This window comes from Chiloscyllium punctatum, chromosome 4 (genome assembly GCF_047496795.1).
Source record: "Chiloscyllium punctatum isolate Juve2018m chromosome 4, sChiPun1.3, whole genome shotgun sequence".
In the NCBI taxonomy this organism is placed as follows: domain Eukaryota; kingdom Metazoa; phylum Chordata; class Chondrichthyes; order Orectolobiformes; family Hemiscylliidae; genus Chiloscyllium; species Chiloscyllium punctatum.
Genome location: NC_092742.1, coordinates 32154452 through 32215222, shown reverse-complemented (window position 1 = coordinate 32215222; position 60771 = coordinate 32154452). Strand labels below are relative to the sequence as shown.

The window sequence follows — 60771 nt, the reverse complement described above, 5'->3', positions numbered from 1 at the left end:
TAATGCTGTGTTATCACCCTTCCCCTTCCCACTCCCACTCCATTAGATTATACCCTCCATGTCCTAGAAACCCAGTTCTTTGAGGGGGGAGGGAAGAATTTCTCCCCCATTCTTAATCATCATCTAAATCCAGGTTTTCCAGCTACTGTTTTACACACACACACATAGACACACACACAAAAGTTGCAGCTGTCCCATTCTGCTGGGCATCAGAGTTTGTATGATCTATCAGTCAGATCCCAAGGCCATTTTGTATTCAGCATCAATTATCTGCTGACTCATGCTTGCACCTTGGATTTCATTCTGCTTTCATCTTCTGCCCTCTTTTAAATCTCCTGGCCTTTTCAGTCTTAGCAGCAGCAGTCCTGGCTCTTTTGAAATGATTTCTAAAGACCTTCTAAATTTATGTCCTTTATGGTGAGATTTTTAAACTATATCTGTTACCTTAAAATTAATTGATGACAATTTTCTTCTCGCCCATTCATCTACTCCTTAGAGTGCCAGTTGTGCTATGAGCCATCCTAAATAAATTGGATACAAGCGTCCCACTTTGATTTTGTTCATTAACTATAATACTTACCTGTAACTATTTAGAACTCAATGTTTCCCAATTTTTTTTATTGGCAAGGGGATGTTCTTGTGGCATAGTAGTAGTGTCCCAGCCTCTGAACTGGGAGGTCTGGTTCATATCAAACCTGCTTCAGAGGTGTGTAATAATCTCTGAAAAGATTGATTAGAAAAAAAATCCCAGTTGCACAAGAAGTACACGTTGTTCATGATACATCACTGACATCTGGTGGACTCAGAAGAGAATACATCAGTATAATTAAAGGCATCATGGAATCACAGAGCAAAATAGAAACAGATACTCACCGGGCAGTGGGAATCCCCAGTGGAATCCTCCCCCTTTCTCTCGGGAATCTGGGGTGGAGGGTGCTGCACGCAGCAGTCCCCTGCAACCGCAGGTTGCGGTGGTTCACGGACTCCCAGCCCAACTGCTTGTTCTGTGGCGCTGTGGAGTCCGTGGACCATGTATATATTGGGTGTCGGCGTTTGCACTCCCTTTTTGATTTTCTTAAAAACTTTCTCCTCTGCTTTTGGCTGCACTTCAGTCCCACTCACCTGATCTTCGGGCACCCGGTACGGAGGAGGGATGGCAGGTCCGAAGACCTCCTCGTGGGTCTGCTCCTGGGCCTGGCCAAACTGGCCATCAACAGGTCCAGGCAGCGGGCTGTGGAGGGGGTCGTTAGGGCCGACTGGCTGCCCCTCTTCCGGGGTTACGTTAGAGCCCGGGTGTCCTTGGAGAAGGAGCACGCAGTGTCCACCAACACCCGGGAGTCGTTCAGGGAGAGGAGTGCATTATTTCTCCCTCCAACTCTATTTTGATTTAGTCCCTACCCTCCCCTTCACCTTTTTGATCACACAGCATTGCCCTTTGATGTGAAGGGCAGTGCTTGTCACTGGCCACTCGGGTGTTTTCCCCCCTTTTTGGAGAATTGGATCAGTGTGTGACTGTGACTCGGTGTGTGAACATGTGCAAGGACTCTCCCTGTTGCTGCATGGGGCCTGCCTCACTGCTGCTGCCTGGGACTGGCCTTGGGGCCCCTCCCCAGGACTCCACCACTGCTGCTGTTGCCTGAGGCCCACCTCCACTGCTGCTGCCTGGGACTCGCCTTGGGGACCCTCCCCAACAGGCCTGCCCCCACCACTGCTGCAACCAAGGAACTGCCCAGGACATGCCAGAGGCCTGCCTCCACTGCTGCTGCTGCCTGAGGCCTGCCTGGGACTCGCCTTGAGCCCCTCCCTACAACCTCCACCACTACTGCTGCCTGGGGTTTGCCTTGGGGACCCTCCCCAACAGGCCTGCCCCCGCCACTGCTGTGACTGAGGAACTGCCCAGGACTTGCCAGAGGCCTGCTTTCCACCACCGCTGCCTGGGACTTGCCTTGGGGACCCTCCCCAACAGGTCAGCCCCCCACTATTGCGGCCTAGGACTTGCCAGAGGCCTGCCTCCACTGCTACTGTTGCCTGAGGCCTGCCTCCACCACCGCTGCCTGGGACTTGCCTTGTCCCCTCCCTGGGACCTCCACCACAGCTGCCTGGGACTCGCCTTGGGGGCCTTCCCCAACAGGTCTGCCCCCCACCACTGCGACCGAGGGCCCACCTGGACTTGCCTGAGGCCCGCCTCCACCGCTGTTGTTACCTGAGGCCGGTCTCCACCATCACTGCCTGGGACTCTCCCCACAACCTCCACCACTGCTGCTGCCAGAGGCTAGACTCCACATCCAGCAGCAGAGTATGGCGAGCCCGAAGGTCGCGGGGCCCAGCTACACCTACGCCAGGGTAGCCGCTGCCTTAGGCTCAGCTGTCCCAACCCCAGCTGCGACATCAACACCCTTCCGGCACCTAACTAAACGCCTGGGGGTAAAGGCCTATCCCCACCCCAATATGACCATCGAGGCCTGCAGCAAGGCCATGGCTAGTGTGGTCAGCCCACTGGCCATCGTCGCTGTAGCCCGAATGTATGGGAAGGCCATCTTTTTCCTTAAGACCAAGCAGGCGGTCCACCTGGCCATGGAGAGAGGGCTCACTGTGGGCGGGACACATTTGCCCGTCAACCCTTTGGAGGTTACGGCCCAGAGGATCGTGATCTCCATTGTCCCGCCTTTCATTTCAAATGAACTCCTTCTTCCCCACCTCACCACCTTGGGGGAGATCCGGTCAGGGATCCAACCGCTCCTACTCGGTCTTAAGGACCCCGCCATCCGACACATCTACTCCTTCCAACGCCAGGTGCTTATTTGCCTGGCCCGGGAGGTGGCCACCGAGGGCTCATTCACCCTCCTCCATGAGGGCGCGGCCTACCGCGCCTTCTGGACGGCGTGCGGTGCCACCTGTGCCGCGAGGTGGGGCACATAAGAAAAAACTGCCCCACCAGAAGGCTGCCCAGCCCATGCCGACGGCTGATGGTGGTGCCGCCGCACACACTCCCCCTCCCCCTAAGTCAACACCTCAAGCCCCGGCAGCGGAGGCTAAGCCGGAGGCTTCCAATGCTCCAGTCTCCGGCAGGGAGGGGGGAGAGCGTCCAGCCGGCCGGAAGGTGCTGAAGAAGACGTGGCGCGTCAGGCCCGCCCACGGGGAGACCACCCTATCCCCTTCCCCAACACCCAGCCCACAACCTGCCCTGCCCCAGCACAACAATGCCCCTGCGGCCGTGCCAGCGTCGCCCAGGCGCGGGAACCCTAACCCCCAAGCCCATACCTGATCCTAGCCCCACATCTACCCCCGACCCCGATAGAGAAACCCCTGGGGCTTCGACGCCCGCCCCTGGTGCTGCAACACCTGGCCCGGGGGCCCTCATGCCTGAGCCCCGCCCCGCCCAGCCCAGCCCAGCCACACCCTGGCACTAACCTGGGAGGATTCACCGCTGCCCAACCTCATGCAGCGACCATGTCTCCGGGCCCGCCATCACCTGATAAACCAGGGGCGGGGCAGGAAGTGACACACTGACCCTCCCCACCCTGGCCACGCCCCCTGCCTTCCCCCAGCCAATCGTATTCCGGGAAAGGCTGGGGGGAGGGGCCTCAGGCCCCATGACCACCAAGGCGGGCGGGGAGGGAAAGGCCCATAAATTCCCCTCTGTTTCTCTGGGGAAGAGGTGCTGGCCCTTGGAGAGGAGGGGGTACTCCTGCAGCGTGCTGGCAGCACTGTCCCTTTCCAGGGGATGAGCCAACTGTGCCCCCCCCCTCCCCCCAACTGTCCTGCATCATGACCCGACCTACCAGAACCCCCAGGGGCTACGGCAGGGCTTCCTGCTACCTCGACTCCTCTGGCCCCTGGGGAGGACTTCACCAACGATGAGGGTGCGGTGCGGGCAACAACAGAGGACCCTTTACCGGGTCGCCGAGGGGAGGAAGATGTTATCCTCGCTCCTCCCTCCCAGACTGTTTTTCCGGGGGCCTTGGCCCTGGGGGATGACCTTTTCCCCGAGGAGCCAGGCGTCCCAGTGTCGGGAGATGAGCGGGGCCCCGAGCCTCTGCCGCCCGATGACCTGACCTCGGGGTGTTCCGGGATGGGGTGTGCCAAGGAAGGTATTGCTGGTGACCCTGGGGGTGGGGTCGCCGGGGGTTTGAGGCCGGTTGGTGGCGCCGGACCAGCCCCCATCCTCTCGGTGGGGGAGGGGTTGGTGACCGAGTGTGACCTCTGGGAGGAGGGATCTGGATCGGTGGCGGACACTGGGGACGACACGGACTCTGTCTGCAGTGATGTTTTTGAGTCCCAGGTGCCCCCCGCCGATCTTCCCCCTCATCCCCCTCGAGGAACTCCGGGAATTTGTCGAGGAAACTCTGGGTCACCGGGATAGAGCCCAACTGGCGCTCAACCGCTGGAGCTCTTTTGAGAGAGTTTATTGGTCGGCCCACGCTGCTCGCCAGGCGCCTGGCCTCGACATCAACGAGCGAAAGCAAGCCAGGAACTTCCTGGGGGCACTCCTGGTGAGGGCGAGGGACTTGTGTGCCCCTCTCTTGTCCTCCCTGTAAACGTATATAACTGTACTAGTGGTGGTTGCACAACGCTTCCGACATGTAGACAACTATAGCCAGCCTCAACATCAATGGCAGCAGGGAGTCATAGCGCAGATTCCAGGCCCTCTCGGCCCTTCGGGACGGGAGGTATGCGGTGTACTTCCTGCAAGAAACCCACACTACTCCGGGAGACGAAGCCACCTGGCTCCTGGAGTGGCGAGGGGGGGGATCTACATGAGTCACCTCACCCGCAGATCTAGCGGGTTGGCTATCCTGTTGGCCCCGCATTTTCAGCCAGAGATCTTGGGGGTCAGGGAGCCAGTGCCAGGCCGTTTGCTTCACCTGACTATTCGGCTGGGGGGCGCAGTGCTTCACTTGGTGAACGTCTATGCTCCCCTGGCCAGGCTGAGGCAAGCGAGCTTCTTTGAAGAAGTGTCCGCTCATCTCGCTTCCATCGACGAGAAATGGTGCATCGTCCTCGGGGGAGATTTTAACTGCGTCCTCGAGGGCAGGGACCACGGCGGTGCCCGCACTGGATGGGCGTCGGGGAAGAGGTTGGAGTGTGTCAAGCTCCCAGGAGTGGTCATCCACAACAAGCTTTCTTGGACTCATGTGGGCTGGTTACTGACAATATCTCTTCTTCCTCAGGCATCTGAGGAAATTTGGCATGACGGTGAATACCCTTGCCAACTTTTATAGGTGCGCCATCGAGAACATTCTGTCTGGATATATCATGACTTGGTATGGCAACTGTACCATTCAAGATTGGAGACAGTTACAGAGAGTGGTGAACTCGCCCCGGACAATCACAAAGGCCAACCTCCCATCTATGGAATCCATCTGCCAGGCCTGGTGTCAACGACAGGCCCCCAGCATTCTCAAAGATCCATCCCACCCTGGCAATGTTTTTCTACAACCTCTACCATCGGGGAGAAGGTACAGAAGCCTGAACAGACACACCAGCCGGTTTTACAACAGTTTCCTCCCTATTGTTGTTAGAATACTGAATGGACTCTCAGAATCTTAACACTTGCCTATACCTGTGTTTTTTTTTTGTCTTTGCTACTGTTTACCTATTATTTACTGTCTATGCTACTTAACTTTGATCTGCCTGTACTGCTCACAAGGCAAAGCTTTTCACTGTGCCTTGGTACACGTGACAATAAATTCAATTCAACTCAAAAACCCTTTTCTTCACCTGTGATATACAAATTTTCAAGAAAGTAAATCAATATTTTTAAACATGCTGAAATAACTCCACAGAAGCCAGTATCCCATCACCAAGTCACCCTTTATTTATACGTAGATAGTCCTTGACACTGGTCGAGCTCCCACAGAGCCAGTCTCGGAGTGTCTGAACATCTAACACTCCTCTATTTATCTTTCAGCCAGGAGACACTGATTGGACCAGATGAAGAACCCGATCAGGGAACTCATATTCTATGAAGTCCACCTGGCTGACATTGTCACAATTGCTACACATCCTATGATTTTTCTCCAGGTTTGCATATATCAGTGCTCAGGAGAATAATCTTCAGTTTCCGGAGGCTGCACTCCACGGATGTAAATGCATAAACATTTCCAAACAGTAGGCAAATATTATCTGATTGACAGTCATATACAACATGTTTAATGTCTAGAATTATCTGACAAGCAAATGGAAAAGCTGGTGAAGTGTTCCATTCTGAAGTATCGATTGTACGGTGAGTACTTAATTCCTTAAGGTTTCTTACAAAATATATGCAAATTACAATAATTTTATCTGGTTTGTAGTTCCAAGTCATAGAGTCATGGAGATGTACAGCATGGAAACAGACCCTTTGGTCCAACCCGTCCATGCTGACCAGATATCCCAACCCAATCTAGTCTCACCTGCCAGCACCTGGCCCATATCCCTCCAAACCCTTCCTATTCATATACCCATCCAAACGCCTTTTAAATGTTGCAATTGTACCAGCCTCCACCACTTCCTCTGGCAGCTCATTCCATACATGTACCACCCTCTACATGAAAAAGTTGCCCCTTAGGTCTCTTTTATATCTTTCCCCTCTCACTCTAAACCTCTAGTTCTGGACTCCCCCACCCCAGGGAAAAGACTTTGTCTATTTACCCTATCCATGCCCCTCATGATTTTATAAGGTCACCCCTCAGCCTCCAGGGAAAACAGCCCCAGCCTGTTCAGCCTGTCCCCATAGCTCAAATCCTCCAACCCTGGTAACATCCTTGTAAATCTTTCCTGGACCCTTTTAAGTTTCACAACATCTTTCCGATAGGAAGGAAACCAGAATTGCACGCAATCTTCCAACAGTGGCCTAACCAATGTCCTGTACAACTGCAACATGACCTCCCAACTTCTGTACTCAATACTCTGACCAATAAAGGAAAGCATACCAAACACCTTCTTCACTATCCTATCTACCTGTGACTCCACTTTCAAGCAGCTATGAACCTGCACTCCAAGGTCTCTTTGTTCAGCAACACTCCCTGGGACTTTACCATTAAGTGTCTAAGTCCTGCTCAGATCTGCTTTCCCAAAATGCAGCACCTCACATTTATCTGAATTAAACTCCATCAGCCACTTCTCAGCCCATTTGCCCATCTGGTCAAGATCCTGTAGTAATCTGAGGTAACTTTCTTCGTTGTCCACTACACCTCCAATCCCTGTTCAACATCTGTAAAAATTGGCACAATGTTTGGGCTTCACATTGCCTTATCCCGCCTGTTTAAATTTTGGCCAATTTTCACCCACCTTGAATGGGTGGGTTCCTCTGTGTTCTCCAGTTTCCTCCCGCACTCAAAAGATGTGCAGACCAGGTGAATTGGCCATGGGAAATGTAGTATTACTGGAACAAAGTAAAGGGGCAGGTCTGGATGGGATGCTCTTTGGAGGGTTGGTGTGGACTCCATAAGCTGAATGGCCTGTTCTACACTTATGGATTCTATGATTCCTGAATGCTTTGGGATATAGACATGCAATTCTGCCCCAAAATTTTGTGATCTAACTTAACATTGAATATTAGAGTTATTGACATTAGAATAGCTAGATTGTTCTTCCATCTTTCAAATCATGGCAATGCATAGCCCTTAATTTAAATTTAGAAAGATTTCCATATGTATTGAGTTGACATTTAGAGATGAACATATTAACTCCATCTCAACTTTGTCAAATGTCCCTAATAAGTTGTTCTACAGTTTGAAAAAAAACTCAACACGCTTTTACACAAACACACAGACAAAACAGAAATTGTTGGAAAAACTCAGCAGGTTTTGCAATATCTGTCGAGATATTCTTCAAAACAACCATCACACTCGACACCCATGTTCTGATAAAACTCAGCACTTCCTCCGCATCGGCCATGAATCATGATCCACTGCATGAGCCCACAGCTCTGATGTTACCTTGGAGAGAGAATGGGGACAAAATACTATTGAGCTCAGCAGTAACCAATGCCCTGCTAGCCATGAGGATGGGGCCGAAGGCCAAAACTCCACAGCCAGACAAAAGGAGCAGCTCAACAAGCTCCAAATCTATTTGGCTTTTCTAACATTCTACGTGAAAACAGCATTATCTGTCAAGCAGTTGTGGAAGTCCTGAGATCATAAAAGACATAGAGTCTTTTAATATGTTTGCAATTTGATATTTATGATGCAGCACAGAGACCTTGGAGCCTCCTTCCATCTGGTTGAAGTTCCCTTCTCCAACAATTCACAAGGCAGTTTTCAACTTGTGTCTTTAAAAAGAGATTAAGCCAGAAGGAAAAAAAGCAGCTATTTCAGAAAATACTATAAAAATATTGGAAAGTGGGAAGCTACAACCCTGCAGCACCCTATCAATCTTTCTACGTCACCACCACTCCCCCCACCTCCTCCCCCCCCAACTCCCCTACACAAACAAGGAATTGATACCTATGTCAACACGCTGTTAAACATTACACAACACAGGTTATGGATCAATGTGTCTATTTGGAAGCACTATCTTTCGGAGCACTAGTCCTTCATCAGGTAGTTGTAAAGCAGGAACACAAGCCACAGAATTTATAGCAAAAGATTGCAGTTTCATGCAACTGAAATGATATACAAATGATATTCAAAGTTTGAGGGAAGATTTGTAGCTCAGGTGCTTGTCGTTGTGGTTCTGTTCGCCGAGCTGGGAATTTGTGTTGCAGACGTTTCGTCCCCTGTCTAGGTGACATCCTCAGTGCTTGGGAGCCTCCTGTGAAGTGCTTCTATGATGTTTCCTCTGGCATTTATAGTGGTTTGTCTCTGCCGCTTCCAGTTGTCAGTTCCAGCTGTCCGCTGCAGTGGCTGGCATATTGGGTCCAGGTCGATGTGTTTGTTGATAGAATCTGTGGATGAGTGCCATGCCTCTAGGAATTCCCTGGCTGTTCTCTGTTTGGCTTGTCCTATAATAGTAGTGTTGTCCCAGTCGAACTCATATTGCTTGTCATCTGCGTGTGTGGCTACTGAGGATAGCTGTTCGTGTCATTTCGTGGCTAGTTGGTGTTCATGGATAAGGATCGTTAGCTGTCTTCCTGTTTTGTGCAGTCCTTGCATGGGATTTTGTACACTACATTAGTTTTTGCTCATGCTGGGTGTCGGGTCCTTTGTCCTGGTGAGTTGTTGTCTGAGAGTGGCTGTTGGTTTGTGAGCTGTTATGAGTCCTAGTGGTCGTAGTAGTCTGGCTGTCAGTTCAGAAATGTTCTTGATGTACGGTAACGTGGCTAGTCCATTGGGTTGTGGCATGTCCTCATTCCGTTGTCTTGCCCTTAGGCATCAGTTGATGAAATTGCGGGGGTATCCATTTTTGGCGAATACCTTATAGAGGTGTTCTTCTTCCTTTTTTTGCTGTTCTGGTGTGCTGCAGCTTCAGAACACACTTCACTTTCAAAAGCCAAATATATGAGCAAATCAATGGCACACCTATGGGCTCACCCATCTCTGGACTCATAGCAGAAGCGGAAATGCAAAGACTAGAACAAACAGTCTTACCGCAAATTCAACCCAAACTCTGGGTCAGATATGTAGATGACGCCTTTGTAATCATTAAAAACACAGAAATAGAAAACATACACCGGATCATCAACACCACACTCGCAGGAATCCGATTCACTAGAGAGGAAGAAAAGGACAACCAACTGCCATTCCTAGACGTGATGGTACAGAGAACACCGAACGGAGAATTCACCACAAAGGTTTACAGGAAAGCCATACACACATACCAAGTCCTGAACTACGAAAGCAACCACCCCAACACACACAAAAGAAGTTGCATCAAGACACTGTTCAAAAGGGCCACAACACACTACAGCACACCAGAACTGCAAAAAGAGGAAGAAGAACACCTTTACAATGTATTTGCCAAAAAACGGATACCCCCGCAATTTCATCAACAGATGCCTAAGGGCAAGACAACGGAATGAGGGCATGCCACAACCCAGTGGACTAGCCACGTTACCATACATCAAGAACATTTCTGAACTGACAGCCAGACTATTATGACCACTAGGACTCTTAACAGCATGTAAACCAACAGCCACTCTCAGACAACAACTCACCAGGACAAAGGACCTGATACCCAGCATGAGCAAAATCAACCTAGTGTACAAAATCCCATGCAAGGACTGCACAAAACACTACATAAGACAAACAGGAAGACCGCTAACGATCCTTATCCACGAACACCAACTAGCCACGAAATGACACGAACAGCTATCCTTAGTAGCCACACACGCAGATGACAAGCAATATGAGTTCGACTGGGACAACACTACTATTATAGGACAAGCCAAACAGAGAACAGCCAGGGAATTCCTAGAGGCATGGTACTCATCCACAGATTCTATCAACAAACACATTGACCTGGACCCAATATACCAGCCACTGCAGTGGACAGCTGGAACTGACAACCGGAAGTGGCAGAGACAAACCAATATAAATGCTGGAGGGAACACCACAGAAGCACTTCACAGGAGACTCCCAAGCACTGAGGATGTCACCTAGAAAGGGGACGAAACGTCTGCAACACAAATTCCCAGCTCGGCGAACAGAACCACAACATACAAATGATGTACAATGCAAAGTGGCCAAGCAGAGGCTGATAGCCAAGCTCGGTACTCATGAGGCTGGCCTCAACCGGCACCTTGGGTTCATGGCACACTACAGGTGACTCTACTATACTACACACTCTCTCACACACACACACACACACACACACACACATTCTTAGATACTCACACACTCATGCAGAGCCCCTCTCTTACACACATACATACAACCCCACATTCACAAACACTCACGCACCCTCTCACAGGCTTATACCCCATCACACTCACACACACATACTTTACCAAGCTTGCGCTCACACTCACACATACTTTCACATTCACTCTCTCCTTCACACGCGCACACAAATTATATTTGCAGATGCATTCTATTTTGTTCAGAAAATGCACAACCTGCAGGCAGTCAATCTATGTAACATTTCCTAAATTCCATTATGGAAATAGAACCAGTCTGACTAAAAATTAGGATACAGACAGAATCTAACATCACACCTTTAATGCATTGTCTGAGCTGAGATGTCACTTTTTAAAAATAAAACCTTAAATTATCTTGAGAATGTGACTTAAAAGAAGTTCTAGGATTTACATATTAATGAACTGAAACCTGCAACCCATTCTAAAAGATGAAAGACTTAACAGCAATCTAGGTTTGTTCAATATATCATTTCAATTGCATGACACTGTAATCTTTTGCTATAAATTCTGTGTCTTATGGTCCTGCTCCACAGCTACCTAATGAAGGAGTAGCACTCCGAAAGCTAGTGCTTCCAAATAAACATAGAGTATTAGAGTCATAGAGATGTACAGCATGGAAACAGACCCTTTGGTCCAACTCATCCATGCCGACCAGATATCCCAACCCAATCTAGTCCCACCTGTCAGCACCCGACCCATATCCCTCCAAACCTTTCCTATTCATATACCCATCCAGATGCCTTTTAAATGTTGCAATTGTACCAGCCTCCACCACTTCCTCTGGCAGCTCATTCCATACACGTACCACCCTCTGCGTGAAAAAGTTGCCCCTTAGGTCTCTTTTTCCCCTCTCACCTGAAACCCAGGTCCTGTAGTTCTGGACTAACCCACCCCAGAGCATGTTGAGCTATAACCTGGTGTTGTGTGACTTTAAAATCTGCGGGGAGAGGGAAGCTAGGACCCTGCGGCGCCCAATGAATCTTGCTCCCCCACCTCCCCCTCCCCCTCCCCCTCCCCCTCCGGAGCCCCAACAGAAGTGGTGTGTTACGTCATCACGCTGCTACGTCTCTTTTTTTTCCCAGCCAGGCGGATGAGACGGACAGCCCTGATCCCGGGGTCCTTCAGCTCCACGTCTCCATTGGGGAGGAGTTGTTGTGGTTGGGGAGGGTGGGAAATCCACAGGCGGACAGTACACCAGGACAGCCCCCCTGAGTCTTTCCCCGACCCCAGGGGGAGGTGGCGGCTCCGCTGTTGGTCAGCGGGTGAGTGTTGAAGTCGGTGGGGGCGGTTGTCATCTCCATCCGGGCTCAGGGGCCTGCTCTTCAGCTCCCGGGCAGTTGTGGGCCTCAGTGAAAGCCCCGGGCTTATCCTCTTCCATGGGCCGCGGGTTCCGGGGGGCGGTGGGGGGGACCGTTTCTACTCGCCTGGAACAAGTGTCTTACTTTTCAACGACACCCTGGTTTTATATACGCTGTGAGATCAGGTCCAATCGACCCTCTGTTTCTCACATTTTGTGTGAATGTGCCCCTTGTTCGTCGTTAAACTCAAAAGTATTCCAGCTAAGGCCACTCTTAACAGCCTGAGAGCGCTGCAACGGCCCAGTTGTTAGATATGCCTTCAGCCTGTTTCGGGGTGGTTTGTCAACAGCACCCTCAATGTAAATAAACCACCTATAATGTTAAACGTGGCAGGATGTACTGACCACTCCTACATGGAAGGAGTGTGGTTTCAAAAACGGAATAAAATTGCACCATTGGGTTCTTTTGAGTCGGAGGCTGTCTAGTGATGAGTACTCTTAACTTGTGTAAAGGTATGGCTTGGAGGCCTTGAGACATCAGTGCCAGAAGTACCTTATGACAGTATCCTGGATCTGTCTAGCATCTGCTGTTTCATCAGTTACTATCCTAAAGCATTACTTGCATTTTGAGGTAGAGTATTTATGGTATACAAGTGCTAGGTCAGTACTATGTCCACCATAGAGACTAACCATTTCCTACTACTGGTCAATGAACCTTCCTGTCACCACATTTGCCACCAGCAGCATTTGAGGTTGCTGTTGAATAAAGACTCAAATGTGTAATGCACAGACAATTTGCAAACTTTAATTCCTATAAAATACGTTATTAAAGTTGTGATATACATATATGTCTTTATGTGAATAAAATATCAATGCTGCCCTACCTGTGTTTGTGGACTTAGTTTATAACTGCATGTTTCTGCTGTTCTGGTAGAATTAACAGCTACTGTGAAATGTCTGTCTTGTGATATAATATAAACAACTGTAGATACTGGAGCTCAATTGCTGGTGAAATTCAGTGGTACTGACAGCATCTGTGAGGGAAAAATCAGAGTGAATGTTTAGAGTCTGACTTATCTGAACAGTTCTGATGAAGAGTCACCAGACTTAAACCATTACTCTGATTTATCCCTACATACATTGCCAGACCTGAGTTTTGTAATTTCCGTTTTGAAGACTACTGATTCAAGCAGAGCTCATATTTGTTCTTGCTATTTGTTATTCTTCAAGTCATATTAAACTAAGATTCATGAGACCATATGGATGAATGGTAAAGATTCCATGATGTTGCATTGGCCTGGTTAGAACCTGTTCCTCAAATATTAACACGAAAAGGAACAAATTAACAAATCATTACTTTCATTGTCTATTTATGAGGTAATGTAAGGTGTCATTCAGAAAATAATAACTGGTGCGAACCACTTTGCACTGCTAAGTTACTTTGTGACTTTGAAAAATACAAACACTGCTAAGAATCACAGTCTTGGCATTTGTGTATATCTATATTTCATTTTGGACATTGGCCAGTAGAATTCAATGCTACATTTCTGACAAATTTCACCATTGAGGTGAATGGATCAAATTAATATACCCCTTTTCCTATGAAACCAATCACATTTCTATGTTGGTCATTGTTTAGTTAGACCTTTACAACTTATGTTTTGTACTGTAAGTGTCAGCTCACAGTTCAGTTTGGATGGTTTGAGTAAATCGGTATTTAATGTTCTGCACTTTGTAGACTGACTACTGATCTATGTATTGTTTGTTTTGATTTGTTTCTGTTAATCATTTACTGCATAAATCCTCCAGGTATTTAAATGTGCTTTTCTTTCGCTCTTTTTCTGAATAGGTCATGTCGTGATACTTCCTTCAGCTACAACACCAGTAGTGCAGGATGTCATGGTTGGTTGAGCTTGCAGGGAAGGCAGAAGACTTCTTAAATAAAGTGGACCAGGGTGCAGCAGCAGCACTGTTAACTACTCCTATTGAAAATGTAACAACAACACAAACATTGAGCAGTGAAGCTGGATCTTCCAGTCAGTACTCTCTTCTGAATGAGCCGAGTAGTAAATCTGATCACCAAGCCCACATGAGTATTAGTTATGTTTCTTCTGCTGCTGGTAACATTAGGAGACAAAAGGCCACCCTCCTTTCTGGAGCTTCTAGTGTGTCCTCTTCTTCACACACCTTTGAAACTACAGCCAGTGCAACTGCAAGCTCATCTCATAGCAGACCCTCAACACAGTTTGTCAGACCAAAAAAGACTGAGCCAAACGATGACCAACTCTTTGATTTCTTAAACAGTTCAGAAAAGTCATTAAATGGCAGAGCAGACAACAAACGGGAGATAACAAAGCCTTCCACACCAAAAGGTCATTCCCGAACTTCCAGTCTCAGTTCAACATCCACTTGCACCATTAACATGAAGCCGATAGAGGAGAGCACTGTCAAGGATGATTCTACTGACGGACTTGGTATGAAACAGTTTCAATAAAAATAAATTTTGTTTCTCTTTACCAGTGACTTGTATTTTTCCTCACATAGGTATGGTTCTGAACATGCAAAATGTTTGACTTTCTTGTCATTGCTACTGTAATTTAGATGGTATTTTGCAAAATTTCAAAATTAGAAAATCACATTCAATGTGGGTGAGCAACTTGGATGGTGCATACAGTTTGCATGTTGCATTTTTCTGCATTCAAATTCAGTATAAAGTGTGAAAGCCTGTGTTTAGTTGAATAGTTACTTACATAAATTAGTTCAAACAGTCTCACCCTGTTGCTACTTTGAATCACATAAAAATGCACAAATTTTCTGACTCTGAAGCCATCAAAGATGGTTGATATGAGAAAGGAAGGAAGGTATGATGAAAAGAGTGGTTAAAACATAAAGAAGCAAAGTGTTTCTGCCTGTCTGCCTAAGCTGTGTGGGTATTTGTAGGTAATGCAAGTGGAAGGCTTTCCATTTGCCTAAATGTGTAATAGCTCTTGTGATGCAGTGGTAGTTTCTGTATATCTGAGGCTGCAGCTCGAATTCCACCTGCTGAAGAGGTATCTCATAACATTTCTGGACAAGTTGACTTTAAAAGATAGCTGGCCTCAATGTGTAGAAATAATGAAGTAAATTGAAACGGTACTTTTTTTGAAAAGAGCCCTTAGCTTTGCACTTTGGTTGATACATGAGCATCAGGGACCAGACTTTAGTTGATATCTATTTTAATTCTCTTTGTCCTTCCTTTGGAAAGAGGCAGGAATTATAAATGTTACTTTCAGTCAAGTCGGAGTGCTGTAGAGTGGATTGCTTTGTCCCATTGTCACCTCTTTCCATCATGTGTTTTGCTCTCTTAATCATATAAAGTACTGTGGATCAACAAACTCCGACTTATAATTTAGGTCATTTGAAGTTCAGAAAAAAACAAGATTATATTACTGAGCAAAAATCCTTTACATATCTATTTTTGTCCATGGTCTAAGTGTCTTAGTATGTAATTTCTACTAAAAGAGTTCTTGCTGTTTACTGTTAGAACCAATGGTCTCTGCATTTAACAGTAATCAGGAGAACGATGCAGTTAATCTATTTATTTACTGTTTATATTGGCAGAGTAATAATTATTGCTGTTTCAAGTTTCCTGATTAAAGTCAGCAACATGTACAAAGGTTTGCTAAGCAGAATAGTTCAGACTGTTAAAACAAGGAAGTCGATGTCCAACTTAGAGAGTCTCCAGACAGACATTTATACAAACCCACTGACTCCGATAACTGGACCACACTTCCTCTCACCCAGGATCCTGCAAGAACTCTAACCCATTCTCCCAATTCCTCCACTACATCTGCTCAGACAAGGAGGCATTCCACTTGTGAGCATCCCAGATGTCCACCTATTTCAAATAGCGTGCTTTTCCTCCCTCTGTCATCGAGACAGCCCTTGACTGCACCACCTCCATTCCCAATTTCCCTGCTCTAAACACCTCACCCAACACAATAAAGACAGAGGCCCCTTGTCCTCACCTATCACCCCATCAGACCCCACACCCAACACATCATCCTTAAACACTTGCGCCAACTCCAACTAGACACCACCACCAAGAATATTTTCCCCTCCGCATCCCTCTCTGCCTTTCACAAGGACTGTTCCCTTCAACCGTCCTTGGTTTGCACCACTCTCCTCACCAAACCCCCAGGTACCTTCCCCTTCAACTGGAAAAGATGCAAAACCTGCTGGTACACCATCCTCCTCACCTCCATCCAAGGTCCCAAACAGTACTTCCAGGTGATAGAGGTTTACCTGCCTCTCTTCCAAAATAGTTTACTGCATCAGGTGCTCCCGATGTGGTCTTCTGTACGTCGGGGAGACCAAGCGTAAACTTAGGGAACAGTTTGCCAAGCATCACAGCCGGGCCCACAGGAGCCGACCGGACCTCCTAGTCACCGTCCGTTTCAGTTTCCCCAACCACTCCTTTCCAACATGGCCATCCTTGGCCTCCTGCATTGCCACAATGAACCAAACTGCAAATTTGAGGAACAACACCTCATCTTCCGCCTGGGCTGCCTATAGCCCGGAGGACTCAACATTGAGTTCTCCAATTTTAATTAGTTCTCCCTTCCCATCCCCTGAATGCCTTCCTAGCCCCTCCCCACCATTCCACTCCTCCCTGCCACCAATTTGATTCGTTCCTCCCATTGACCAACCAGGTCGTATCTTCTGTCTGTCTTCACCTATCCCCACCTCGCCACCCAACCCCGCCACCCCCTTTATCTGCAGCTACCCCCCCACACCCACCCCAGTCCTGAAGAAGGTTTATGCATGAAGTATTGACTTCTCCAACACTTGATGCTGCCTGGCTCGCTGTGATCTTCAAGCCTCCTGCCGACCTATTATGTAAATGTTTGAAGCAGACAGTGGGACAGAACAGGTTAATTTTGGTTTGTACAAGCAATCGGGGATTACCTTAGAAAGGGGGATATTTACAGCAGGAGCTTGATATCGTAAGAAGGCCATTGTAGTCCTCTGATCAAGGAGTCCAGATGTCTCCAATATCAGGAAAGTTAAGTGCAGTTCACTTGGATATAGGATTGGGAATAGAGTCTTGAATTCATTTCAGTGTTTGTAATATTAATAATTCATCAGAAATTTCCCTGTGCATGAAACAGATGTTGTTTTCAGTTAATCAACAGTAGGACTCTATAAACATATGATATAAATGGGGTTATCAAAATAAATTTCCATTGACTGCCAGGGAATCCTAGGTATTGTGCTTCAGAGAGTCAGAATGTTTGCTTTTATGTAGCTTGTCCCAGCCATCTTGGAAATAACCCAGTACCTGGAGTGACTGTTGATTTTTCTCAGTTGTGTAAACCTCACCTTTTTTTTTATAATTGCATATTTAACTTAGCAATGAGGGTCACCATCGCTGCAGTGATTTGGGGTGATGATGGCAGAGGAAAAGAGTGCTAGCAGCACAAAGGGACCAGGTCAATTGATGTTCTGCCAGAAAGAGAGTGCAGTAAACAAGTTATTCCTACCTATGGGTTCAGCTGGACTGGGAAAATCAGGTTGGTAGCAGATCTCAAGAAAAGGAATTCATGGGATGTCTTTTTTTGGAGCAGCTTATGTTAGAGCACACTAGAGAACAGGCGATTCCAGATTTAGTTGTGTGTAATGAGGCAGACTTGATTAGGGAGCTGAAGGTGAAGGAATTCCTAGAGGGACAGTGACTACAATATGATAGAATTCACCCTGCAGTTTGCGAAGATTGACTCAGATGTAACAGTATTCCCACTGAGTAAAGGTAATGAGATAGGAGCTGGCCAGAGTTGATTGGGAGTGGATCCTAGCAGCGAAGACAGTGGAGCAGTAATGGCAAGGGTTTCTGGGGGTAACTTGGGAGGCACAGCAGAAATTCATCCCTTGGGGGGGAAAAAACATACAAGGCAGAGGATGAGGCAACCATGCCTGACAAGGGAACTCAGCCACAGCATAAAAGCAAAAGTTTGCAAAGTGGTAAAGATTAGTGGAAAGTCTTTTAAAGCTAGCAGAGGATAACCAAAAAAGTAATATGTGGGAAAATATAAAATATGAGGAAGCTAGCGAGCTAGTCATACAAAAGGTTGTAGGAGTTTTCTTTAGATATCTAAAAGGTAAATGATTGGACATTGGACTGCTGGAAAATGAGACTGGAGAAGTAGAAATGGTGAAAAAGAAATGGCATAGGAACTGAATAGATGTTTGCGTTAATTTTCACAGTGGAAGATACCAGCAGCCTATCAGAATTTCAAGAAAATCAAAGGGCAGAGATGAGTTTAGTAACTATCACTACAGAGAAGATGCTGGGGATGCTTAAAGGTCTGAAGGTGGATAAATCAGATGGACTATATGCCAGAGTTCTGAACGAGTAGGCTATGGAGATTATAGAGACATTGATGATCTTTCAAGAATCACTGCAGTTAGGGAGAGTCCCAGAGGACTGGAAAATGGTTAAGAAGGGAGGAAGGCAGAAGCAAGGAAAATTATAAGCCAGTTAGCCTGACCTTGGTCATTGGTAAGATCTGAGTCCTCTATTAAGGATGTGATTGCAGAGTACTTGGAAATGCTTAGTAAAATATGGTGGAGCTGCTTTGTCAAGGAAAGGTCATGTCTGACAAATCTGTTAGAATTCTTTGAGGAGGTAACAAGCAAATTACACAAAGGAGAGCTATTGGACATGATCCAGTTGATGTTTCAGAAGGTCTTTGATAAGCTGCCACACAAGAGGCTGCTAAATAAGATCGGAGCCCATGGTGTTAGGGGAAAAGTTACTGACTTGTATAGGATTGGCTGACTGACAGCAGGGATGTAGTGGAGTTTTGCAGGGGTCAGTGTTGAGATCACAACTATTTGCGTTTACATTTAAGTCGACTATTTTCTAAACTGGGAAAGGCTTCAAAAATCTGAAACACAAAAGGACTTACAAGTCTTAGTTCATGATCCTCTTAAGGTTAACATGGTAGTTAGGAAGTCAAATGCAATGTCAGCATTCATTTCAAGAGGGCTAGAATACAAGAGCAGAAATGTACTGCTGAGGCTGTATGAGGCTCTGATCAGACTGCTTTTGACTATTGTGAACAGCTTTGGGTCCCATGTCAAAGGAAGGGTGTGCTGGTGATCGAGGGGATCCACAGGAGCTTATGAAGTGCTTGTCTATGAGGCGTACAGTAGGTCTGTACTCATTGGAGCTTAGAAGGATGGGGGGAGGAGGATCTCTTTGAAACTTGCAGGATACTAAGAGGCCATGATAGAGTGGACATGGAAAAGGAGTTTCCACTTGTAGGAGAGTCTTGCACCCAAGGGCACAGCTTCAAAGTGAAGAGATGACCCTTTTAGAATTGAGATGAAGAGGAATTTCTTCAGCCAGCAGAAAGGATCTGAGGAAAAGCCAGTACCTACAGACTGATGGGCCTAATGTCAGTGATGGGAAAGTTTTTGGAGGGGATTTTAAGAAATAGGAATCATAAGTATTTGGAAAGGCAAGGACTGGTTTGGGATAGTCAGCATAGCTTTGTATGTGGGAAATTGTGTGTCTCAAATTTGATGATTGCAGTTTTAGAAGAGATAACCAAGAAGATAGATGAAGGCAGAGGGATAGACATTATTTACATGGACCTTAACAAGGCCATTGACAAGGTTCTGCATGGACGGTTGATTAGTTAGGTTAGATAACATGGGATCCATGGAGAGCTGGTCAATTGTCTTGATGGGAGGAGACAGAGGGTGGTGGTCGGGGGTTGTTTTTCAGACTGGGAGCCTGTGAACAGCAGTGTGCTCAATTATCAGTGCTGGGTTCATTGTTTGTAATTTATATAAACAATTTGGATGAGAATATAAAAGGCATGGTTATTAAGTTTGCAGATGACACCAAAATTGGTGGTATAGTGGATAGTGAAGAAGGTTATCTCCAAGTACAACAGGGCCTTGATTGACTGTGCCATCAGGCCGAGGAATGACAGATAAAGTTTAATTCAGATAAATACAAGGTGTTGCATTTGGTGAGACAAACCAGGACACAACTTGCATAGTTAATGGTAGGGCCCTGGGGAGTGTTGTCAAGCAGAGAGAGAGAGACGAGGGATGCAGGTACATAGTTCCTTGAAGGTGGCATTACAGGTAGACAGTAGTGAAGAAGGCATTTGGCACACTGGTCTTCATCAGTCAGAGCAGTGAGTACAGGAGTCGGAATGTTATGTTACAGCTGTACAAGACAGTTGGAGTACTACATACAATTCTGGTCACCCTGCTTTTGGAAGGATATTGTTAAACTGGAAAGGGTGCAAAAAAGATTTACAAGAATGTTACTGAGACTGGAAGGTTTGAGTTATAAGGAGAAGCAGAATGGCTGGGAGTTTTCTCCCTAAGAGCGATGGAGGCTGAGGGGTGACCTTATTGGGGTTAATAATATCATAAGATAAGGTGAATGGCCAAGATGTTTTCCCCAGGATAACGATGTCCAAAACCATAGGGCATAGGTTTAAGATGAGGGGAAAGACTTTAGAGGGATCTGAGGGGCAACTTTTTATCACAGAGCGTGATGCATTTATGGAACCAGCTATCAGAGGATTTAGTAGAGACGGGAACAGTTACAACATTTTAAAAGTGCATGGATAGGTAAAGTTTAGAGGGATGTGGACCAAATGCTGACAAATGGGACTAGTTCAGCTTAAGAAGCTTGGTTGGCATGGACTCGTTGGGCAAAAGGGCTTGTTTCCATGCTGGATGACTCGGGGATGGGTAATCTGTGGAACTCATGACCACAGAGTGCAGTGGAGGCCAAGCCATTGAATGTATTTAAGACAGAAATAGATTGGTTCTTGATTGGTCAGGGTATTGGTTGGAAAAAGAGATATCAGCCATAATTGAATGGTGGAACAGACTTGGTGGGCCAAATGGCCTAATTCTGCTCCTATATCTTATAGTCGAGAGTGTGGTGCTGCTAAAGCACAGTAGGTCAGACAGCCCTAGACTTATGCCCAAAACATCGATTCTCCTGCTCTTCAGATGTTGCCTAACCTGCTGTGCTTTTGCAGCACCACACTCGACTCTGATCTCCAGCATCTGCAGTCTTCACTTTCTCTTATATTTTGTAGTCTTACAACTTCAGTGAAAGCCAAAATGTCATTGCAGCCAATGTGACAATGGCAAGGGTCTTTGTTTATGATGGCGCAGGGGATGAACGGAATGAAAAGGAGTGGGAATTTGCCACTTACAGATATGGAGCTAGGAAGATCAGCAAAAGTAGAAGGTAGGAAAACGTGCGAAAGACTTTGCACCTTGTATAGAATTGTTGACTGACACCTCAGTTTTCCACCAGGAGAATGCTGAGAGCGCTAGCAAGGGAAGCTGTGGGCCCTCCCAGGGCAATTTCAAGTTTGGCTTGATGGCAAAGGAATTGTGCGACTTTTGGGCTAGCAGTTGGATAGGATAGTGAAATAGAAGCTGTGAGGGTATTGGGAAACGGCTTTAGTGTGGGGGTTCTGGAATAGAGGCCTGAAAATGGTCAAGACAAAATAAAGGAATAAAGAAGTAAGTGATTCAGTGCAGCAAGGTAAAAACAATGACTGCGAAGGGCTTTTGCCCGAAACGTCGATTTTGAAGCTACTTGGATGCTGCCTGAACTGCTGTGCTTTTCCAGCACCACTAATCCAGATTCAGTGCAGCAGCCATATCCCCCATCCGAATACCCACAAGTTATCTGTAGGTTCTGAAATGGCACAGAAATCCTCTACCAATTGATGTGTTGCAAAATTTGATCGTGTATACTTTATAATTAAATACTGGCAGAGGAGTTGCTGTTTATTCTTATGTTCTTAAAAGCTGTATGGTTGGACCACATAAAAACGCATGGATGCTGAGTGGGATGCATTTAGAATGTACATGATACTTTCTTTTCATCTAGTTGAATGTTCAGCAAGACTGAATTTGACAAGACTTAAAATTCCAACATGGTACTGCATTTTACTCCACTGGGAGCATGGATTAGAAAATTGGATATGGTGATCAGCACCTCAGCTAATACACTTTTTTCCAATTCCTAAAATTAATCAGGAAAACTATTGCCTGTCAGGTACGAAGAGCACCACCCACACCTCAGTTACCAATTCACAGCTGCATTGTGTAAAGCTGTTCAGACAGCTGCAAAATGTAATCTTAATGTTTGAATGGTCAAATCTGTTTTGGACCACTATAGGTTACTGTACTGTCAGTGAATTTTGAATTATCTACACCTATTGATAGAGGTTGTGACATAACATAGAAAAAGCAAGCTAGTCTTTGAAAGTGTGAATTAAGTTATCCTTAATTTTTCATTCATTGGTTATTGTTTTAATATTTTCAGGTGCCTCAGATAGCTCTAATATGAGTGACGATGCTCAAATAGAGCCTTCAAAAGAGCAAGCATCAAGTATTACAGCTAGCAGAAGTTTATCAGCTAAAGATGAGAGTCAGTCGCTTGAGCTATCAAACCTACGGCTTGAGAACCAGCTACTGCGGGGAGAAGTTTCCTCCTTGAACCAAGAAATGGCTTCGGTGATTGAGAGATCAAAGCAAACACAAGAAGGTACGACAAGAATTGCATTCATTACGTGCATCGACGACTTGGGTACAAACAGACCGTTTGTGGTAATTATATAATAAGGATTCCAGGCATATGTTTCTAATTGTATGTCACACAAAGCATTTTTTAAAATATGTAATCTATCATTTAGGGTCAGGAAAAAAAAAAGCTTTCATAGTCCTTATCAAGGTTCCTTCAATTTCAGTTTGTGTGCAATCATCTTGTTGCACTGTATGACCCCATTAGAATAAATACCTGGCATCACATGAATGCATCTTAAAGGGGTGTTGCTTATGTTCTGGCCTCTTTATTCCTTGCATGGCACGTTCTCATTGCCGTGCACGCACTGCTTGGCGGGAACGTTAATCATTATTGTTATTTAGGCTAATGCATGGCACAAGTGAACTTGAGCAAAGGCAGGTTTAAAAATATTGAACTGAAATATTTTGCTCCTGAAAGCTCAATTGATTTAATCACTTAGTTTTGTTCCAGGAGAGATTGTTCCAATTCAAGCAAAGAACAACCAAAAGCAGAAAAGAAGGCCAGCTTACTTGACAACTTACATTAAAATGTAATGAAACCTGGATCATATTTGAAGGATAACCATTTTTAAAATTAGTTGGCTGATCAGTATATCACAAGACATTGCACTAAGCCATGCTACAGTAAAGCTCCCAGATTTTATTGGAGTGAGTTAAAATGAATGCAAGTGTTATCAAGTGGGTTCAGAGAAGTAGACAAATAACAATGGAAAGTAATTCAGTTAACCCTCAACTCATTCCCTTCTGGGTGATCAAATTGCTCTTGGTGCGTGGGTGGGTCATTTGAAGTCTTTACATTAGCTGCGTGCTCCATTTTTGTGAATTTCTGTGTTGAATTTTGGTCAAGGTTTCCGTATCTCAAGAGGCAAGACAAACCTTAAATGGTGCTCTTTGAGCTGACTATACTAGGAATGTTTTCTATACTTCTAGACCACACCTCATGATTTCCATCTTGATTTCCACCTCCATCTCCCATCCCTGCTCTCCCTTCCTCCATTCATTTATCTTTGCTGCCCTATCCCAGACTGAACAGTGTTAGTTGTCAGCCTGAAAACCTGCAGAGAAATTTAAATGTTGTCTTCATGTTCATTTCAGCAGAAATTCTTACTTTCAGGCTTCCTGCTCAAATGCCCTTACTGTATTCTCTAAGTGACTCTAAACAGCTATCAGGCGTGTTGTCTATGCTGAGCCAGTGAGCTCAGCTGAGTAATGGTAATGAAGACAGTAATTGGCTACAGCCAATCTTTTTCACTCCTGTATAGAGCATATATATTCAACAAATTAACAACACTAGACAGTGACACCACTGGACAATGACTCTAATGGCCATTATGCCAATAAACTAATACTACGCACCACATCTTGTGCTATATACTATTAAACTAAGATCTTAATTTATTGTGATAATTATTACCACAAATGCTGGCTGTGTGGCCATGTGCATTTCACTTAGTATTATACATGTATGACATTCATATTCCATTAGAGTCTAGTTGCACTGCTAGTTATTTTCACCGTTGTTTGTTTGGATGTGCTCATCTGTACTTTGGCCTAATCGTTTCTTACTAAATGTTTTTGTTTTTAAGAGTTAAATAAAGCCAGGAAACAGATTGAAAAATGGAATACTGAAAACTCCAAATGCGACAGGATAGGTAGGGAACTGCGTTCCCAGATTGATGACCTGAATGAGGTGCTGGGTGCCAAGGATTCTCAGCTGGCTGTGCTCAAAGTGAGACTGGAAGAGGCAGATCAGCTTCTGAAGACACGTAATGAAGCATTGGAGCTACTCCAGAATGAAAGAAACAGGTTTTATTGAATTTATTGGCATGTACATTTTCTACTGGATTCTAATTTCCAATCTAGGACTAAATCCATGAATAATCACTTGATAGTACCAGATCAAACATCACATGAAGACAAAAACTAGATATTTTGGTCAATTGCATCAAAAGCAGTAGATATCTCAAGATGGACAAGGAGGGAAAGATTTTAGTCATGGTTGCAAAAAAAATGTAATTTGACAAGGATTTTAACGGGGCAGGAAACCTGATTGGCAGGCATGTATTTGGGAAGCACCAAAGTGTTCAGTGATATTGCAGAATGGGACTCTGGAGATAGGCTGGTAGTCTTCAAGGAAGAAGGGGGCTAAAAGTGGCTTTTATTTTTTGACAGAAAATGTAATGATGTCAGATTTGAGGAAGATGTTGGAACAGGACCTGAGAAAAGGGATCCATGAAGTGTTTTCCAGCTTGGGTCCAGAAAGGGAAGGTGTGGTTAATGTTTGGGTCAGAATAGGATTTTCAGGAGCAAGGTCAGCTTGGACAGAGCATGGGAAAGAAGAGAGAGAATCTAGAGAAAGAGGGCTGAGGGCAGTGGCAAGCATTTGGGAAACTTGACCCAGTGGTCTATGGGAAGGGAAGAAAGTCAGAGCTCCTAACCTTACTGGAGGAGGGTGATAAGAAATGGAGGATGGTCTGAGCTGGAGAAGAGAAGCCAGGCTCTATCTTGGTTTTATTGGATTATCTTTGGACAGCGAGTGAGAGAGAAATGGGAAGTGGGATCTGTAGATGCTTGACATGGTTCTGCCAGATCTGATGATAGATGACTAAACCAGTTGTGCACCAGAGATACTCAACTGTGCCTCATTTGGACTTGAATGGTGATAAGGTGTATGCCTGGGAAAATACGGTTGTGTATGTGTAAGGGGGTCTTCAAAGGCCTTGAAAACTGTGATTTAGCAAATTGATAGCTTCATAAATGTCATTATAAATTGTGGTTCAAAGGCTTAAAATTTCAAAGCAGGTTAGTAAGTGATTGGATGGAAAATTCTTTGTCCAGAACTCTGCAGAAATAAATGAAATTGAGAAGATGAATATGAGTAGGAATATAACAGTGATTAGATACCTTCTTGTCCAACAGTTCCAATACGTGTAGCGAATGTGATAGCAGGGATCATGGGTGGCTATAAGAAAAATATGTCTGGATGGAAAGATTTTAAAGAAAGGAGAGACATAAACTTCAAAGACAAAGCAAGAGGAGTTGAAAAGGAGGTTGAAATGATTTGAAAGTGAGAAGTTGCTTAGTGCTGAGGGAGGAAAGGAGTGGAAAACTTGATGTATAATTTAAATGTCTGATAGAAAACAAGAGTTTTAAATGAGCAACATGAAGCAATAGTATAAAATCCTCAAAGGAAAGTTACTATAGGTGCACAGAGACTAAACCAAAATGTTTTGGAGATAGCCACTGTTTTGAGTGGGCAAGTGGAAATGCAAGCTGTTTGGGCAATATTCTTTACAGAGGAGAAAAGTCATGTCTCAACAATGTCTCTTTCAAATCTTGTGACCAACTACAACAAGTTAATGGATGCCAAGGGCTATGTTCTGAGGGGGATGTGAAGTGATAGCCAATCCATTGTAATTGGCAACATGAAAGTGATTGAAACTTTGGTTGTAAACTGGGTTCCTGTTGATTTTTGGGTGATTCAAGGTATCCCTTTAATTTTTTTTAAACTGTCAATCTTGTGAATTTCAAATATACTTTTTTTTTGCAAATATATTTATTAGCAAATTTTTTTAACTTTACGAACATACACAATTATTGAAAAATGCAACCAATAACAAATTTCAGTATAATAAAAAGAAAAAAAACCCACAAATTACAACTACTGTCTACTAATTACTAACTGACCCTATATTACAAAACAAACCCTAACACTGTGCAAAGCAACACCAATAAATAAGTAAATAACTAATAGATCAAAAAAAAAGAAAGAAAAGCAAAAAAACCCCACAGAATACAGAACAGCTATGGATGTAGGTTTGCTGGCTGAGCTGGGAGGTTCATTTCCAGACGTTTCGTCACCCTACTAAGTCACATCTTCAGTGGGCCTCAGGCGAGCAAACCTACATCCAGAACCTCAACCTGAGCTACAAATCTTCTCAAAACTCACAGAACAGCTATGCTCGGCGCAAAGCTCCCAAACAAAAGAATGGTAGCATTATCTATATATATGTATACCCGTATTAATGCAGGAGACCCCGCCCAGGGCCCAGGGCTTGACAAACCTAACTATTCTGGTTAAACAAATGCCCTAGTTAAGATAACTGACAAATCTATATTCAAATAACTCAAGTAGGGCTGCCATGTCTTATAAAAATGGTCTGTTGTGTGGTGCACCATGTTTGTAAAAAAGTCCAAGGGAATGTGCTCCATAACTAATTTCTGCCATCCCAGCAAGCCCGGTAGGTTCTCAGACAACCAATTCATCAAAATATTCTTCCATGCACTGTATGCAAGAATATTAAATAGTTTCTTCCCATGCACGTCTAAAGATGGTAAATTCGGTAGACCTAAGAGGAGAGATATCGGGTCTACTTTGACTTCAGTCCTCAATACACTCCCTATCTCTCCCGCCACGGTGCTCCAATAAACATGGAGCCTATGGCATGTCCAGAAGCAATGGGTAAGAGTACCTACACTTATTTTACATTTGGGGTGCACTGAAGATGCCCCTTTTTTAAACTTCGGCAGACGATCTAGTGCCAGATGAGCCCTGTGCAGAATTTTTAACTGCGTAGTGCATGTCCTATTACAGATTGAGATCTTTCAAGCATTCTCCCATATGTTCTCCCATGTTTCGGAAGAGATCTCCACTCCTAGCTCCTGCTCCCAGACCTCTCATAACCGGTTAATATCCTGCCAGGCCCTACCACCCAGCAGGTGATAGAGGGCACTAACCGAAAGGGTGCCTGTGAAGCGTAGCAACAACCTCTCTGTATTGGGCTTATAGGGCTTAGTGAGAAGTGTAGTCGTCTTCTGGTTGAAATCCCAAATCTGAAAAAAAAAGAAAAGACCTCTGCTGGGCAATCTGTATTTGTGGCTCAGTTACTCAAAAGACATCATAACCTCCCCCTCAAACAAGTCTCCCAAACTAGAAACTCCTCTCGCTGCCCATAGTTTGAACCCTGAGTCCATCATCCCTGGTCGGAATCCTGGCATGCCAACTATAGGTGTAAGTGGCGAAGTCTTGGATAAGCAACCCTCACTCTGACGCATCGCCCTCCATGTCTTGACTGTACTAATGGCAATAGGGTTCCAGCAGTGGTCCATAACTGTCCCCATCTGATCCATGAACAACAGATTAAGAGGTCACTTTGCCTGGGAGGCCTCACTATCCAGCCATATTGAGTTTGGATCCTTACCTACTCAATCGCAGACAAAGGACAGCAGGGAACTTAATTGATACCTTCTGACGTCTGGGAAATCAACTCTTCCCCCTTCTTGAGGCAACAGCAATTTAGTAAGTTTGATGAGGGGCAGCCCACGATGCTAGACAAAGGGACCAAAACAGCCCATAAGCTTCCACAGCGCTGACTTGGGAAACGTTATAGGGAGCATGCGCTTGGGATAAAGCAAACGAGGAAGAACATTCATCTTGATGAGAAATATTTGGCCCAGCCATGAAATTGAGAGAGCCTTCCATCTCTGAAATAACAGATCAAACTTGGGGGTAATAAAAATGCCTAGGTATCGGAACCCTGCCCGTGACCACTTAAAAGGGAACTTAGGGCCACCTTCAACTTCTGGCACATCCTTAAGGTTCCCCAAAGGCATAACCTCCGATTTTGCAAAGTTAATCTTATATCCTGAAATAGCTCCAAATTAATTGATACATTGTATCAAATGGAGTACTGAGGTCATCGGGTTCAATAAAAACAGAAGGACATCATCCGCGTACAATGTAATCTTGTGTGCCCTCCATCCCACTTCTGGAGCGGTTATGTGGACGTTCTGATGAATGGCCTCTGCCAGCGGCTCAATCACCAATGTAAACAACAATGGTGAGGGGGGCAGCCTTGCCGGCCAGAGGGAGGCAATATAAAACCTCCACCCACCTAGCAAAGACCCCACCCAACCCAACCCAGTAAAGCCATTCCACCCAGTCAAATGCTTTCTGTGCATCTAAGGAAATCACCAACCCCTGAATCGATTGTTGCTGACAAACCTGGACCATACTCAGCAAACTTCTAAAATTATTAGAGGACCTACGGCCCCGTATAAAGCCTGTCTGGTCCTCTTTAACAATATGGGGCAACACCTTTTCCAATCTCAGCACCAGAATCTTGAAATCTGAATTTAATAGAGGGATTGGCCTGTATGAGGCACAATCCTCAGGAACCTTCCCCTTCTTAAGAATTAAGAAAATATTAGCTTCTCTTAAAGATGGTGGTAGGCATTCATGCATATAGGAGTGATTGTACATCTCCAACATCGGCCCTGACAGAATCCCTATAAACTCCTTATAAAACTGATGGGAGACCATCAGGGCCAGGCGCTTTCCCACTCAAGTTGTTTAGTTTCCTCCTGTATTTCCTGAACTGTCAAGGGGGCATTAAGGAGAGAGGTCTGTTCCAAGGTTACTCCTGGAAGGTCCAAGTTCTTAAAAAAAAGGTCTCCATTTTAGCCCTGTAGTCCTCACAACCTTCAGTCCAATATAATTCAGAGTAAAAGCTCCGAAAAACCTCATTAATCTTTTTAGCATCGTATCTAAGGACCCCAGCGCTGTCGTTGATTGCAGTAATGCGTTGGGGAGCACGCCTTTTCCTAGTCAGGTACGCTAAATACGTCTCTGGCCTATCCCCATATTCAGACAGCCTTTGTCTACCAAAAGCAAGTTCTTTCTTTGCGTTTTGTGTCAGTATTGAATTCAAGACAGTCCGGAGGGCTGTGATTCGCTGTAGCTTAGTCACCAAAGGCCATGCAAAATGTGCCGCCTCGACGGCTTTCAACCGCGTCTCAAGTAGACGCTGCTGTTCCTCCTTCTGTTGTTTCCGGCTAGCTGAATAGGAAATAGCTAATCCCCTCGTAAAGGTCTTAGCAGTCTCCCATAGCCGTGCCTGAGTTGATAGTCAAGAATTCCTGAAACTCCTTCAAAAAGTATTCCACAAATTTGGAATCCTTAAGGAGAAAAGGGTCCAAATGCCAGTGCTGCAAACCCAACCCCTCACTCTTGGCCTTAACCTCCAAATATACTGCTGTGTGATCAGAGATAGCTATATTCCCAGTTTTACAACCCATAATTGAATCCAGAAGGGCCAAGGGAGCCCAGGAAGAGGTCAATCCTTGTGTGACATTTATGTGAGTTTGAAAAAAAGGTGGAATCCCTGCCGGTAGGGTGAAGCCATCTGCAAATGTCCACCAGCCCCAACTCCTTGCCTAAGTCAACCACCTGCTTAGCCTGCGAAGAAATAGTTGGGGGCTCACAAGACATCCTGTCCACTGTCTGATCCAAAAGACAATTAAAATCCCCCCCATAATAATGTGCCGTGTTCCAAAAGCACTCAGCTTAGAGAAAGCACTAATCAAAAATTTGAGAAGATGCGCTGGAGGACAGGAGATATTTAGAATGCCATATTCCTCCCCATGTATCAGGGCTTTAAGTATCATAAACCGTCCCTGCTCACCTTTCACCTCTAATAATATGAACAGAAGATTTTTCTTGATAAGTACCGCCATTCCCCTACTTTTAGTTGTAAAGGATGAAAAAAATACTCGATCATAACACCCCTGTTGTAATTTCAGGTGTATGCCATCATCAAGATGGGTTTCCTGCAATAAAGCGATATCAACCCTTTCTCTCTTAAGGCTAGAAAGCACTTTTTTTCCTTTTAACAGGCGAATAGCTTCCCTTGATGTTCCAGGTGCACTATTTAATAAGGCACTTAGCCATATCCCCTTTCAGAAACCCTTGAACCTCTGGGACGGACAGGGGCTACAAAGTGCCGAGCACTAGTAAATAAAGACTCATAGAGTCGAAGAACTATATCTACAAAAACTACTCAATCATAACTTTAAACATCTACTACTACCAAAAAACTACAAAGAAAACCAATTATAAAACCTTGAATGGAAGACTCTTCCCCATGCCCATAGGAGTCACTCACCCTACTCATCCCCTCCTTCACAGCTCCTTCAAACCCAGACTGTGCCCTAGCCTTAGGCCAGGAAAAAAAAACAAGGAAATGATCCTTAAATCAACAGAAAAAAAGACAAAGTCAGGATAAGCACTCCACCCATCCCTGGCTTCATCTCTCAATCAGACTTTTAACATTTCTGTTGTCTTAAAGACAATTTTGTTAAGTTGTTTTATCAACCAACTTTTAAAAACAAAATATTTCTCATTCCAAATTCTAAGTTCAAATTGGATATCGTCTAAATGCAGCTCATTTATGTTTTGAGAGCAGGTCTTTCACAGTAAGAAATCATCTTTTTGTTTTTACAACGTCTTAAAAAAAACTTAGGTTCATACTATTTGCAGACAAATTTACTTTATAAATGCTAAGAATCAAAGCAGTTTAAGTCTTTTGCTTTCAGATTACCCTTTGTTTTATTATGTTCGTCAATTAAATATAAGTGATGCTATTATTACCTGTCAGAGGAACACTCTGAATAAAATACAATTTTCACAGGGGACTTCTTTAACTTAACTGGGGAAAAAGGACTTGTGCAATGTCTTGATCTCTTCCTTAACCATCCAAGGGTTCTTCACCCACCTTTTGTGCCTCTGTCCTTGCCCTGTCCTGACTGGTATTATATTCTGGATTAGTGGTGCTGGAAGAGCACAGCAGTTCAGGCAGCATCCAACAAGCAGCGAAATCGACGTTTCAGGCAAAAGCCCTTCATCAGGAATAAAGGCAGTGAGCCTGAAGCGTGGAGAGATAAGCTAAAGGAGGGTGGGGGTGGGGAGAGAGTAGCATAGAGTACAATGGGTGAGTGGGGGAGGAGACGAAGGTGATAGGTCAGGGAGGGGAGGGTGGAGTGGATAGGTGGAAAAGGAGCTAGGCAGGTCGGACAAGTCAAGGGGACAGTGCTGAACTGGAAGTTTGAAACTAAGATGAGGTGGGGGAAGGGGAAATGAGGAAGCTGTTGAAGTCCACATTGATGCCCTGGAGTTGAAGTGTTCCGAGGCGGAAGATGAGGCGTTCTTCCTCCAGGCGTCGGGTGGTGAGGGTGCGGCGGTGAAGGAGGCCCAGGACCTCCATGTCCTCGGCAGAGTGGGAGGGGGAGTTGAAATGTTGGGCCACGGGGCGGTTTGGTTGATTGGTGCGGGTGTCCCGGAGATGTTCCCTAAAGCGATCTGCTAGGAGGCGCCCAGTCTCCCCAATGTAGAGGAGACCACCGTGGGCGGCACGGTGGCACAGTGGTTAGCACTGCTGCCTCACAGCGCCAGAGACCCGGGTTCATTTCCCGCCTCAGGCGACTGACTGTGTGGAGTTTGCACGTTCTCCCCGTGTCTGCGTGGGTTTCCTCCGGTTTCCTCCCACAGTCCAAAGATGTGCAGGTCAGGTGAATTGGTCATGCTAAATTGCCCGTACGGTTAGGTAAGGGGTAGATGTAGATGTAGGGGTATGGGTGGGTTACGCTTCGGCGGGGCGCTGTGGACTTGTTGGGCCGAAGGGCCTGTTTCCACACTGTAAGTAATCTAATCTAATCTAATCACATCGGGAGCAACGGATACAATAAATGATATTAGTGGATATGCAGGTAAAACTTTGATGGATGTGGAAGGCTCCTTTAGGGCCTTGGATAGAGGTGAGGGAGGAGGTGTGGGCACAGGTTTTACAGTTCTTGCGGTGGCAGGGGAAAGTGCCAGAATGGGAGGGTGGGTCATAGGGGGGTGTGGTCCTGACCAGGTAGTCACGGAGGGAACGGTCTTTGCGGAAGGCGGAAAGGGGTGGGGAGGGAAATATATCCCTGGTGGTGGGGTCTTTTTGGAGGTGGCGGAAATGTCGGCGGATGATTTGGTTTATGCCAAGGTTTGTAGGGTGGAAGGTGAGCACCAGGGGCGTTCTGTCTTTGTTACGGTTGGAGGGGTGAGGTCTGAGGGCGGAGGTGCGGGATGTGGATGAGATGCGTTGGAGGGCATCTTTAACCACGTGGGAAGGGAAATTGCGGTCTCTAAAGAAGGAGGCCATCTAGTGTGTTCTGTGGTGGAACTGGTCCTCCTGGGAGCAGATAAGGCGGAGGCGGAGAAATTGGGAATACGGGATGGCATTTTTGCAAGAGATAGGGCGGGAAGAGGTGTAATCCAGGTAGCTGTGGGAGTCGGGTTTGTAAAAAAATGTCAGTGTCGAGTCGGTCGTCACTAATGGAGATGGAGAGGTCCAGGAAGGGGAGAGAGGTATCAGAGATGGTCCAGGTAAATTTAAGGTCAGGGTGAAATGTGTTGGTGAAGTTGATGAATTGCTCAACCTCCTCGCGAGAGCACGAGGTGGCGCCAATGCAGTCATCAATGTAGCAGAGGAAGAGGTGGGGAGTGGTGCCGGTGTAATTACGGAAGATCAACTGTTCTACATAGCCAACAAAGAGATAGGCATAGCTGGGGCCCATACGTGTGCCCATGGCTACCCCTTTGGTCTGGAGGAAGTGGGAGGATTCAAAGGAGAAATTGTTAAGGGTGAGGACCAGTTCTGCCAAACGAATGAGAGTGTCAGTGGAAGGGTACTGTTGGGGACGTCTGGAGAGGAATAAACGGAGGTCTTGGAGGTCCTGGTCATGGCAGATGGAGGTGTAGATGGATTGGATATCCATGGTGAAGATGAGGCGTTGGTGGCCGGGGAAACGGAAGTCTTTCAGGAGGTGGAGGGCGTGGGTGGTGTCTCGAACGTATGTGGGGAGTTTCTGGACTAGGGGGGATAGGACAGTGTCGAGGTAGGTAGAGATGAGTTCAGTGGGGCAGGAGCATGCTGAGACAATGGGTCGGCCAGGGTGGTCAGGCTTGTGGATCTTGGGAAAGAGGTAGAACCAGGCAGTGCGGGGTTCCCGGACTATGAGGTTGGAAGCTGTGGGTGGGAGATCTCCTGAGGTGATGAGGTTCTGTATGGTCTGGGAGATGATGGTTTGGTGATGGGGGTGGGGTCATGGTCGAGGGGGCAGTAGGAAGAGGTGTCCTCGAGTTGGCGTTTGGCTTCAGCGGTGTAGAGGTCAGTGCGCCAGACTACCACTGCGCCCCCTTTATCCGCAGGCTTAATGGTGAGGTTGGGATTAGAGCAGAGAGATTGGAGGGCTGCGCGTTGTGAGGGTGAGAGGTTGGAGTGGGGGAGGGGGGTAGACAGGTTGAGGCGATTAATGTCCTGGCGGCAGTTGGAAATGAAGAGGTCGAGGGCAGGTGGATGCAATGTGTTGGAGGTGGGCGAAGGGGTCCTCGGAAGGTGGGCAGGAGTCCTGATTGTGAAAGTAAGCTCGGAGGCGGAGGCGACGGAAGAAGTTTTCGATGTCACGGCGTGAATTAAATTCATTGATGTGTGGACGGAGGGGGATGAAGGTGAGTCCTTTGCTGAGGACTAATCGTTCGTCCTCAGTGAGTGGGAGGTCTGGAGGGATGGTGAAAACTCGGCAAGGCTGGGAGCTGGGATCTGGTGTGGGTGTGGAGCTGGGAGCGGGGTCGGAGTATTATAGTCCAGTTTGGATTCAGATATCAGAGAAGTGGAATTGGGGGAAGCACCCTCAATTGTGTTCCTAAGGTTACTTGCCTGTCTCGCACAATAGTCTCCACTACTGTGCGTTCGCAGATTTCTGCTTGGCATGTTTAGATTTTGATAACCCGAGGATGCAGTCCATTTCATGATCGCCTCAGAATCAATATCCAATTGTCCAGTTGTAACGCTGGGCCTAATCCTTTTTCCCTTGTTATGTATTGTATTGGGGAAGTTGCAATCGTTTTTACACTACAGTTTTTTTTTTGACAAATTCCAGCAGCACCCTTTCGTCCTTATCCAAGTGTAAAGAGCACAAATGGGCATTGTAGGTGAACTTACTCCAGCCCTTTTCTTACTCCATTGTTCCTTTCTAAATCTCTCTCAAAAGCCTCACAAGGACACACTCAATTGCTGTCTCATATTTCTACAATTTCCTTGAGGCATCCTGCTACTAATTATTCTAACTTTTCCATTTAACTGTCTGTTGTATTCTAAAATATCCCAATGCCACAGTGACTTCCTCTTGCTTTAAGAATTACTTAATGCACATTTAATTACAATCTAATTACATTGTAAAGTTGAGAAGCTGGGAAGCAGTAATTTATACCTTGAGTAGCAGGTGAGGGTGGCTTGTGATCGCAGATACTTAACAGGCAGTCAGCGACTTGTTAGAAGCAACAATTTAGATTAAATACATTCTTCAAATAGGCAAAGAACTGTGTAAAACCATGACAATTTATCAATTATTTTATTCTTGTCTCATATAATTGATTTCCCATTGAGTGTTGGGTTGAGCTCAGTTAATCTCACTTATTGTAGTACTGGACATGAGACAATTTAATGACTTTGCACTGGATTCAGCCTTGCGTTCCCAAAAGAAAAAAAACATTCTGCACTACCTAAAACAGACACTTATCAAAGGTCTTGCTGTTTAGATACTTGAATTTTGTTGTAGTAAAATATGGTGCTGTGGCTATAATTTATTAGTTTTAGATGAGGCTGTTACACTGCCAAATTAGAAACTGCAGGTAGAAGATAGGTAATACAAAAGTCCTAATCAATTAGAGATGCTGTGCTTATTACATGTTGCATTGAGAAACCCCATAAAGAGTTTTATAATGTGGTTTTCTTTCAAAAGAATACTGCAGGATCATACTGAAGGGAGCAGCATGCATAACCAAGCCTTGCAGACAATGCAAGAGAGGCTTCTGGAAGCAGAATCATCACTTAAACGACAACAAGACAGTTACAATCAAATGCAGGTTTGTTTTGGGGGCAAGAAATCCAACTCCTTTTACTGGCTTGGCAGCTGAGCATCACAGATAATGCAACTTGGATATCTCGCTTCTACTGTATTTGCCTTATTAACATTAGAGATTTAATTACGAGTCAATAGTTCACAGTAATTTTGCAGATCTACATTCAGGTCAAACTCTTCACACCCACCTCAGGAATATCCTAAGTTATTTTATATGTACATTAAGTGTGAAAGAATAATGGAAAGAGTAGGGTCCATGAAGTACCAAAATGTGGCAGCTCCCACTCGTGAGAGGGATGATGAGGATATAGAAATTCGGGAGAAAGACTATGATATACAGGAAGAAATTGGCATAATCAGAAAGGAGGTTCAGAGTGGTCTGGCAGGTTTAAAAGCAGATCAGTTTCCATGGCCAGATGCAAGGTATCCTAGGTTGTTAAGTGAGGCCAGCGATGAAATAGCATTTCATGTCTGTCTGGCCTGAAGAGATGTGCTGGAGGGCTGGTGGGCAGCCAATGCAGTTCCATTATTCAAGAAGGAAGCAAGAGATAAATCTTGAAATTACAGGTCGGTCAGTCCAACCTCCGTGGTGAGGAAACTATTGGAAACAATTCTGAGGAACAGAATTAATCTACACTTGGCGAGGCAGGGCTTAATCAAGAGTAACCAGCATGGTTTTGTTAAGGGGCAGTCACGTCTGATCGATTTGATTATAATCTTTGAAAAGGTAACCGGGTGTGTCAATAAGGGCATTGTATTTGATGCAGTCTGCTCGGACTTCAACAAGGCTTCTAGCAAAAACTCCACATGAGAGACTGATAGCAAAGGAAAGAGCCCATGGGATCCAAGGAAATTTGACAAATTGAGCCACAATTGGCTAGTGACGGGAAGCAGTGGATGATGGTCAAGGGATGTTATTGTGACTGGAACCATATATCCAGTGGGGTTCTGCCAGGATCAGTGTTGAGGGCCTTTGCTGTTTGTGATATGTATAAAAGTTTTAACTTGAATATAGGAGGGTTCATCAGTAAGTTCATGAACAATATGAAAATTAGTAAGATGAATATCCTTAGATTACAAGAGGATATAGACGGCCTGATCAGTGGCAAATGGAATCCGATCTGAATACATGTGAGGCGATGCACGTGATCGGGACACTGAGATAAGGACATGCATTATGACCTGTAGGACCCTAGAGAGCACGAAGTGTCAAAGGGACCCTGTACATGTTTTCTGGTCCCTTAACGGGACAGCTAGATAAAAGTGGTTAAGATACTTGCCTTTGTTAGCGGAGGCATTGAGTTTAAGAGCAGTGAGGTTATGCTGGAACTGTATAAGACATTGGTTAGGCCATGGCTAGAGTATGGTGTGCTGTTCTGCAAAGCACGCTGTAAGCAGGTTGTAAATGTACTGGAAAGGGTGCAGAGGAGATGCACGGAGGGAAGAGAGGGGGGGAGGTGTGGGCGCAAGTTTTGCATTTCTTGCGGTTGCAGGGCAAGGTGCCAGGAGTGGAGGTTGGGTTGGTGGGGAGTGTGGACCTGACGAGGGAGTCGCGGAGGGAGTGACTCATATCCGTCACAAATTCACCTGCACCTCCACACACATCATTTAATGCATCCGCTGCACCCGATGTGGCCTCCTCTACACTGGGGAGACAGGCCGCCTACATGCGGAACGTTTCAGAGAACACCTCTGGGACACCCACACCAACCAACCCAACCGGCCTGTGGCTGAACACTTTAACTCCCCCACCCACTCCGCCAAGGACATGCGGGTCCTTGGTCTCCTCCATCGCCAGACCATGGCAACACGACGCCTGGATGAAGAGCGCCTCATCTTACGCCTAGGAACCCTCCAACTACACGGGATGAATACAGATTTCTCCAGCTTCCTCATTTCCCCTCCCCCCATCTTATCCCAGTCCCAAACCCCGGATTCAGCACCGCTTTCTTGACTTGCAATCTTATTCCCGACCTCTCCAGCCCCCCACCCCCTCTCTGGCCTATCACCCTCACCTTAACCTCCTTCTACCTATCGCATTCCCAACGCCCCTCCCCCAGGTCCCTCCTCCCTACCTTTTATCTTAGCCTACTTGGCACACCCTCCTCATTCCTGAAGAAGGGCTTATGCCCGAAATGTCGATTCCCCTTCCCCTTGGATGCTACTTGACCTGCTGCGCTTTTCCAGCAACACATTTTTCAGCTCTGCCCTAGCTATTGCCTAACTCTACAAATGATTAATTTATCATCTATGATGGTTGAACTTCTGGAAGCATCGATGCTTGCCGAACTTGCAAAAAAGATCTTGGAATGCCTTAGCTTTACTTAGCCTCTTCCCAGTTCACCTTCACACTCTTTGTCATCTTAATTCACAGAACTCTTGAGTAATAAACATAAAAATGAATATATTTTTCACATATCTATTCAAACTTCTCTTCTCCCTGGTCAATGAGTAAGAAATTGATACAGATTTATTTCCCGCTGAATACCTGAGCATGAATAATTGCTGAGACTTAATATGGAGTATCCCTTTTTCATTAGGTGTGATGCATACAATATAATTTTATTTCCAGATCTCCTTTAGCAATACTTTCTTTACCTATAAACCATAAAAAATATTAAAATTAACCTGTTCTTTTCTCAAGATTGTATAAGATGTTTGAGATGAGCTGAAACACGTCTTTTGTATCTTCTTTTCAGAATGAGTTTGCAGCTAGGCTCAATAAGGTGGAGCTTGAACGCCAAAGTCTTGCAGAAACACTGACTGCGTCTGAGAGAAAGGTGATTGAAGAGAAGAAGAGGGCAGATGATCAGCAGCAACAGCTCAAAACTGTTAAGACCAGTTTGGATTTGGCTAAACAGGAATTAATGGACTACAAACAAAAGGCTACCAGAATTCTTCAGGTGTGAACAAGGTTATATGAAAATTGAAATTTGACGTGGGAGTATGCCTTTCGGCCCCTCAAGCCTGCATTGCTGCCTGATAAGATCATGGCTAGTCTGATTGTAGCCTCAACTGCACTTTCCTGTCTACCCCTATTACTGTTTGAACTCCATTGTTAGTCAGAAAAAAAGCTAACTCTGCCTTAACAATTTTCAATGATCCCACCTCCACTTCTCTTTGTGGAAGACGTTCACACTCTTGCAATCTTGAAAATATTTTTCTTCAACTCTCTCCGAAATGGAATGCCCCTTCTAGTTCTAGTCTTTCTCCCAAGAGAAAAGCATGTTTCTTGTATGTTTCAATAAGATCACCGCTTAGTCTTCTGAACTTCCGTGGATGCAGACACAACCTGTCAAACCTTTCCTCATAAGTTAGCTCTTTCATCTGAGGAAGTAGTCAAATGAACTTTCTCTGAACTGCTAGTGCATTTTATAAATAAGCAGATCAAAACTGTACACTGTACTCTAGATGTCTTATCAAAGTCTGGTACAACTATAGGAAAGCATTCCCAAGGAATGCAGATGTCCTATGTTTGCAGCAAAGTTGGTCACTTAATTTTTTTAAAATTCATTTGTAGGATGTGGTTATTGATGGTTGGGACAGCTTTTCATGCCCTTTCTTAATTGCCTAGAGGGCAGTTCAAAGTCAACCACACTGCTGTGTTATGGACTAGGCCAGACAACTCAAAACATTCCTCAGCAGGCAGCCCAGACTGTTACTTTGCTATTTGTTTTGGTAAATGTACAGTGGAAATTACCCAGAGTAAGTTATCTAGGTTGACTAGGTTTTCAAACAGACAAAAATGTATTCACAAAATTATAGAATGAAACACAAAGAACAGAATATAGAATACCCACAGAATTCAGTTGATCCAAACTAGACTTAATTATGCTGTTCCGAAAGTACGCAACAGTCCCAATAAACAAATCCCTTAAACATTGTTTCAGTTTTACTCTGAGGCTTACAGGTCAAAGTTAGAAGGGCAGAAGGAGAGAAAGTTCAGCAGCTTGTTTCACCCATCCCCTGCTGCAACTGAACTAACAACAAGAATTCAGCTTCCAGGACTGACCCCTCCTGTTTCATTAAACAGGTTACTTCTAAAACATGAAAGCTTTGGCCTCCAGTCTCATCTGTTTGCATATAAACAAAAAGGCCTCTCAGTAAATCCTTTCATCTCTGTACCAAACCAGTCGATTTGGAGCCTGTATTGCTTTATGACCCCTCTGAGAAAAAAAAATCAAGGACACAGTATCCTTGAGAAAAGGAACAACTTCTGGAAAAAGGGCCAGCTTTGTGACAGCTGTGGGTCTGGAGTCACATGTAGGCCTGATGAGGAAAAGGTATCAGTTTCCATCCCAAAGGATATTAGTGAACCAATAGGTTTTTCGAACAATTAACAATGGTTTCACGGTTGTTAGCCTCTATATTCCACGTTTTTATTGATTTTTAAAATTCCACCATCTGCTATGGTAAGATTCAAACCAGAGTCCCCAGAATATTACCTAGATTAGTCTAGGCTATTGCTTTCCATTAAATCTACGGTGTCAAGACACGATTTGACATTTAAGTCCCAGACAACGGACTCCGCAAAAAGAGCTTGTTTCTGTCATATCTTGAAAGCAAAAAGTTCGTGCAAAATGGAACACCGTTTGGAATTATTACTGTAGGAACAGAAAATGTGTTTTCACCAATGCTATTGCAAAATATTAGCGGCTATTGAGGCAGAGATTATCACTTTTAGAGAGCCCTTGGGATAAATATTTAATAAGGAACAACATAGAAGTGAAAAGTGCAAGAGAATGAATATAAATCAGCTGCAGTTGAAAAGCTGGAACAAATTGCCAGGTCGCCTTTAGACCAAGAGACATCACTTCCACAGTTGTAATGCTCTTTATTCATAGACATGATTATAAAATACTATTTAGTTTTCATGTTTATATTTGAGTGTGAGTACTTTTTAAACAAAATTTTTCTGTTGCTTTACAAAATTTAACCTTGGTCAGTAGATGGCAAAAGTGTGCTTTGGGAGCAAAAATAAATTGTGTAGCTCAATCGGTTTCCATGTTTGTATCATCTCCATCATTTTACTTCTGTAGTTTATTACCAGCAATGACTAATTTTAAGTCACATTCTTGAATATAAATTAACGTATTGCCTTTTATTTAATGATCCATTTTAACTATTTTGAATAGAACTGATCAAAGTTTAATCAGAAAGATGCTGTAAAATTTGATTATTGTACTTCCCATTGAAGTTATGAACGTGTTTTGTGGATTTGAGACGTGCTGATGATTATGAAGTAGATTTATACAATGATCTGCAGTAAATGGATTATAATTCTGAAACAACAATAAATAAATTTGTTGTTAAGTATTAATACACATTGTTTCCACAGTCCAAAGAAAAACTGATTAACAGCCTCAAAGAAAGTTCTGGAATCGAAGGTTTAGAAAGCCATGCTGTAAGCACCATGGAACTGGAAGAACTGCGGCATGAGCGTGACATGCAACGTGAAGAAGTCCAAAAATTGCTGGGTCACATTCAGCAGCTGAGGGTGGAACTGCAGGTAATCGATTATCTACTTCCAACAGCTGTAACATTCTTGCAAAAAATTACACTTTGTTGTTAGCTTTAGCAGTCCTTGAACAAAGTGCTCAGACAAGAATTTGACCCCTTACCTGTGGATGGATGTTCTGGCTATGGAAGAAGTGCAACAAAGGTTTGCCAGAGTGGTATCATGGATTACAGGCCTGATATATATGTCAAGAGACTTCATTAATCTGGACTATATTTAATGGATTTCAGAAGAATGAGGGTGTACATCATAGAAACCTATCAAATTCCAAAAGAACTAGGCTACATGCAAGCAGGATATTCCCAATGACGAGATTAGAGTGGTGCTGGAAAAGCACAGCAGATCAGGCAGCATCCGAGGAGTAGGAAAATCAACATTTTGGGCAGGAGCCCTTCATCAGGAATGGCCCCTGATGAAGGGCTCCGGCCCAAAACGTCTGTTTTCATGCTCCTTTGATGCTACCTGACCTGCTGTGCTTTTCCAGCACCACTCCAGTCTTGTCTCTGATCTCCAGCATCTGCAATCCTCACTTTCGCCTATACCCAATGACTGGGAAGTCCAGACCTCTGGTTTACAGCCAAAAGATACAGAGTAGGCCCGAGATGAGAAATTCCCGCACTGAGAGAGTGAGTCTGAGGAATTCTCTGCCTCAATAGTTGGGCCAAAACTTGGAATGCTTTCAAGAAGGAATTAGATATATTTCTTATGACTAAACTGATCAAAGGGTATGAGGAGAAAGCCAGAACAGAGTATTGAGTTGGATGATCCACCATGATCATATCAAATGATGCATCAGCCTCAAAGGACTGACCAGCCTACTCCTGACCCTGTTTTCTCTGTCTCAGTATCTATCTGGGAGGCACTTTGGTGCAGGAGAGTGTGGTCATTGGTGACTTTCAGCCGTTGTCCATGTGCTTCTTGTCTGAAAAGCAGGTGGTACTTTAAACACTCCTATGCCTACTTGATTCAGTTTAGGTAGATATTAACTGCCTTGATAATTTCCCTAGCAAGCCACTCACTTTGTAGTGATTATTGGAGAAGACCCACCACCACTCTACTGTGACAACTAGAGATGATCAGTAGATGCTAGTCTTTCCAGTGATGTCATACGTTGGAGAATTATGTGCAAGAAAATAAGCTAGCCAGTGTTTCACTGTCTAAAACAAATGAGTTTCTACAAAAACAATAATTTGGCGTTCACATTTCATCGGTAGAATTCAGATAAGTTACAAGTCTGAATTTTTCGTGTGGCCTTGTACAGGTGCACAAGCTGTCAAGTTTGGGTCAAGTTAGAAACTACCATTTCCAGTGAGTGAGGAGAGTGTTTTATTTTAATGTGCATATGAGATTGTTTTAATATGAAGTTAAGCTGTTATGGCACAAATTGTTTAAGGGTATGACTATCTGTATTTTTCAAAAATCAATTATTCAGAATCAGGTTCATGTAAGCAGCAAGTTTTCCTGAATAAATCTATCCATGTTGTACTTGGCCATTGCCACCAGGAGGTGCTATGTCAACTGTATGTTTATAAGCTATATTCTAATGTGTTTGTGAATATTACAACCAAGTGCCTTGAAGAACAATAAAATAGTTGTTAAATTGAAGTGTATTTTAATATAGGAATTTGCTACAGAATAACCAACACTGGCTGATTGTTAGAACAGTTATTGTGGTGCAACACTTCCTGGTTGAAAGGTTCATTTTACAAAAAAAGTCTAAAAAACCGTTTACTGATAAGAGAAAAAGGTCAAGAACTGAAAATCCTCAGTCACAAGCCTTTTTGCTGTCAGTGATATCAAAGTCCCAATTTCAGTGCACCATCTTGGGTAACAAATGATGATTAATAAACAGGAATGAGGGAAAATATTTTATTGTATATATTTAGTAACAGAGTTCAAACTAATTCAGTGGTGACTGAACAAGCACCATTGACATTTTCCTGATTTTTTAAAAGTTTTGCTATTAAGTATCACTTTGTAATTTCATCCCCTTCCTATTTGAAGCACTGGCTATATAAAAAATTAGAATTAAAATTGAGTAATTGTACTACTTTGTATCCATTCAAAGAAATATGAAGTTTAGGTTTGGCTGGACATGTATGTAAAACTTAAATTCTGCTTACTGATTAAACTTATTCACCTGACATCAATGACAGGATACAGAGACACAGCAATTGGGTGAGGCAGAAGCATCCAGGGAACAAATACAAGAACTACACGAACAAATCAACATGCTAACAGGAACTAAAAAGGAGCTGGAGGCCGAACTGGCCCGACAGAAACAGGCAAAACATAAATTGTTCCTAGCTGTTCTTAACATTAATGTTACTGTCTATTTATATTATTTTGACTTGTTCTGTGGCACAAATATGCACTGCATTGTGTTTGAGTATTGAAATATTGAAACATAGCACCTCCCTGCAAATCTGTTTAGTTATGCAGTGTAAAATTTCTAGAAAAGCTACAGATTGATATTCAAGACAACTGCATCAATCAGTGAATAAAAATATAGTTTGCCTTTCTAATATAGTTGAATATTTAGATGGTGCTATACATCATTGCTTCAAAAGCAATTTAGTCTTTCACTAGCAAATAGAGTTCTTTATCATTATGAAGTAAAATGAATTTTAATTTTTTTACAAACTTTGAGCTGCCAATGTACAACTTCTAAACATACAGATTATGGGCACACACATTTTCTTATGCTGCTGTTTTCCCACATTTCTGGGAAACTGACAAGAATGCAGCTTTCAAATGGTTATAGGCTGAATCAAAATCCAACTTGTGAAGTGTCACTAGACTGTGGTACTTTAGGGAACTACTTGGGAAGGGAAAGAGCTTGTCTCAATAAAATCTGCTAATTTGTAACATTTCTTAGATGTTAATATGACAATAAATATTAACATCTATCTCGGACTGATAGAACATACACGAGGTGCTTCCACGTGGAAGAAGTTGGCTAATGAAGCTTCTGCATATTTTATTCAATAACTTATGTTTATCACACTGGTTTGAATTTATAGGAGTTTCAATACATCGAAGAGGAACTGCACAAGACAAAGAACACACTGCAGTCTAGAATCAAGGACCGAGAGGAGGAAATTCAGAAGCTTCGGAATCAGGTACTACTTCACTTGTCTGTTTTGTATCACCTTTTTTTGGTGGAAATATGATTGTTTACCTCCACAGCTTCAAAGTATTTTCAGGTTAATTCTGATGTAATGAATATTACTATTAACGTCCTGTCATGTTTATAGTTGGGCGTTCAAAATGAGAATGTTTGAACCTGGGACTTGAGTGTCAAAAAGTGGAAGGAACTATTGATTCAAGAACTGACTTTGTAGGTGGGAAGCTGATGGAAAGTGATCTTGGGATTGAGGAGGATGCAAGTCTTGAGACTAGGATACCATTGCCTTTGCTGGAAAAGTGCAGATCACATTTTCTGCTGTCCTGAAATGAATTTACAGCTTCCATTTGGAAGTCAAGATCACTACTGCGTAAATCACAAGATAATCTCGCAGTGAAGAGTTTTAGTAAACTCAGTCGAATTATGATATTTTCGATTCAGGAGGAAAGGGTTAGATTAGATTACCTACAGTATGGAAACAGGCCCTATAGGATAAAGAGAAAAAGTCTTTTCTCTGGGGCCAGGGAATCCAGAACTTGAGGGCGTAGGTTTAGGGTGAGAGGGGAAAGATATAAAAGAGACCTAGGGGCAATTTTTTCACGCAGAGGGTGGTACGTGTATGGAATGAGCTGCCATGTACAGAATAATGGTAGGCTGCAGAAAAATAGAAGGTGAGATGTGGTACAACTATGAAGATATTATTGCCAATCGCAGACACACATGCTAAGTGTGTATAATTCCCCATAAAGAAATAAGTGCATTTTTACTATTAATGTTGTGCTTTATTACACTGGGAGTGGTTAAAGCATATACCAGAACTTTAATTCAGGGCAAAGCAAATTTATATTGAAGCCAAATAAAGTATGAATATAGGTAAGAAAGCAGTTGGCTGGTGTATAATGCAGGATGGTGCCAACAACTTGGGTTCATTCCCTGAGTGAGCTATGATATTTCTGTCTCCTTGCCTTGCTTTGGTGTGGAGTGTCATTCTCAAGCTATTTAATTAACAGAGCGATGCTGTAGTTTCTCAAGATCTACAGCTAATCACCTTATCTGGAAAGCAGGTGGGTATAATTTTGAATTGGAATAAAATACATAGGAACATAAGAAATAGGAACCGGAATAGGCATGTGGCCTGTTGAGCCTGCTCTGCCATTCAATAAGATCATTTTCGTGGTCTCACTTCCACTTACCTCACCATAACCCTTAATTCCATAACTGTTCAAAAAAACTGCCTTTCTAGGTAGACTTTGATTGTTCCATTTTTTTCTGTATTATAAGCATCTGTGATTACTTCATGCTGTGTTTTGTCATTTTCAAAAAATCCTTCAGCTCACAAACAAAGCCATGAGTAATAGCCACGCTGAACTGGAAAACCGACTTCACCAATTGACTGAGACTTTGATCCAGAAACAGACTATGTTGGAGGCCCTCAGTACAGAGAAGAACTCACTTGTCTTCCAATTGGAACGCCTCGAGCAACAGCTCAAGAGTGTACAGGGAAGCAGTGTTAATGGCCCTGCTGTTAACGTATCATTATTGGAAAATAATGAAGGTAAGCAAGTACAACTTTCAGTGCTGGGAGCTACTGTAGAAAGCTTGTTGTTTAGGATTGAGAGGCTGGAGGATAGCCTGAGATGATAGTCTTTGACACCAAATGCAGTTTTAATCAATGCACCTGTATGGAGCACGTTCTGTCCCAGTGCTTGTGACATCACTGCTAGTGGCTCCACAGTGAGTTCACTGTCAGAGAATACCAACAATAAAATGAATGTTTTCCAAGTATTTTAAATTATTTTAAAATGAGGTTATGCGATTTATTCACTGCCCCATTGCAACTACTTCCAACACCTTGATCCTGCCCCCACACTGCCTCACCATCCTGTTACTTGCTCTTCACTATTGCTGGGAGCAAGGTATCAGGTGGGAGGAAGGCAGTGAGGGACCCGGAGCTTGACAGCAAATGGAATGGATCATTGTATGAAGTAGGAGCGGTCAGAGGAGAGTGGAGAAGCAAATTGATGGCAATGCACTTGCACATATTTGGAGAGTCTGCTTCCAATTCGCGACACACATTGTTGATACTTAAGATACCAAATTTCTGTGCCAGTGTGGTAGCAGAAGGTACACAGTTAACTTAAAATAGTCTGAGATATTTTTGTGGTGCTGTTTAACAAACTTACATTTATTTCCAGTAGAAAATCAGTTTGGCTCTGGACTTCGTTACGTAATAGTCATTGATTTTCAGTTGGGAGTGGGTTCATGATATGAATCTCGTGTCAAAAATAGTATAATTTATCCTTCTTTGTAATTCAGGTCCTTTAGTGGAATAAGAATTATAATTTTGTTCCTGATACATTCTCTGCAATCATGTTTGTTTAAGATTTTGTGCAACTGTTAAAACTTTAATTACTTGTGTGTCAGAATAATGATTAGAGCATGACATTACTGTATAGGGTGTTTGTTTTTTGATTTACTATTTGGATAACAAGTGCCTATCCTGCTGCATTGTGAATCAGGAATCATTTCCTGGCATAGACGTACAGCTTAAAGTGCTAAATTTTGTTGTCGTAATGACAGTAGAACCGTCAGTTTTCACTAAGTGCTCTGAAACAGATAGCAACTTCTGACATCACATGCTCACCATTAAATTGCTGTCACTGATTTTCTATTCTTCCATAAGCTATGCAGTTGTAGCAATCACAGATGGAAATTGTAAAAATCACTTGAATTGCCAGGAAGTTTTACTTGTGCTGCTTTGTCTTGCTGGATTATTCTTCATTGTCTTGCTGGAAAAATGTGCTTGTTTTAAAACTTCTAATTGGGCTTTCTGGCAACTTGATAAATGATGTGGAATAGCCTCTCCGGTTCTGAAAGTTTAATTTTATCGTTTAACATCACATGTCCCCATTATGATTATGTAGATACTTAAAATATCCTAAAGTTTGATATTTTACCTTAGCTAATCCCATGTGCATGCCAAATCTTAATTTTGCAATCCATAAAACTTTTAGAAAAATGAAGAATAATCAGTGCTTTTTATTGTCTGCTTCAGTCCATGCTTCTAAGCCTCCTTGATTCATTATTGCTACATATTGGTGATCCTCTGGTTGAGCCAGAATTAAATGACAGGAACGGTGAAGTCCATGCTACAGTTGCAAGGTTTTTTTCATGAGTTCATTTGTTTGAAATTGGCAGCAAACAGTGTAATATTATTGGTTAGCAACAAAATATTGGGCCAAGATTTCTCATGTCCATTTGCTTGAGAGAAACATATGCATATGTGAATTGATGAAATACTTGATGAGTGAATTGTACTTGACCCAGGTGCTCGTATGAGGAGCGTTCCAGTTCTTTTCAGTGAAACAGACAGTACTACAGCAGGAATGTATGGGAAAGTCCGAAAAGCAGCAAATACAATAGACCGATTCAGGTAAATTTCTGCTGATTGTTGCTTAGACTTTTCATTTACAAAATGTAACTGTGATTAGGATATATAAATTTGTCTTTTTTTTCATATGTTTTTGATTTGTTTCTATCTTCTGGTGATGGCAGTAGAAATAATGCCTCATATCTTTTACAGCATCCGGTTAGGAATTTTCCTGAGGCGATATCCAATTGCAAGGGTATTTGTAATTATTTATATGGTGAGTTCATTCTTTTACCAGTTACAATGTATGTCTGATTTTGGTTGATGCTATGTCTCGACATTTGGATTTTGATTTTAATTTAAGCCCATGGGAACCAGTTCAGATACATAGTGCTAAAGATGATAAGCCATAAAACATAGGAGCAGAAATTGCTGATACGTTTCTCAAATCCATCCATTCGCTTTCTCCTTGTACCCCTCTATCTCCTTGATACTCAAGAACCTAACTGTCTTATTCTTAAATATACTCAATGACCTGGCCTCCACAGCCTTCTGTGGAAATGAATTCCATAGATTCACCAGTCTCTGGCTGAAGAAGTTTCTCCTTATCTCCATTCTAAAAGGTCTTTACTGTAAGGCTATGTCCTCAGGTCCTAGTATCTCCAAGCGTTGGAAACATTTTCCCAACATCTACTCTGTCCAGGCCATTCAGTATTCTGTATGTTTCAATTAGATCCCCCATCATCCTTCTAAATTCAATTGAGGATAGACCCAGCGTTTTCAAACGTTTCTCATACGTTAAGCTATTCATTTCTGGGACTATTCTCGTGAACGTCCTCTGAACGCGCTCTAGGGCCAGTACATCCATCCTGAGATATGGGGCCCATAACAGTGCACAATACTCCATAAGTGGTCTGACCAGAGCAGTATAGAGCCTCAGAAATACATCCCTGCTATTTTTTATTTAAGTCCTCAAAATAAATCCAATTGTTGAATTTGTCTTCCTAACTACTGACTCAATCTGCAAGTTACCTTTACAGCATCTGGATTAGAACTCCCAAGTCTCTTGGCACTTCAGACTTCTGAATTTTCTCCCCATTTAGAAAATAGTTCATGCCTCTATTCTTCCTACCAAAGTGCATGTCTTCACACTTTCCCACGTTGCACTCCATCTGTTACTTCTTTGCCCACTCTCCAAACATGTCCAAATCCCTCTGAAGCCTCCCTGTAGTTCAAATCCTCCAACCCTGGCAACATCCTTGTAAATCTTTTAGGAAGCCTTTCAAGTTTCACAACATCCTTCTGATAGGAAGGAGATCAGAATTGCACGCAATTCCAAAATATTCAAAAGTCTAACCAATGTCCTGTGCAGCTGCAACATGACCTCCCAACTCCTGTACTCAATACTGTGACCAATAAAGGAAAGCATACCAAATGCCGCCTTCACTATCCTATCCACCTGCAACTCTACTTTCAAGGTCTGTTTGTTCAGCAACACTCCCTAGGACCTTACCATTAAGTGGATAAGTCCTGCTAAGACTTGTTTTCCTAACATGCATCACCACACATTTATCTAAATTAAACTCCATCTGCCACTCCTCAGCCCATTGGGCCCATCTGATCAAGATCCCGTTGTAATCTGAGGTAACCTTTTTCACTGTCCACTACACCTCCAATTTTGGTGTCATCTGCAAACTTACTAACTATACCTCCATTGTTCACATGCAAATCATTTATATACATGATGGAAAGTAGTGGACCCAGCACCAATCCTTGTGGCACTGTACTGGTCACAGGCCTCCAGTCTGAAAAAACACCCTCCTCCACCACCACCTATCTATCTTCGAGCCAGTTCTGTATCCTATTGGCTAGGTCTGTCTGTATTCCACGAGATCTAACCTTTCTAACTAGTTTCCCATGGGGACCTTTGTCGAATGCCTTACTGAAGTCCATATAGATCACATCTACCACTCTGCCATCATCAGTCCTCTTTGTTACTTCTTCAAAAAAACTCAATCAAGTTTGTGAGACATGATTTCCCACGCACAAAGCCATGTTGACTATCCCTAATCAGTCCTTGCCTTTCCAAATACATTTGCATCCTGTCCCTCAGGATTCCGTCTAATTGCTCACTGCTGAGGTCAGGCTCACTGGTCTATAGTTCCCTGGCTTATCCTTACTACCTTTCTTAAATAGTGGTACCACATTAGCTAACCTCCAGTCTTCAGATAATATCCAGATGATACGAATAGCTCAGCAAGGCATTCAGCAATCATTTCTCTAGCTTCCTACAGAGATCAGATACACCAAGATGCCACCATGTATTTTCCTGCATTCTATTTCTTCCATTCTCCACAGTAAACACTGATGCAAAATACTCACTTTGTATGTCCTCCATCTCTTGTAGCTCCATACAAAGGTCACCATGCTGATCTTTGAGAACTCTATTCCCTCCCTAGTCACCCTTTCCTCAATGTACTTGTAAAAACCCTTTGTATTCTCCTTAACTCTGCCAAAGCTATCTCATGTCTCCTTTGTGCCCTCCTGATTTTCCTCTTAAGTGTAATCCTAATGCCTTTATACTCATGTAAGGCTTCACTTGATCTATCCTGTATATACTTGACATATGCTTCCTTCTTTTTCTTAACCAAACCCTCAATTTCTGTAGTCATCCAGCTTTCCCTATACCTACCAGCCTTTCCTTTCACCCTAACAGGAACATACTGTCTCTGGACTCTCGTTACCTCATTTCTGAAGGCTTCCCATTTTTCAGCTGTCCCTTTACCTGCGAACATCTGCCCCCATTCATCTTTTGAAAGTTCTTGCCTAATACCATCAAAATTGGCCTTACTCCAATTTAGAACTTCAACTTTTAAATCGGGTCTATCCTTTTCCATCACTATTTTAAAACTAATAGAATTATGGTTGCAGGCCCCAAAGTGTTCCCCCACTGACACCTCAGTCACCTGCCCTGCCTTATTTCCCAAGAGTAGGTACATCCACATACTGAATCAGAAAATGTTCTTGTACGCATTTAACAAATTCATCTCCGTCTAAACCCTTAACACTATGGCAGTTCCAGTCAATGTTTGGAAAGTTAATATTCCCTACCATTACCACCCTATTGTTCTTACAGATAATTGAAATCTCCTTAGAAATTTGTTTCTCAATTTCCTGCTATCTATTAGGGGGGTCTATAATATAATGCTAATAAGGTAATCATCCCTTTCTTATTTCTCAGTTCCACCCAAATAACTTCCCTGGGTGTATTTCTGGAAATATCCTCCCTAAGTGTTACAGTTGTACTTATCAAAAACGCCACATCCCCCTTCTCTCTTGCCTCCCTTTCTATCCTTCCTGTAGCATTTGTATCCTGGAACATTAAGCTGCCAGTCCTGTCCATCCCTGAGCCACGTTTCTGTAATTGTTGTGATATTCCCAGTCCCGTGTTCCTAACCATGCCCTGAGTTCATCCACCTTCCCTGTTAGGCCTCTTGCATTGAAATAAGTGCAGTTAATTTATCAATCCTTGACCTTGAATCAGGGAGGCAATACACCATTCCAATTTTCCACTGCTGAAACGTCTGTCTGTATCTCTGACTAGGGAGTCCCCGACACAATCAATTACTTGGAATCCGACGTCCCCTTCATTACATTGGAGCCTGTCTTGATACTAGAAACTTGGCTGTTCGTGCTACATTCCCCTGAGAATCCATCACCCCTACATTTTCCAAAGCCGCATACTTGTTTGAAATGAGGATAGCCACAGGAGGCTCCTGCACTACCTTCCTACCTCTCCCATCTTTCCTGGAATTAATCCATCTATGTAACTGTATCTGCAGCTTTTCTCCCTTCTTATAGCTGCCATCCATCACATCCCCTTGCTCTTGTAAATTTCTCATTGCCTCTAACTGTCGCTCCAACCAATCCATTCGATCCAAAAAGATTCGCAACCAACAATGCTTATTGCAGATATAATCCTCAGTAAAACTCGAAACTCCCACAATTTCTCAAAGAATTGCAGCAGATTTGTCAGGCATGACCTACCCCTGATGAAACCATGTTGACTTTGCCCTATTTTGCCACACACTTCCAAGTATTCAGAAATCTCATCCTTCACAATGGATTGCAGAATTTTGCCCATGACAGAGGTTAGGTTAATTGATTTGTAATTTTACATCTTTTGCTTTATTCCCTTTTTAAACGGGTGACACGTTGGCAATTTTCCAGTCCTTCACTGTCTCTTCAGCTATCTCCCTAAGAACTCTCGGATGTCGTCCATCTGGTCCAGGTGATTTCTTCACCTTAAGGCCATTCAGTTCTTCTAGTACCTTCTCCTTGGTGATGGCCAACATTCACAGCTCTGTCCCTCACTGTCTTGAATTTTTGGGATGTTACTCGTGTCTTCCACTGTGAAGACTGACACAAAGTAATTATTCAGTTCCCTGTATAAGACTCTGGTGCGGCTGCATCTGGGATATTGTGTGCAGTTTTGGTCGCCATACTATAGGAAGGATGTGGAGGCACTGGAACGGGTGCAGAGGAAGTTTACCAGGATGTTGCCTGGTATGGTAGGAAGATCCTATGAGGAAAGGCTGAGGCACTTGGGGTTGTTTTCATTGGAGAAAAGAAGGTTTAGGGGTGACTTGATAGAGGTGTACAAGATGATTAGGGGGTTAGATAGGGTTGACAGTGAGAACCTTTTTCCACGTATGGAGTCAGCTATTACAAGGGGGCATAGCTTTAAATTAAGGGGGGGTAGATATAGGACTGATGTTAGGGGTAGGTTCTTCACTCAGCGAGTCGTAAGTTCATGGAATGCCCTGCCAGTAGCAGTGGTGGACTCTCCCTCTTTATGGGTATTTAAGCGGGCATTGGATAGGTATATGGAGGATAGTGGGTTAGTGTAGGTTAGGTGGGCTTTGATTGGCGCAACATCGAGGGCCGAAGGGCCTGTACTGCGCTGTATTCTTCTATGTTCTATGTTCTATGTTCTCCACTACTATCTCTCCAGTGGCCCAATGTCCACTTTTTTTTGTCCTTTTTATATATCTAAAGAACTCTTACAGTATACCTTTATATTACTGACTAGCTTACCCTCCCCTCTTCATTTTTTGTTGGACTTTATAAGCTTCCCAATTCTCTGGTTTCCCACTGCCCTTCACCACATTATCTACTTTCTCTTTTGCTTTTCTGCTATCCCTGACTTCCCTAGTCAGCCATGGTTGCCTCATCCTCCTCCTACCATGCTTCTCTTTCCTCAGGATGAATCTTTGCCGTGTCTCCTCAATTACTCCCAGCAACTCCTGCTATTGCTGTTCCACTGTCTTTCCTGCTTGGCTCCTCTCCCAGTCAATTCTATCCAGCTTCTCCCTCATGCCTCTATAGTTGCCTTTATTCAGCTGTAATACCTTTACCTCTAATTCTATCTTCTCCCTCTAAAATTGCAGAGTAAATTCAATCATATTATGATCACTGCCTCCTAAGGGTTCCTTCACCTTAAGCTCTCTTTATCAAGTCTGCTTTAAGTTATCAATGCTAGCAGCATATTAGATCACCTGTGGGTCGACATAATCTTTTCAAGCCTCTGCTATTGCTCTAATTCAGACTTACATCCTGCTACTACCACATGACTTCTGGCTCTGTTACTCCCATAGCTGTTGCTATTAATCCCAATGGCTAGATGGGTGCCATTTACAAAACTCTGATTTTTTTGTACTGCCTATGATTGTGTACTGGCAGTGATTGTACTTACATCCAAAGTATGGATTTCTCTTCTCCTCTCCACAACACCCACACACACCATGATGTCCAGAGAAAGTTGGCCTATGCATTATATGGCCATTCAAATTGTTGTAATATTGAGTAACATTGCTTTCAGCCTGTTTTGAATGTAATATCTGCTAAGAACAGCACAGCCATGAGAAGTGTAGTTGGAAAATGCAGGCTGAAGGACAATAAGGATGCACAAAAGAATAAATTCTGAATCTTTATAATGTGCCTACATAAATTCACTTTCTTTACTCTAGTGTGCAGAATTGAAGGTAGTTTGTCCTTATTTGTTTCCCTGTTCAAATACCCATTCTGTCCTGTTTAAGTCTTTACTGTGCCCAATAAAATTGGCAAGAGGTCTAGCCGTGTTTCAAGTTCCTGTCAGTTCTGGACTGTAATGCGACTGGAAAAGTCTATACTGATTGATTCTAAAATATACCAATTTAAGATGGTTCTGACTAGGAACGAAAGCTGAAAAAGGAGACTGGCTTGCACAGGGTTTTGAATTCATTGCTGCTGGGCACATGTCGGAGACAGTGAGGACTGCAGATGCTGGAGATCAGAGTGGAAAAGTGAGGCATTGGAAAAGCACAGCAGGTCAGGCAGCATCTGAGGAGCAGGAGAGTTGATGGTTTCGGCATGACACAATCATCAGGGTGGCTTATGCCCAAAATGTTGACTCTTTTCGGATGCTGCCTGACCTGCTGTGCTTTTCCAACGCCACACTTTTTGACTCTGCTGGGAGCATGTACATGGTACGTAAAATTATGAATGTTGGTTTGGTATCTTCCTTTCACAGAGCTCAAGCTAAAGTTTTGCTGTTGTTATAAACGTAGTGTTGTCCATTCCATGCTCATATATCTTTTTCTGTCCAATATCCTAATCTGTATTACAAGAGGCTGAATGTGAATTAAGTGTACTGGAAGTAGGGGAGAAAGAGTGTGGAACAGCATTGTTCATTTGAATTTTAGTTATTCATGTTTATCCAATAAATTTATGGCCAAATATGTACCAAACACTATTAGTTCTAATTTGCTGTAGGATTGCAAACATGCAGAATGCAATATTTTCAACCTCTACACAAAAGTGGGAAAATAAAATATACGAAGTAAGCAGCTTATTGTTTTGAGCTTTAAATGGTTTGCCTTGCCCCTAGAGTTTGATACGCAAGTTTAAAAACCACAGATAAATTTCAGAATAAGAAGTAAAATGTAGCAGCAGTTTTTTGCTGGTACTGAGGTTTGTAACTATGGGAACAAGATCTTGCTATAACTTTTGCAGGTTTATCCTTTATGATCAGGTGAGCAGGCATCTAATGTTCCCCTCTTGCTCTCTCGTTTTTCTTTGTTTGAATGCAGCATTAATTTATTTGAAAAATGTATGCCTTCCTGTTTTGTGAGTACTTAGGTCTTTGATCATAATGATCACAAAATAGCAATGAAAAAGTATGTATTTTTTTAAAAATGTTCTTTTTAAAATAAATCTAAGTAAGGAATAAAATATGCATGGTTTGTGCACATAGTAAGGATGGATTCAGTCTGTAGTTAGGTGGCTCAGCAGAATTCAGGCTGAATCAGATGGTATCTCTTCTCAGCAGAAAACTGGAAGATCTCTTTATACTTGTGCAGGCAACTGTGAAATTGAGTTTGTTGTCTAAACTCTGCTGCACATAAATCTAATTATAACTTTATAACATCCAGATTTGGAAGTAGGCATCTTAGAAAGATCACTTTGTTCAAGTAATTAGGTTTCATAGTTTGTCTCCATCCAGGTGTTATTTCTTAATGTTGTGCTGATGGAAAGGAACATTTAATTCATTCAAATTTCTCTGAGGTTGTTACCTTTGGGCTTTGCAGATATACTGCCTGTATCTTGGGAGCTGGAATGTGGAAGGCGCAGTCATGCAAATTAGCTGACCATCTTGGTTACGTGTGCTACACATTTTGTCACTTTTTAAAACATCAGATTTTTTTCAGAAATTCAATTCCGGTTTCTGGCCAATTGAGTTAAAATCAATTGTTTGATATAAATGTATCATCGTAACTCTCCTACATATCACCTGTGTTAGTTCTTAACCAAGGCCCACCCAGGTCTATTGCCATTACCGAATAGGCAAGAAGACACTGAATTGACATTTTGTTTGCTATTATCCTTCTGAGGGATATGCCATTTCTTTGCTTACTAACCTCCTCAACACACTCAGCAGCACTTCAAAAGTTAAAAATGCAATTTGTTCAGCAGTTGTTGTTCTGCTACTATATAAATTCTTTTAATGCTTGGGCTTGTTGTTCTCAAAGTAATAGCTCAAATTTTTAATCAGTGTTTCTGCTTTTCACCCATTCTATTCTATGCCTACACTCTTCAGTTTCTTTCATGAATATGGATTTTGTTTGCAGCTAAAAAGCATGCTGACTGATTATTTACTGACACCTTAAATGTATACATTTAGTTTAACTTGAATAGGATACCTGTATATCTGAATCATTCATAGATAAACTTACACTTGCATAATTCAAAAGTTTGGTTTCAGTTTGATTAAAGCACAAAAAAGTTCATCGATTATGTATTCACTTTCAATGCACTGTGACTATCTTTCATTCAAAGTCCTTTTTTATATAGAGCTTAGCTTGTGCAACATGTTCGCATTATGTGTGAGAGTTGAGATTAAAAGCGGCTCTTTGATTTACAAAACTTGTATATTATGTTCCTGATGCCAAGGTTCCCTTTCATGGATTATGTGCAAAAACCACAAAACACATGTAAAACTCAACACAAAGTGATTGTCAGAAAATCTTATCTTAACCTGTTATGGGGTCAGCTGGTCTTTGTTCATTGCAGAAGTTTAGTTGGCTTGCAGCCACGAACACAAGGCCTATGGTTAGGGGGCCCAGCAAGGCCTCTGTAAAATACAAGCAACTTCAGATTAATATTTTAAAGTTGTTCTTAAATAAACTATTCATACAGGTTCATAGTTGGGGCATACAGGAAAAAGAAATGCACTGAAATTCATCGAAAGAAAATTTCTCTAAAAAGGAATTTATGAAACAAAGTAAGCATTAGCGCAAGGGAATCAAGATTATATCTTTATTGTAAGTGAGATAACTTTTAAGAGAAATTCTTTTTAAAGGTAATTACCACAATGATAGAATCTAATAACATAATACAACAAACTGACTTCTTGCACTCAAATAATTCATGATCAGGTGAGGCAGTTTCAAGGTCATATATCTAAACTCAATATACTGGGCTTTGCAGAAATATTTCTAGAGGGTTCCTCTATTTAGTGCACTTCGTACTAAATTGACCAATCCAGCAAAGAAATGGAATTTTAAATGGAAAATATATTCATTCTAGATTTTTTCTAAATTCATTCATAAGATATGGGTGTCACTTGTGAGCTACCATTTTACCAATCCCTAGTTGCCCTTGAGAAGGTGCTGGTGAGTCACTTCTTTGAAGTATTGCAGTCCATGTGTTGTTGGTAGACTCAAAATGTTGTCAGGGAGGGAGCTCCAGAATTTTGACCCAGTGACACTGTAGCAATGGTAATAAATTAGGATACGTAGTGGCTTGGAGAAGAACTTGCTAATGAAGGTATTCACATATGTTTGGAGCCCTTGTCCTTCTAGGTGTGAATGAGTCCTGGGTTTGCAAGATGCTGTCTTATGAATTTATTTCAGGGTACCCCTGAATATGGCTCTCTCAGATTGCAATGTTCTTAAAAAACGTTTAATTAAAAGATTTTGTTATTTCAGGCACTGCTGCACTTCTGGGTAATGATAGTACTTCTGACATATACACCGGAGATACACCATGGTTCCTCACGACCTGATGGTCAATGAAAAGAAGTAACCATGAGCACATCAATTGTTGGATCCAGAATCTTTTTTGTAAATTTATGTAGCACATGGCTACACCAATAAGCCTGTATATACTGTAGAACTAGCTTATGTTTATGATCATGAGAATAAATACAACTTTAAAAAAAGTTCATTCTTTTCTGCATTTTATCTTGGCACTTTCCCACTCCCCTCTTAGTTTGTACATACAAAAGTTATGTAGTTATATTGATGGACATATGACTTGATTTGTGCAATATCTTTTAATAAACTTATTTCAAAAACATTGACTCAACATGTGGTACTATATTTGTTGCTACAATGATGTAATGGCAAAATTGTAAAACAAAAATGAGAAGATTATGCAGCTCACTGTCTTACACATCTTGCTGCAGGATCTGACCTGAGCATTTCTGAGTTTGTGGAATCAAAGAAACCTACAGCAAAAATTAATGTCACTCAGCCCATTCTGGCCTGTGCCAGCTATTTGAAAGTGGTTGTGCTGAGCCCATCATCCATGATTCTATTTTCTGAACCCCTGTAAATTCCTCATCCTCGAGTACTATCCCAATTCCCTTCGAAAATTTTGTGAAATTGCTTTCCACTCCCTTTTCAGTCTCAGCTTTTCAGTTGCCAACAATAATGGTTTCTGATAAGGTCTAGAAGATTTTTGAACCCATGACTTCTCTGCATTAGCCCATTTTCCAGAGGAAAATTTGTATCTATTCCACCATTTCCCTTTTATTCTGGGATCTTCAACTTTTAGAAACCTTCTGTTTTCCATTTTGATTTTTCAGAAAGGATTTGGCAATTTATACATCCACTGCAGTGTTTAGATTAACCTGTGTTACCTCAACAAAGAAGTCGAGCTACTTTGTTGGACACTTATTATCTTTAATAAATGCAGGTTCTTAATTAATGCTTTTAAAATAGTGTATTTTATCTCTGATGGTTTACAGAAAGTTCTCCATTGCTGTTGTTAGACCTATAGTTTCCTAGTCTATTCCTGTGCCCTTTCTTGAATTGGGATGAAACATTGACATTTCCCCTGTACCGGTGAAGATTAACAGTGTGACCAATTGTCAGGATGCTGCCTGACCTGCTGCGCTTTTCCAGCAACACATTTTTCAGTGTGACCAATTGCCTCAGATATTTGTGGCCTCTGACATACTGCATGTTGTCTTGTTTACCCGACAGCTTACAGTAATGTTGATCCTTTAATATGGCTATTGTTCTGACCATAACTTGCTTTTACTGTAGTCTTTGCAATATTTGTTTCCTTTGGGAAAACAAACTGATCATTGAATAATTTTACACATGCTTCGCCTTTGTGAAAAAATTTCTTGTTGGGTCTTAAAGGCCTAACTTTTCCTGAACAAACTGCTTACATTCTTTACATTTATAAAATGTGTATGTTACCCTAAAAAGGATGTGCAAATGACATTTCCTCTTGTGGGAGAATCCAGAACACAGGATCAGCTTGAAATAAGCAGTCACCTTTTTAAGGCAAATTAGAAGAGTCTTCTCCCCTGAGGATTGAGAGTCAAGTTCTGGATATCTCCTTTACAGTGTAAGGCTCCTTGTGTAGAACTTAACATTTACCTTCCTTTACTGATTTACAGTATACTCTTCAATTAAGTGAAATTCCAGATTCACCCCTTGGGTTTTGGTTTCTCTTGGTCACCATGGCCTCAATATCTTGCACAAAACACAATGGACTCAAATCATTTTGAAAGCTGTAGGCTTCTATTTCTTTGTTTTTGCAGCAAAATGCATCTTCTTGGCCAACCTTCAGTGGTGTATTGTACGTTTCTTTGGCTGTTGAATCATAGAAGTTTTATAGCACAGAAGATTTTTGGCCCATTTTGTTAGCGACTGCTGAAATACGAGCCAATCAGCTTCATTGCATTTTGCAGCATTTAATCTGTAAAACTACTTGAGAGCCACATCCAAGCACCTTATAAGTGAGTTGAGATTTTGTTTCTACTACCTACTCAGTCATAGCTACTGCTTTGCATTCAAGGAGCCTTCACTGTTTATAAATCTCAGATTCTCAGGAAAGTAAAGTGCTGAGTCTCGTCTGTTTGCAGAGCCATTCCAATCAAGAATGTTCCAGATAATAGTATGAGTTTTGGCTACTTATTTCATAGCAGCCATGTCAGAACAATTTAGAAGAGACACAGTTCAAGACATTGTACTAGAATTATCACTTCTGACAAGTCTAACTTGGCAAGAGCATCTGAATCATATTTGTTTTCCATTCAGCCAGGCAATACACAAAGAGATTGTGGGGAATCTTAAATCGAAATGTTCTCGGGCAAAGTTTAAATCAAAATGTTCTAATCATTCTGCATAAATTGTTCAGAAGTCATTAATTTGTCATTTATTGCCTGAGTTGGCAAGTGAGAATAAGTAACCGCATGAGATTTAACATTAGTATGCTAAGGAACAAATTTAAATTTGAAGTATTGAGGTAATAAGTATTTTAAATGCCTGTCTATGTTGACACTAAGAAAATTACTGAACAAATTACACGCTTCATGTAATTTTGGTTTTGGATGATTGACACAAGTGGAGTGATGTTGGTTAAGATACAATTAAACATTTCTTCTGATTCTGACATTCTGTGCTGGTATCCCAGTTGCAGAAAATGCTTGAGAGGCAGATTTGTAATCAATGAGTGAATGGGAATGTAGATGGTAAGGTAGATGCTTGGAACTTTATCTTTACACACGCAAAGCCTAACCCAATTATAGTCTCTAAGCCGGGTTAACTTGGCATGTTTTTATCCCTTGTAGGCTAATAGTTTGGAGCTTTAAAACAAATGAACTGCTTTCAAGCAGATCACGAATAGCATGGAAAGAGGCTTTTCAGCCCATCGAATTCACATTAGTCGTCAGGCATCTACCTAATCCTGTTCCCCAGCAATTGATGCATAGCCTTGTATGTATGGATTTCAACTGTTTATCTAAGTGCTAAAATGTTTGTGGTTCCTGTTGTCACCCCCCTCCCCCTTTTAGATAGAGTTCCAGATACTTACCTAGGAGAAAGTGAGGACTGTAGATGCTGGAAATCAGAGTCGAGTGTGTGGTGCCAGAAAAGCACAGCAGCTCAGGCAGCGTCCGAGGAGCAGGAGAATCAATGTTTCGGGTATAAGTCCTGATGAGCTTATGCCAGAAATATCGATTCTTCTCCTCAGATGCTGCTTGACCTGCTGTGCTTTTTCAGCACCACACTCTTTATTCTAGATGCTTACCACTGTTTGGTGGGGGGAAAAACCTTCACTTAAATCCACAATAAATCTACCCTTGCTTTCAAGCTACATTCTTTGATAATTGACCCATTTAGAACATAGTACAGCACAATACAGGCCCTTTGGCCCTTGTTGTGCTGACCTTTTATCCTTCTGTAAGATCAAATTAACCTCTATTTTACTATCATCCATGTGCCTATTCAAGAGGCAAGGAATGGATTATTCCCCCTCGTGAAAGCCATTTCCAACCTGGGGAAAAGTCTCTAGCGATACACTCTATCTATGCCTCTCCATCGGTCATCCTCCTTCACTGCAATGAGAAAAGCCCTAGTTCCCTCAACCTTTCTTCATAAGATATTCCCTCCAGTCCAGACAGCATCCTGGTAAATCTCCTCTGCATGGTCTCTAAAGCTTCCACATCCTACAACCAGAGCTGAACACAATATTGTAAGTATGG

The 60771-nt window shown here is 43.0% G+C and overlaps 1 protein-coding gene across 1 annotated transcript; it reads left to right on the top strand.

The window, feature by feature from the left end:
• The first annotated feature begins 11894 nt into the window (after positions 1 to 11894).
• Positions 11895 to 57345, top strand: golga5 (golgin A5). The gene is made up of 13 exons (XM_072568320.1): positions 11895 to 12042; positions 13927 to 14551; positions 22441 to 22662; positions 24287 to 24506; positions 35316 to 35439; positions 38135 to 38338; positions 40774 to 40944; positions 43110 to 43238; positions 43977 to 44075; positions 45413 to 45635; positions 47408 to 47513; positions 47664 to 47727; positions 56978 to 57345. The coding sequence occupies exons 2-13, from the start codon at positions 13972 to 13974 to the stop codon at positions 57062 to 57064; spliced, it is 2229 nt and encodes a 742-aa protein (XP_072424421.1). The 5' UTR covers positions 11895 to 12042; positions 13927 to 13971; the 3' UTR covers positions 57065 to 57345.
• The last annotated feature ends 3426 nt before the right edge of the window (positions 57346 to 60771 follow it).

What these genes read in the sequence shown, in the direction of transcription:
- golga5 (XM_072568320.1), top strand. Translation starts at nt 13,972, where the DNA reads ATGTCATGGTTGGTTGAGCTTGCAGGGAAGGCAGAAGACTTCTTAAAT. An exon ending in CTCCAGAATGAAAGAAACAG is followed by an intron (nt 24,507 to 35,315) that starts GTTTTATTGAAT and finishes TTCTTTCAAAAG; the next exon opens with AATACTGCAGGATCATACTG. An exon ending in AACTGGCCCGACAGAAACAG is followed by an intron (nt 43,239 to 43,976) that starts GCAAAACATAAA and finishes TTGAATTTATAG; the next exon opens with GAGTTTCAATACATCGAAGA.